We start from the raw sequence: 72089 nt of genomic DNA on the forward strand, positions 1-72089 counted from the left end.
TTATAGCTGTGTAACTTTGGGAAATTCACATAATCTGTTTCCTTAGATTCCTCATCTCTAAAATGGGCACAGTAATAGTTTCCTACCTTATAGAGTTGCTGTAATCCATAATATAAAGCATGGCTTAGTGCTTTAGTGAATGTTTGCTACTCCAGTTATTATTAATAACAATCAATGACTCTGGCCATATGATTTAATGTATTTTAATATTTAACTAGATGATAAAACTATTTCATTTATTCACTCACATCCCTTTCTATTCCCCTTGCCCTGTTTGTTTTTTTCACCTTCCACAGATCTCTATTTCTATAGTGTTAGTTCCATGAGGTAGAGGCTTTGTTTTGTTCACTGTTTTAAGTCATAGCCCAAAGAACCATATTCTAAAACCAAAAACCAAACCTGATGCTGTCGAGTTGATACTGACTCACAGTGACCCTATAAGATAGAGTAGGACTGCCCCGTAGGGTTTCCAAGGAGCAGCCAGAGGATCTGAATTGCCAACCTTTTGGTTAGCAGCTGTAGCTCCTAACCACAGCACCACCAGGGTTCCACAGGATCATGTCACGCCCTCAATAAATAATGAATGGTACAGTGTGTCGAAAGGAAATATACATTGAAAGTTTCATTATAATAAGAAGTGCAGATAAATCCTTCTCTAATGGCTTCCACCCCTATATTTTCAAACATCATATGCCATAGTGAAAACGTAAGAAAATTTATTAAAATTTGAAGGCAAAAACATAATTTCAGAAGACTTAGACCTATGTCAGACGTGACAGAGTATGGATACTTTCCTGAAATTCAAAATCAGACCCAAGAGTATCACTTTCAGAATGTTCTAATGGATTGGGTTTACTTTTATTTGTCTTGGATGAAACAGTCACTATTCCACCTTCTTTCTTGGCAGAAAGGTGTTTTTTCAAAGACTCACTTTTAATTGGCTCATTAATCAAAGAACTACTGCCCCCGATTCCTTTGCTTTTCTGGTTTACAGCAGAGTTGGAGTGGAAATGCAGATCCTTTCCATGTTGTCTCTTAGCAGAGTGTTTTTTGGTACATTCACCTGTTTTGGTCATTTTCTCTAAAGAGGATCTGCTACTTCTGGACAACTCCTCTTCTTTTCTTTGACTTCCAGTTTCAGAAGTTGCAGCTGCTGGAGGAGAACACGCTCTAGCAAGGAATTCTTCAAAAGGCTCCTGTCGCTCCTCGGTACCCGGGACCGCCAAGGTGTCTTCGGAAGTTATTAAGGCCTCCTGAGTAGAAACTGGGACTTGGAAGGAGTTGACAGGCAAAGGAATTCTAGCGTCACCCGTAATTTTCTGAAACTGGAAGGAAAAAAACAAAAATTCACAGATGAACAAAGTCAACCATTAAAAAGTAAAGCAGAGTCCAAAACTTCAGTGTTACCCTCTGATTTTATTAAGTCAATTGATTATTCAGAAGATTTTAGAGTCATTTTTCCCTGTATCTTGACCAGTAATTTCCAACCTGACTTAGCTATATCCAAGGCTAGATCCACCACATTTTCAGACTTTTGTGTTTTGGGTAATTATTAACCATCTCCCTTATGGGGGAAAAAAAAAATCCTTTTCCCTAAGAAAATTAATTTCTTTTCTATCCTCCAGGCACATGTGATCAGTATCCACTTTGTGATGAAGACTGTGTTCTCCAGTTGTCAGATCCCTGATGGGCCTGAGATGGGTGAGATGGGACATGGGGGCTCCAAGTGAGGCTGGAGGAAAAGCACAGGGGACTCCTGTGCTGAACAGGCTTTCCCCTCCCATTCCCATAACTGGGTGATTGCCTACGAATTATGTGGGATTACTTATTTTAAAAAATTATCTATTATCAGTACTTGTACCTTCATTACTGTTCCTTCATTGTAAGCTGACTGCATACAAATAGAAACCTAGATGAAATATGAATAGAATAGATGTTTACAAAATTTAAAATTTGGAATAGTTTTTCTCATCTTCCGTTTTTTTCCTTCACTGAGGATGGTTTGCTTTAGATCATAAAATTTCAAAAGAACTTCCAGTTTTCTTATTTATAACAATACAGTATCACGAAATGGGCACAGAATTACTAATCTCAGACTTGGGAAGGACCCCAAAGAGGCTTCTAGACCCCAAGCATCTGAACTATTAAAAACAGATCATTAGTTATTTTCTTTTTGACTTGGTTATCTCCCTTCCTGCTAGTCACTGTTCTATAAATCAGTAAGTTCTGTCTGCTTACTTGGATATTCTGCATTTGCCCCAGGGCATTCTGCTTTGATTCTGGTTTTTCTTCTTCAAGTGCCTTCTTTTCTTCTTTAGGTACATTACTAATAGTAGAATTCATCTGGGGACGACCTAGTATATGAAAATCTGACTGATCTATACCAGCCATTGTGGCAAGCTGCCCAAGCCTAGACAAGAGGAGAAAAGGAGGAAAAAGCAAGGCTTATTATAACCACATAAGAACAGCTTTCATTTCCCTAGATCTGAAATACTTCTAAAATCTTAAAAGCCAATATCCTACTTCAGACTACAACCCCTTATCTTTCTCAATTTCTCACACCTTTCCATATTCATGCACTGGGACCTCATCAGGTCATCTGACCCTTTAAACACTCCCTCTTCCTCCTGACAATGAATTAAATACTACTCGACCTCCTTACCTATTACCTATCTATCTTAAAGACTATCTCACTAGCAGCTTCAACTTCCACCAGGTGCCTAGTCCAGTCCCTGTACTTCCAGCAGCACATACTGTTATCACCTTTCCTCCAGCCTCCAAAAACGTGGTGTCTATTCCTTCCTTTCCAATACCAACCTATTCATCTACAAAACACCACTACATCAATTATCCATCTCCAACTCTTTCATCATCCTGTTTCAGCAAAATTGCTCCCAGGTGAGAACTATGATCTATAGCTATCTGCCTTTCAGATTAACAATTTTTATGTGTAGTACAAAACTAATTCAAACTTAATTAACAAGCAAAATGAATAAAACGTAGGGAAATACCTATACATTCCTGAATATTTTCAACTGAAATTACCTTCAATTTAGTCTTTACCAAGAATTGTACCTACCAATTACTCTATCTACAGGAGACTCTTTTATGATGGGCTCTCTACTCTGCCAAGGCAGGTCTGCCACTTTGCATTTCTTTTGAACTTAATTTCCCATTTAAAAAGTGAGTATATTACCTACAATTACATACTAAATATGGCTTATGGAAGGGATGAAAACTGCTCAAGTTCCCTGCAAAATACCATTAAAGTCATGGAGGGAAGAATGCGTGGAGAGAAATGAACCAACCCAGCATCTTTAAGGAGATCCAAGAAAGCATGGAACTTCTGAAAAGAGTTCTCAATGCTGCCCAAAACGCCTTCATCATCCAGGATCATGCTTGTCAATGACTGTGCATGAAGAGCTTCAGACAAGGAGAAATTTATATTTCTTAACTTCGCATTTTCACATTCCAGCTATAAAAGAAGATTGGAAATGTAGGTCATACTCTTCTTTCATTGCCATCAAAAGAAAATGGTTTTTAAGTTACAAAACTAAAACATTTAAAGAGGTAACTAGTTTGTAATTAATCTAAAGACACAGACCATAACATATAACAATCAAAACCCAGAGACAGAGGAAGCGGGGACAAGATGGCGGAGTAGTCAGAAGCATCCAGTGATCCCTCTTACGACAAAGACTCGAAGAAACAAGCAAAACAATTATATTTAAGACAAGCTAGGGGCCCTGAACAACAAAGGCAAAGATAGAAAACGGACTGAGAGGCAGGGGGAGGAAGAGACAGTTCAGAAGTGTAGAGGAGCTGCCAGACCTGAATTGCTGGGAACCCTTAGGCACCATTCCTTGGAGTGACAGCGGTGGGGCTGGCAGTAGCATTCCAGATGCCTTTTCCTCAGGGGTAGACAGCCAGCCACACAGCCTACTTATACCTCTGGAACCAGAGAAGAACAGCGCTCTCGGCAAAAGCTAAGGACTTGCTTATATTCTACCGCACCCCCAGACCCCAAGCCGACTTCAGTGGCTGTTGATTTCCCTGGGCCTGAAATTGGCCCTGTGGAGTGCCCTGAGCCATTCTCCCATACTTGGAAAAGGAATAAATTCACAACTGGAGGAAAAGATAATCTGCCAGCTCCACTAAGCTGGGGAGCTCAGGAGAGAAGCAACTCCTATCCAGGCGTAAAAGGTCTGTGGGCTTTGAGTACCTTTTCAGCCTACATGGACCTGTGTGGGCCTATTTCAGGAGAATAAGCCCTTGTTGACAGACTGCAACTGTTTCAACTGTGCAGTGGAGAGGTGGGTATTCTATGTTTGGTACTGCTTTGCCTATTAAACAGGGTCCTCACCTACCCACGACAGGGGCCTAAGGACTGGTGCTTCCACCCACGTCACCTAGGCACCCACAACAGGGGTCTAAGGATAAGTGGTACTTCCCAGTCCTTACAACCAAAAGCATCGGGTGCCCAAGGCCCATCTGCAGAACCCACCCACCTGTGCACTCTAGGGAACAGGGACGCGCTTCACTCACAGACACTCAGGGGACCACTATCACCCCCCTGCCTTCTTCAGAGTGTGACCCTCTGCTGCAATCAGATACCTGTAGCTACACCAATCACCACTGCCCCTCTAAGACTGCAGGACAGAGCCTGTACCACACACTTGATGATCAACTACCTGGACACCCGAGCTGAATCCAAACGAGAGAAGTGACTGGACTCCTAAGCTCATACACCTGATAAAAGCTCTAGCCATCTGTTGACAGGACATCAGAGCTTCGAAGGCAAAATTAATCACGCTAGCTCACTCAAGTGACCTATTTGTGCATATCAAAACAAGACAAAGTAAGAAGCTAGGATACAGTAAGCAAATGTAAAATAAACTAATACAATAACTTATAGCTGGCTCAGAGACAACAGTCAATATCAAATCACATAAAGCAGCAGACCATGATCGCTTCAACAAGCTCTTAGAACAAAGAATCAAGGGATCTTCTGGATGAAGGTGCCTTCCTGGAATGCAAAAGATGCACAATTCAAAAGATTAATATACAGAACTCTTCAAGACATCAGGAAGGAGATCAGTCAAGCCGCAGAACAAGCCAAGGAACACACAGATAAAGCAATTGAAGAAATTAAAAACATTATTCAAGAACATAATGAAAAATTTAATAAGCTTCAAGAATCCACACAGAGACAGCAATCAGATATTCAAAGAAGATTAACAAAATTACAGAATTAGACAACTGAATACAAAGTCAGAGGAGCAGAACTGAAGAAGTGGAAGGCAGAATTAGTAACACTGAGGATAAAACACTTGGCACTAATATATTCAAGGAAAAACCAGACAAAAGAATTTTAAAAAGTTAAGAAATCCTAAGAATCATATGGGATTCTATCAAGAGAAATAACCTACGAGTGACTGGAGTTCCAGAACAGGGAGGGATAACAGAAAATACAGACAGAATTGTTGAAGTTTTTTGGCAGAAAACTTCCCTGTTATCATGAAAGATGAGAAGATATCTATCCAAGATGCTCATCGAACTCCACATAAGGTAGATCTCAAAACAAAATCACCAAGACATATTATAATCAAATTTGCCAAAACCAAAGATAAAGAGAGAATTTTAAGAGTGGCTAAGGATAAACAAAAAGTCACCTACGAAAGAGAGTCAATAAGAATAAGCTTGGACTACTTGGCAGACACCATGCAGGCAAGAAGGCAATGGGATGACTTATATAAAGCACTGAAGGAAAAGAACTGCCAGCCAAAAATCGTATATCCAGCAAAACTGTCTCTCAAATATGAAGGTGAAATTAGGACACTTCTAGATAAACAGAAGTATAAGGAATTCGTAAAAGCCAAACCAAAACCACAAGAAATACTAAAGGGAGTTCTTTGGTTAGCAAATCAGTAATATCAGATATTAACTCAAGACTAGAACACAGGACAGAGCAACTGGACATCAACCCAGACAGGGAAATCACAAAAATAAATCAAGATAAAGAAACGTTCAAACCAGGGAACAGCAATGTCATTATGTAAAAGAAGACAACATTAAAACAATAAAGAGGGACTTATTAAGAAATGTAGTCATAGATCTTTACATGGAGAGGAAGACAAGGTGATATAAAGAAATAAAAGTTAGCTTTAAACTTCGAAAAATAGGGGTAAATATTAAGGTAACACAAAGGGGACTAACAATCTTACTCATCAAAATAAAATACAAGAAAAAAACAGAAACTCTGCAGAAACAAAATCAACAACAATGAATATGAGGAAAAGACAATTAATAAACTACTCTGCACAAAAAATTAAGTGGGAAAAAGAAACTGTCAACAACACACAAAAAAAAGACATCAAAATGACAGCACTAAACTCGTACCTATCCATAATTATGCTGAATGTAAACGGACTAAATGTACCAATAAAGAAACAGAGAGTGGCAGAATGGATTAAAAAAACACAATCCATCTACATGCTGCCTATAAGAGACACACCTTAGGCTCAGAGACACAAACTAAAACTCAAAGGATGGAAAAAATATATCAAGCAAACAACAATCAAAAAAAGAGCAGCAGTGGCAATATTAATTTCTGACAAAACAGACTTTAAAGTTAAATCCACCACAAAGAATAAGGAAGGACACTACATAATGACTAAAGGGACAATATACTAGGAGGATATAACTATATTAAATATTTACGTACCCAGTGGCAGGGCTGCAAGATACGTAAAACAAACTCTAACAGCACTGAAAAATGAGATAGCTCCACAATTATAATAGAAGACTTCAACACACCATTTTTGGTAAAGGACAGAACATCCAGGAAGCTTAATAAAGACACACAAGACCTAAATGCCACAATCAACCAACCTGACCTCATAGACATATACAGAACACTCTACCTAAGAGCAGCCAAGTATACTTCCTTTCCTAATGCACATGGAACATTCTCTATAATAAACCATGTATTAGGTCATAAAACAAGCCTTAGCAGAATCCAAAACATCGAAATATTACAAAACATCTTCTCTGACCATAAGGCCATAAAAGTAGACAATAATAACAGAAAAAGCAGGGAAAAGAAATCAAATACTTGGAAACTGAACAATACCCTGCTCAAAAAAGAATGGGTTATAGAAGACATTAAGGAATGGAATAATGAAATTCATAGAATCCAGTGAGAATGAGAACACTTCCTATTAGAACCTTTCGGACACAGCTAAAGCAGTGCTCAGAGGTCAATTTATATCAATAAATGCACACATACAAAAGAAGGGCCCAAATCAAAGAACTATCCCTACAACTTGAACAAATAAAGCAACAAAAGAAACCCTCGGGTACCAGAAAAAAGCAAATAATAAAAATTAGAGCAGAATTAAATGAAATACAAAACAGAAAAACAATTGAAAGAGTTAACAAGACCAAAAGGTGGTTCTTTGAAAAAATTAACAAAATTGATAAACCATTGGCCAAACTGACAAAAGAAAAACAGGAGAGGGTGAAAATAACCCAAATAAGAAATGAGATGGGCAATATTAAAACAGACCCAACTGAAACTTAAAGAATCGCATCAGATTACTATGAAAAATTATACTCTAACATATTTGAAAACCTAGAAGAAATGGATGAATTTCTAGAAACACACTACCTACCTAAAGTAACAAAACAGAAGTAACTAAAAAAAAACCCATAACAAAAGAAGAGATTGAAAAGGTAATTAAAAAACACCCCAAAAAAAAAAGCCCTGGCCTGGACAGCTTCACTGGGAAGTTCTACCAAACTTTCAGAGAAGAGTTAATATCACTACTATGAAAGGTATTTTAGAGCATAGAAAAGGACGGAATATTCCCAAACTCATTCTATGAAGCCAGCATACAGCTCTGATACCAAAACCAGGTAAAGACACCACAAAGAAAATTTCAGACCTATATCCCCCATGAACTTAGATACAAAAATCCTCCACAAAATTCTAGCCGACAGAATTCAACAACACATCAAAAAAAATAGTTCACCGTGACCAAGTGGGATTCATACCAGGTATGCAGGGATGGTTCAACATTAGAAAAACAATGAATGCAATCCATCATATAAATAAAACAAAGGACAAGAACCACATGATCTTATCGATTGATGCAGAAAAAGCATTTGACCAAGTTCAACGCCCATTCATGATAAAAACTCTCAGCAAAAATAGGAGTAGAAGGAAAATTCCTCAACATAATAAAGGGCATTTATATAAAGCCAACAGCCAACATCATCCTAAACAGAGAGAGTCTGAAACCATTCCCCTTGAGATCGGGAACCAGACAAGGATGCCCTTTATGCCCACTCTTATTCAACATTGTGCTGGAAGTCCTAGCCAGAGTAATTAGGTTAGATAAAGAAATAAGGGGCATCCAGATTGGCAAGGAAGAAGTAAAAGTATCTCTATTTGCAGATGACATGATTTTATACACAGAAAACCCTAAAGAATCCTCAAGAAAACTACTGAAAGTAATAGAAGAGTTCAGCAGAGTTATCAGGGTACAAGATAAACATACAAAAATCAGTCGGATTCCTCTACACCAACAAAAAGAACATCGAAGCAGAAATCACCATATCAATAACATTTACAGTAGCCCCCAAGAAGATAAAATACTTAGGAATAAATCTTACCAGAGACATAAAAGACCCATACAAAGAAAACTACAAGATACTACTGCAAGAAATCAAGAGACCTACATAAGCGGAAAAACATACCTTGCACGTGGATAGGAAGACTTAACATTGTAAAAGTGTCTATTCTACCAAAAGCGATCTATAGATACAATGCAATTCTGATCCAAATTCCAACGACATTTTTTCATGAGATGGAGAAACAAATCACCAACTTCATATGGAAGGGAAAGAGGCCCCAGATAAGTAAAGCATTACTGAAAAAGAACAAAGTGGAAGGCCTCACACTACCTGATGTTAGAACCTATTATACTGCCATAGTTGTCAAAATAGCCTGGTACTGGTACAAGAGATATCTAGACCAACGGAACAGAACTGAAAATCCAGACATAAACCCATCCATATATAAGCAGCTGATATTTGACAGTTAAATGGGGAAAAGACAGTCTTTTTAACAAATGGTGCTGGCATAACTAGATATCCATCTGCAAAAAAATGATAACAAGACCCATACCTCACACCATGCATAAAAATGAACTCAAAATGGATCAAAGACCTAAATATAAAATGATAAAGACCATGGAAGAAAAAATAGGGACAACACTGGCATAAACAGTATACAAAACATTACTAATAATATACAAACACCAGAAGAGAAACTAGATAACTGGGAGCTCCTAAAAATCAAACACCATGCTCATCCAAAGACTTCATCGAAAGAGTAAAAAGACTCCCTACAGACTGGGAAAAAGTTTTTAGCTATGACATTTCTGAGCAGCGTCTCACCTCTAAAATCTATATGATACTGCAAAAACTAAACAACAAAAAGACAAACAACCCAATTAAAAAATGGGCAAAAGATATGAACAGGCAGCTCACAAAAGGTAACATTGAGGTAGCTAACAGATACATGAGGAAATGCTCACCATTAAGAGAAATGCAAATCCATCTCACTCCAACAAGGCTGGCATTAATCCAAAAAACACAAAATAATAAATGTTGGAGAGGCTGGAACACTTATACACTGCTGGTAGGAAAGTAAAATGGTACAACCACTTCGGAAATCAATTTGGCACTTCCTTAAAAAGGTAGAAATAGAACTACCATATGATTCAGCAATCCCACTCCTTGGAATATACCCTAGAGAAATAAGAGCCTTTACATGAACAGATATATACACACCCATGTTCACTGCAGCACTGTTTACAATAGCAAAAAGATGGAAGCAACCAAGGCGCCCATCAACAGATGAATGGACAAATAAATTATGGTATATTCACACAATGGAATACTACACATCAATAAAGACAACGATGAATCCGTCAAACATTTTATAACATGGAGGAATCTGGAAGGCATTATGCTGAGTGAAATTGGTCAGTTGCAAAAGGACGAATATTGTGTGAGACCACTATTATAAGACCCCAAGAAACAGTTTAAACAGAGAAGAAAATATTCTTTGATGGTTACGAGAGTGGGGAGGGAGGGAGGGAGAGAGTATTCACTAACTAGTCAGTAGACAAGAACTATTTTAAACCAAATAACCAAACCTGTTGCTGTCGAGTCGATTCCAACTTACAGTAACCCTACAGGACAGAGTAGAACTGCCGCATAGAGATTCCAAGGAGCACCTGGTGGATTCAAACTGCCCACCTTTTGGTTAGCAGCTGTACACTTAACCACTACACTACCAGGTTTTCCAAGAACTATTTTAGGTGAAGGGAAAGACAACACACAACACAGGAGAGGTCAGCACAACTGGACTGAACCAAAAGCAAAGAAGTTTCCTGAATAAACTGAACGCTTCAAAGGCCAGCGTAGCAGGGGTGGCGGTTTAGGGACCACGGTTTCAGGGGACATCTAGGTCAACTGGCATAATAAAATCTATTAAGAAAACATTCTGCATCCCACTTTGGAGAGTGGCCTCTGGGGTCTTAAACACTATCAAGTGTCCATATAAGATGCATCAATTGGTCTCAACCCACCTGGAGCAAAGGAGAATGAAGAACACCAAAGACACAAGGTAATTATGAGCCCAAGAGAGAGAACAGGCCACATAAACCAGAGACTATATCAGCCTGAGACCAGAAGAACTAGATGGTGCCTGGCTACAACCGATAACTTTCCTGACAGGGAACACAACAGAGAACCCCTGAGGGAACAGAAGAGCAGTGAGATGCAGACCTCAAATTCTCATAAAAAGACCAGACTTAATGGTTTGAGACTAGAATGGCCCCAGAGGTCATGGTCCCCAGGCCTTTTGTTAGCCCAAGACAAGAACCATTCTCAAAGCCAACTCTTCAGACAGGGATTAGACTGGACTATAGATAAGATACAAAATGATAGCGGTGAGGAGTGAGCTTCTTGGATCAAATAGACACATGAGAATACGTGCATAACTCCTGTCTAGAGGGGAGATGAGGAAGGCAGAGGGGGTCAGAAGCTGGCTGAATGGACACGAAAATAGAGGGTGGAGAGAAGGAGTGTGCTGTCTCATTAGGGGGAAAGCAACTAGGAGTGTATAACAAAGTGTACATAAATTTTTGTATGAGAGACTGACTTGGTTTGTGAACTTTCACTTAAAGCACAATAAAAATTTAAAAAAAAAAACAACCCAGAAACACTTGACAAAGTTTCCTATATGACACTTAGAGACTACACAGATAAACCGTGACTATAGAGTTTTATTAATGATCTTTCAAAAAGATCACATTTTTAAGTGGTTAAAATCACATAGGATCCTCATTCTGCATTAGAAAATTAACTGCTTAAGGTTCTCTTAAATTGGAAAATAAAATACACAGCTTCATTTGAGCAAAGCGTATTACAATTCTACTGAATGTCAAGGATTAGCTTTGGTGAGCACAATATTTAATATGTAAGCTTTTAAAAAGTCCAAAATTCTACCTAATTTGTTAACTATGTGATTATTAATATTCCCCTTAGCTTCTTTTAATTTTATTTATTTTTTGTTGTTGTTGAGAACATACACAGCAAAATATACACTGGTTCAACAGTTTCTACAGGCACGGCTCAGTGACACTGATTACGTTTTTTAGTTGTGCAACCATTCCTACCCTCCTTTTCTAAGCTGTTCTTCCCTCACTGACGTAAACTCACTGCCCCCTAAGTTTCCTATTTAATCTTTCAAGTTGTTGTCAATTTGATCCCACATAGATCTTGGAAGGGTACAATGCTCAAGGCAGACATGTTTCACTAGTTAATCTAAACTATTACTTGGTTTTTAAGAAGACTTCAGGGGATATTTTTGTTAAAGGTTTAAAGATTGCCTTAGGGCAATTGTTTCAGGGGTTCATCCAGCCTCCATGGCTCCAGAAAGTCTGGAGTCCACGAGAATTTGAAATTCCATTCTGGATTTTCCCCTTTTTATCAGGATTCTTTTATGAAATCTTTGGTCAAAATGTTCAGTAATGGTAGCTGGGCACCATCCAGTTGTTCTGGTCTCATGGCAACCCCGTGACTTCTTGAAAACATTTACTCCCCCATCTCCCATCGTCTTTTTATTTAATGCCACTTATAAGCCCAAATTTACTCCTTCTCAGAGGGGCCATTTTGTTTATGATATACCTTTCGTCTTATGCAAGCAAGCGCTCGATATTTATTAAATGAGCACCTGTCTGCCAGTCCAATCCAGGACCTTCCAGAAGTTCCTCTCAAAACTCACACTGCAATAATAAAGTATATTTACATGAAACTTCCAGGCTATGTCCCACTTAATCCTCGGAGTATAACTTGTAATCTCTTATTGCATTCTTAGCAGTTTTCCACCATCTTACACTTACTCATTCCTTTTCCTAGTTCACTGTCAGCAGAGAGCTTCATCATCACGTCTTTTACATCACTGTATGCACAATGTAAACCTAATACCATATTTTTACACAAATAATGTGCGCCTTCTACTTTTGTTTGGCAACCGCTCCCTCCTTCCACTGGCATAGTGGCGCTTACAAAAATACTTCGAGGGGGGAGGGAGCAGGTGGAAAAAAACATACAAGGCACTTTATTTGTGTAAAAATATGGTAAATGCTTTTTTTTTTTTTTTGTGGTTTGCAGTATTTTTTTTCCCAAACTTTGTCTACCCATAAATAAGTGCTTTCTTGAATTAAAGCATCATGAACAAAATATAAGCTGGAAGCATATGAAAAAAACTTCTAAGGTTTTTTTGTTTGTAAAAACATCCTTTTCAGAATATATATCATACAACCACTAAGTATAAGTAAATACAAAGGTTAGTATGATGTAATCAATTTGCAATACCCTATACTTTTTCACTGGGTTTGGGTTTATACTTTCTCACAGAAACCCTGGTGGCGTAGTGGTTAAGTGCTACGGCTGCTAACCAAAGGGTCGGCAGTTCGAATCCGCCAGGCGCTCCTTGGAAACTCTACGGGGCAGTTCTACTCTGTCCTATAGGGTTGCTATGAGTCTGAATTGACTTGACAGCACTGGGTCTGGTTTTTTGGGTATACTTTCTCACTTTCAAGCTTACAAAACGTGTGTATACATGTACGGCTTAAATCAAAACAAAACAAAGTATAAGAAAAAAACTTTTGTTTACCTCATTTACTCGTTTATCAGCCTTAAGCCTTATTACTCTTTCCTCTTTTAGCTGCTTTAGGCACTCCTCCAGTTTCTCCTAATATGAAGAAATAGAGTACATGTAATTAATTTACAATATGATTCCTGAAACAATTTCCAGCTATAGATTTCACTGACTATTCAGGAGCAGAAGTGAACTCAGATATCAAGATTATTGTGTACTACTTGTAATACCACACCACGGCAGTAAAATTTATTACGAAAATATATCAAATTAGCCCAGTACAGATTTATTTAAATTTCATTATTTCCGAAATAGATTTCAAGCAGCTTACTATAAAAGGTATATAAACATAGTAGTTAATAAGTCAGAAATAGAAAATTAAGGCCAAGAAAGGAAAATTCTATTCTCCTTTTTTTGTGGCTACATAAGGAGATTTGAAATACAGGAAGGATTTGACACTAGGGAAAGTCTGTTGCATCTTTAACGGCGTGGAGTATGACGTTGTAGGCTATGTAGCAAGGAATGCCAGGAGGGAGGCCTGTAGGTGCTGAGACAGCCCCCAGCTGATAGCTAACAAGGAAACAGGGACCTCAGTCCTACAACTGAAAGGAACTGAGTTGTGTCAACAACCCGAATGCGCTCAGAAATGAATTCTTCCCCAGAGCCTCCTGATAATTATGCAACCTGGCTGACTCACGGATCTCAGCTTTATGATACTCTGAGTACAGCACCTTCCCTTGAAGAAGGACCTACAGAACTGTGAGCTAATAATGGGTGATGTTTTAAGCCATAAGTTTGTGGTAATAGAAAATTAATACACTGCTCAATCTCTAGCTTCATAAGCAAAATAAATGACTGTTATTCTTTTAAGTCACTGTTTTGAGGTGGTTTATTATGTAGCAATAAACGAACATAACACCTATACTTACTAAGCAAGAAGACATATTTAAATGTTTTAAAGGCTTCTGAATAATCGTTTAAACAAAGAGTTTCAACTTAAAGTCACCTGGCTGAACCTATGCCCGTTTACTTCCCAACATAAGAACTCTGCTCTAGTCTAATCAAGGTTCCTCCATGACTTCGTTAATTCTGTTTCACCTTCCTAACCCCTCCACTTAGCAAAGCCTACCCAAGATTTTCTCTCCAACACATTCTCATTCACAGTCAGTACTTAAAAACTGAGCTCTTTTCATCCTATATTCTGTACTGCTTTCAAGTCCTGTTTTTCCTATAAGAAGGTTAGTACCATCGACAAGTGTTTAAAAATACTGGAATGGACCTTCTTGCTATAATCAACCAAAGCAATGGACCCCCATAAGTAATGGATTCTTTTATTAAAAAGCAAAAAACTGTACTCATTTATCCACCTATGACATACTACCCCTGGTTTAAGATAAGAAAGATCTTTCTGATATAACATCAATATAGAACAGGCTTTGAGTTAGCTTTCCCGGTAGCGTTGGCATTCTTGAACTGATCCACTTGGCTATTTGCAACTAACTTCATCAGGTGTCCAGTCTATGGCCACAAAACAAAGTACATCACCACTACTGTCCCAAATAGTGTCTGATTCTTTATTCTTGACATTAGCAACATGCTGTTCTGGCATAAACTATCATTTTTATGTATTAAAAGAAACATTCTTAATGACTCTTGAGAATCACAAAAACATAGCTCTTTCTGGTCATATTTCGGTTGAGGTTCTTCCTATGCAACTCCTATTTATTAAGCTTGAGTTGTAATTCATTTTCACATAACAGCTGATAATAAAAGTAACTGCTACCATTTAAGGAGTTATGTAAGTTGGGACTGTGCTAAGTGGGTTACAGACAGTATAGCGTGTAATTCTCATAAAAACCCAAACTCACTGCTGTTGAGTTGATTCTGACTCACAGCGACCCTAAAGGACAGAGTAGAACTGTCCCACGGGGTTTCCAAGGAGCGCCTGATGGATTCGAACTAACAATCTTTCGGTTAGCAGCTGTAGCTCTTAACCACTGCACCACCAGGGTTTAAAGCCCCTGTAAAATGGGTATGACTGTTTTATTGAGGATATTAAGTAATATGCTCAAGAAATTTGTAAGATCTTTTGTTTTTAACCAATAAGGACAAAAACACCTCAGGATCAACTTCAAACACAAGTACAAACCAGTTCCTGCATAATTTAATACATAAGTAGATAGTCCTAAGCATTCCTTCTACTTATTTTTAAGTAAGATAGTCATGGTTCAAGAAATCCTTCACCAACTTCCAAAATAAATGTTTAATGCAAGTTGTTAACACAGTTCTTCAAACTGCTGTACTGTCAAATATGGTGGCCACTAGCTACATGTGGCTATTGAAATTAAGATAACTGCATAAAACTTGAAACTCAGTTCCTCAGACGCAGCCACCACATTTTAAGTGCCCATGCCATACGTGGTCAATGGCTACCATGCTGGACAGAGCTCTATAGAACATTTTACCACAGCAGCAAGTTCTATTGGACAGTGCTATTTTAAAGAGTAACACATAAGCCAACTGTGGATAATGTAGAAAGTCCAAGTTTTTGAAACATTTAATATTCTCACAGAAAAGTTACCAAGAGTCATGTGGAGAAATCAGTTCAGATAAAGGAATAATACAGCACCTCCATCTCAAGGAATGCTGTATGCAGCCACTAAAACAAGGGGTCTGGATCAGAGTCAGTGACGAGGCTTCAGGAGTTCTCTATTCAAAATGTATACAGTGGTGCATTGTTCTCGGGAGATGGTGCGTAGGCTTAATCGGATTCTCTGATGTAGAAGAGGATTTAATGACATGCCCAAATATTTCTGATAACTTTCTAAGACAAAGGGGCAGATCAAAAGTTTCCAGGTGTGTGTGCATGCACAGAGGTGGCTTTTACTTTCTTTTGTAAGTTTTTCATTGTTTTAAAAAATTCCCTCGATTTATTTATATTTTTATATTCTGATCACAAACTTATGTTTGAAGAGAATAATGACTACGCTAATAGTTTCATATCCTTTTCTGTTCCCTGGGTGGCATAAATGGTTAAGTGCTCAAATACTAGCTGAGAGTTTGGCGGCTGGAACCCATCCAGAGGTGCCATCTGCGTCTGAAACGTCACAGCCTTGAAAATCCTATGGAGCAGTTCTTCTCTATACACAAGGCATCCCAATGAGTTGGAATCGGCTTGATGGCAACTAACAACAACCAGCTAAAGCAAACCAAGTTTTGGGTGGGGGGGGGACTCAAAATTCCTGTTCTTACCTATTCATATCACAGTTTTAACATCTGAAACTTATTTCATAGATATTCTGATCAAACAAACAAACCGTAGCCACAACTGGACAAAGGAAACTGAAATACTCCATTCATGACTGTTCCTAAATAGCACATCAAAGTGCAATTACATGAAATAGCTTCTCCCTCTAGTGGCGGGAATTAGACAGAACACATGTTAAATTTTAAGGAAAAAGTATTCCCGCTCTCATTACAAAGTAATTCATGCTTCTTAAAGAAATATGGAAGCCAAAAATTAAGAAGTAAATTTGCTTCATATCCCACTCCCTGAATACAATGAAAGATATGCTTGTGGAGTAATTTTCCTCCTTGTTGTCTGCTTTCACCTCCCTCCTCTGGACTGGCTAGCTGTTCTGGCACACTGCTGTCATGATACTGTACACCCAATTCCCTGTTCAACTTTCTTCCATGTGACATTGAGTCAGTCATTTCTCATATCATCAGTGGACACATCACCTTGATTTTTCAGTGGACTACAAAATAGTCCACTGAGTGGGTTTATTGGTTTACTTTATTGTTCTTTTACAGTTAAACATTGAGATTATTTCCAAGTTTTCAATATTGTAAGATTTAAAAACCATTCTTATGTAGGAAAGTTCCCCCATATTTAAAATATGTAATTTTTCTTAGAATAAATCAATAAAAAAGGAATTTTAGATCAAAGTAAATGAACGTTTTAAAGGCTCTGAGATATCCGTTTCCAGACTGCTTTCCAAAACAGGAAATACATTTTTCACATTTGTTTATGTACAAAATATGGGGTTCAGCCCCCACTTATGACTAGAAGTTTGGCTGGATATGAAACCCTAGATTGAAAGTTCAAAACTTTAAAGGTATTTTCTAATGTCTTCCAGGATCCAGGATAACCAAAAAAAAAAAAACAAACCACTGCCGTCAAGTCGATTCTGACTCACAACTACCAGGATGGCAGATGAAAAATCTGGTGAGATCTAGTTTTTATTCTTTTATAGATGACCAGGTTTTTTCTGAATTTTTATAATTTTTCTTGCTAATTTGAAATTTCACAATGAAGGACGCCTAGTTCTGTGCATCTATCCTCATTCATCTTGCTCAATGTGCGGGTAAACCAAACCACCAGCTGCCACTGAGTTGCATCTGACTCACCGAGACCCCGTACATGCCAGAGCAGAGCTGTGCTCCCACGGATTCCAGTGGTCGCGATCTTTGGAACATCACCAGGCTTTTCTTCTGAGGAGCCTCTGGGGAAACTCAAACTGCCAACCTCTCAGTTACCAGCTGAGCACGTAACTTTCTGCACCACCCAGGGACGTCCAATACATGGATAGCCCTTTTCCATTTGAGGCTTCATGCTTACTGCCAGCTATGGGAAATTTTCTTGCCTAATTATTTTTTTTAAATGATTTCCTTCTATTTTTTTTCTCTCCTCTACAGAATCTCTAACAGTGACATGTGGGACCTCCTCATTTCAGTCATACTTTCCATTTCTGGATTTCTGCTTTATATACTGAGAAGTTTCCTTAACTCCACCTGAATTTACTTCAGCAATCATTTTAATTTTCAAGAGAATTTTCTTGCTTTCTAATCGTTCCTTTTTGAGTTACACCCTATTCTTACATTATGGGTGCTGTCTTTTTAAATCTCTCTGAGGATACTAATTAGGGATTTTTCGTTAAGTATTTTATGTTCCTAAATTATCTGTGGTTCTACCAGGATTTTTTTTATCTTTATTTTTCCTAACATGCTGTAAACGTTACTTAACTATTAGGTGAACCATGGTTGTTATTTTCTATTTAAGAATGAGATAGTAGAACGCTCACTGAAAGCTCTAGTCTGTGTGGGTCAATCATGCCAAATGACTAGCTTTTCTTATGCATGCAGAGTGGATAGCCAGTTACAATGGGATATCCTCAAGTGCCCTTTCTAAGGTGCAAAAATCCGTATTAGCTTGTTCAGTTCTCCCAGATAGTTTAATTAAAAAAAATAAATTTCTCTGAATCAAACCATCTCATTTCAGGAGAGGGTGGGGTTGGGGGCCAACCGTTCAATATACAAACCTCCAGTGAATTTTACTTGAGTCACATTTCTAACCCTCTCCCTCTCTCCTACATGGACACCTACGTCCATAACTGATCCGCTGCAGGCTGCCACATACCTACTCGAGGTGACGGTTTTTCTCTTTTCTACTAGTTTGGTTTCACACTCATTTTCTGTATTTCAAAATTATGTTGAAATCTCTTAGATTTTCTGTATTGTGTGTTTACATATTTAAAAAAATTCTGATAATCATCATTTTAGTGGATTTTCAAAACAGAGAAAGGTAGAAAGGATGCTCAATCTGTTTCAAATCGAAAATCCCCTAGTTAGTCTCTAACCCTCCCCAACGGTCTTGATCTTCCCCGATGGCTATAACCGTTTTTCACTAGTCTCTTGGTGAAGGAAATGACTACAGCATGTATAAAACGACAATAAATGTGGAACAGACACATCTCGGGTCTCATCTTTATCGTGCAACTTATTCGGTTAATAAACCACGTAAAAGGACCAACTATAGGAACACTTCATTTATAAGATGGGGGGGGCTACCAGGTCTACTAAGTCCTCACAGCACCCCGTAATTTTATAAGTACTCCTCTTAAAATTTCTCTGTATAAATTTTATTTTGTTAATTTTAATTAAAAAAATGAAAATTTAACTTTCTTCTTAAAAATTCACACTGTAATTTCCACAGTCCTGTAACAGTGGGAAGGAGCCCTGGTGGCCCAAGCGGTTAAGTACTTGGCTGCTAAATGCAATGCTGGTGGTCGGGACCCACCAGTCACTCCTTGGGAGACAGATGTGGCAGTCTGCTTCCGTAAAGATTACAGCCTTGGAAACCCCGCGAGGCAGTTCTACTCCATCCTGTAGGGTTGCTGTAAGTCGGAACCCACCAGTCACTCCTCGGGAGACAGATGTGGCAGTCTGCTTCCGTAAAGATTGCAGCCTTGGAAACCCCGCGAGGCAGTTCTACTCCATCCTGTAGGGTTGCTGTAAGTCGGAACCCACCAGTCACTCCTCGGGAGAGAGATGTCGCAGTCTGCTTCCGTAAAGACTGCAGCCTTGGAAACCCCGCGAGGCAGTCCGACTCTATCCTGTAGGGTTGCTGTAAGTCGGAACCCACCAGTCACTCCTCGGGAGACAGATGTGGCAGTCTGCTTCCGTAAAGATTGCAGCCTTGGAAACCCCGCGAGGCAGTTCTACTCCATCCTGTAGGGTTGCTGTAAGTCGGAACCCACCAGTCACTCCTCGGGAGACAGATGTGGCAGTCTGCTTCCGTAAAGATTACAGCCTTGGAAACCCCGCGAGGCAGTTCTACTCCATCCTGTAGGGTTGCTGTAAGTCGGAACCCACCAGTCACTCCTCGGGAGACAGATGTGGCAGTCTGCTTCCGTAAAGATTGCAGCCTTGGAAACCCCGCGAGGCAGTTCTACTCCATCCTGTAGGGTTGCTGTAAGTCGGAACCCACCAGTCACTCCTCGGGAGGCAGATGTGGCAGTCTGCTTCCGTAAAGATTACAGCCCTGGAAACCCCGCGGGGCAGTTCTACTCCACCCTGTAGGGTTGCTGTAAGTCGAGACTGACTTGACAGCAATCGGTTATAATAATGGGATAAGTATTTCTAAATCTGTTCAAGTTTCATACTAAAACAAATCATATTAGGTGATTTCTTAAAATTAGATGTGACCTTTTAACACAAAAAAAGACAAGACGCCCCCTCCCCACACCATTTCCCTTATTTACTACAAATTATGAGCTCTAAAGTAGGAATAAAACTGTCAGTACTTTAGAGATGCAAAAATTTTTGTTACAAAAATCCATTTTTCTTTTTTGTTCATAAAAACACAGTAGAATGACATCAAATGTCAAGTATTTTACAGTTTATTAACAAACATAATTCTAGCTTCTTGAAAGTTTTTATTTTGTAAAAGAATACCATTTGTAAAAGTTAAGATTATTTTTTTCAACTTTGTTTTTACGAAAGCGAGGTCATATTTTCCTCTTACAAAAAGGGAGTTCAGCTAGAACCATACATTCCCTATCTGTACTACCAGAGACCTCAACCAGCTGATTACATAGATTCAGTGCTCAATACATCTGAATTTATCTTATGGTCTTTCGGGTTCTCCCTGTATCTAATTTCTAAGAAAAGGAAAATAATTACTAACAAAAATTTTTTTAATTGTAGTGAAATACATATAACAATGCATTTCTTATTTCAACAACACTAACAATTTAGTTACATTAATTACATTCTTCACGTTGTGTAACCACCACCACTATCCACTTCCAAAACCTTTCTATCACTCCAAACAGAAACTCGACACCCCTTAGGTAATATACCTTATTTTTCCTTCCTACATACCCCTGGTAGCCATTAATAAACTTTGGTTTCTATCCATTTGCCTCTTCTGGATATTTCATATAATATTTACCTTTTTGTGTCTGACTTATTTCACTCTGCATAATGTTTCAAGTTTCATCCATGTCAGAGTATGCATCAGAATTTTATTTTTCTTTATGGCTGAATAATACTCCATTATATAGACATACCACATTTTATTTACCCATTCTGAGTTCTGATTTTTATTTCTTAGAGTCCAGATGCCCTTCTTTCACCTTGGTCTAAGCTAAGGAACCATTCATGGGGTAGGAGGTTGAAAGGTGGGAAAACAGGATCCTCATGCAAGTCGTCTAGTGTTTCATAACCAAACTTCCTGCCAGATACCAACTACAGTTTAAAACCATCCTCTCTGTGTCTTTAAGATGATAACTTTGTACCTGTAGCGCTTCTTGTTTCACACTAGTTTTCTCAGGCACTTCGTGAACACTTCCTGAAGAATCGTCAACCTCTTCGATTTCTGAGGATGAAGCACTTTCTACCGTCACAGTCACAGGAAAATCCGATTGCTTAAAGAAAGAGGCCAAGTTTGTGTAAATAATAATGTAAACAAATACCAAATAGTAAAGGGCATCTAATCAAAAGTGATTTTTCTGACGTATCAAGTCATTATCTATAAATGTCTTTCACTACTCCTTAGCCTAAAACAAAAACAAAGTAAAAGGACAGTATCTCATTCTTGTTGTGCTTTTGTTCAGAATTCTTTCTTGCAGGGCTGTGATTAAAAATTTGGAATTACCCAAATTATTTTCCTAAATTTCTTTGACATAAAGCAAGTGAGTAGCCAAAGTAAACATTTTTTTCTCACATCGACTTTATAATACAGACATTTATTTTCTACCATCAGAGACAGAGTCTGGAAGAAAACGTAATTTTTAGGAAGAAATTCCATCATCAGGGACTGACAAAGAAAAATTATAAGAATAATGAGACAGGTCAAACTATCTAAGCTGTGAATAACAAGAGAATTTTCTGTATTAATAAATATCGTAAACACATAAAGCTAAAACCAACCAATTAAAAACTTCTCATCTTCTTAAGCCAAAATTAGTGTAATAACAATACAATTCTACGGTCAAGTATAACCCCCACTGGAGTGTTATTCAATATGATGTTTCTAAACATTCACAAATAACGTGGTCATAACCCCATAAAAATTCTACAAATCAAAAAGAAGAGTGCTAGGATTACATAATTATACAGATGACTGGTTACTGAGATGTAATTTCTACCACAAGCAGCAAACTGCAGTATATGAAAATCCTAAACGGTAGAATTAGGTGTGCCTGCCCCCCAATCTGGGGGATGCAGGGAGCGGTACTGACACACAAGGTGCTCCTATCAGTGGTGGTATCTTTTACAGACAAATATCCTCCACGGTTCTCCAAGACAACCGGGAAGCAGAAGCTGATACTGTAATAAACAGGGTTAACTTGTTCCAAGACCATGAAGCAATATGCCAGGGAATGTGTCGCTCGCATTTAATTCACGCCTCCCTGGTCAGGGAGGGAGGAGGCCCTGAGAAAGCATGCTTTGGGATTTGTCGCTTTGTTTTGGGGTCAGAATCTGGAATTTATATAGATGGTCCCAAAACTACATTTCCTGCAAGAATGAGGACATTCTCGAGTAGGACAGCTTGACATGTCACATGGCCCCAGTGTGTGTCCTATCTACATGGACACTGGCACTGGGAGAGCAACCTGGAAAATTTTTAGGGGATCTACTTCAGGGAGAAAAATGTTTCTCAAAAAGCTCTGTTCACTTTAAAAAGAAGAAAGAAAATGACCTTCTACCTACTCCACCCCGATACACCACTGTTACAAATATGGTAATAACGTACCTGCAAATGGTTATAGACATCACGAGTTTTGATTAATGGAAAACCCCTAAAGAGATATCAATAAATTAAGTTAAACTTTGATGTAAATACAGTGAATTCCTGTAAGACCAGTACTTATGAGCTGCCACAAAAAAGAACTTCCAGATACCTATAATTTTATACCTTTAAAAGTATCAAAATTCTTATTCTGAGTAGGAATTTTACCTTCTGAAATAGAAGGTATTACTACTCTCTTATCCACTTAGTCACCATTAAGAACATCAATTTTTACACAAGAGTGTACACAAGAAGCTTCATGGGCTTCCGAGTATTAAAGTGGGTTGTTCTTTCAATAAAAGCCCCTAGAAACGCCCCTATTCTTTAAGATTTAATGACTCTCCTTTTAGTTTTCCTGATGCTGCCTTCGTAGTCAACGGCTTTGTTGTTTTTAGTTTGCTGCTTCCTGTTAAGTACTTAAAAACCAGTGAACAAACTTGTTAGTATTTTGTACAACATCCATATAGACCTGTGTATAAAAATAAATAAGCTCGATATAAGGGCCTGGACTACTCTGCTATGGAGAAAACGGAATGGAATTTGGCAGATTGGTTTTGTGAGGACTCCGTGAACTGCTGAGAGGCACCTTCAGTTCCTATGTTCAAGATGGTTGTGGTTTCCAGTCCAACTTCTGTAAGATTTGAGTCTCAGCACTATAACTGATATTACCATTTACAAAACAGTACAGTAGTTAGTTGCCCAATGACGATTACGCTGATCAATGTGAGCAGCTGAACAGATATTTTACACAGTACTTATTTCAATTCCTATGTAAAATGCATTCTCTTTGTTTTCTTAAAGTACCTGTTCATCTCCATTTTCTTAAATACTATCAAGTAAGTCATTTCAAAGTCTACAGAATGTGATTCACTTAACAATTCTAAAATTATACATCAACAATCTTAAAAAACTTTTACTCTTCTTTGACAAAAAGTACTGTGAAGAGTTATCTCTTGGGTAAACAATCAGTTAAAAATAATTAAATCTAGTAACTGGTATGGTTTGTTGAAACTTGGAGGCCAGCTGACCAAGTTAGATTAAGTCTAACACATACTTCTCATCTATTTTGTACTATTCCTTATGCCTAAAATGTCTTTTCTTCTTGTTCCTACCTATCCAAATTTCTACTTCTATTCTATAGGGCTTGGCTCAAGTACACATGCCTTTAAGGAAAGCTTTTCTCATCTGCCCAAGTGGGGATAATTTCAGTCTGCTTTAGACTCCCATAGGATTACAATTGCTGTGACATTTAGGAAACTACTTGAAACTCCCAATTATGATGGGTTTTTTTGTTGTTGTTTATCTTCCTTAAGGGGTTCATTAGAGAGAAGCTATGACTGAGTCATCCTTTTTCTCCTACAGAAAAAGTCACACAGAGACCTCCCACAAAATGGAGGTCCCAAAATAAAGAAATCCAAATAAAAACCCTCTACCTGTTCCTCTTTGCTCGTTCTGCAGTACGCCAGGGCAGGAAACCTGACACACCAGGTGGTAGAGGTTCAGGGGCATAATGTTCTTTACCAAGGGTGTGTTTTCTTCCATTGTTTACAGGTTTTTTTGTAGCCAATCCTATATTTCAGGAAGCATTAAAAAAAAAAAAAGATGCACAGAAGGTCTAAAGAGCAATTATCACGTGTGCACACTCTTACAACAGTACAAACGTGTACTTGACAATGATGCCAAGGTTATCAAAAACAGGATCATTTTATAAAAATGTATACAGTTTGAAAACATAAGGTTTCTAAAGTGACAAGCTATCATTTTAACTAAATTATAAGCTGAGTACACGAGATGTGCAGAATATGTACTAGTAAATACACAACTTAAAGAAAGCAAGACTATACGTACTTCTCATCACGTATCATGCAGATATATTCTGGAGTTTATTAAATCTTTGGCATTTAAGAGTCTCAAGGTCAGACAAACACAGATATAGCCCCTGACTCCTGCCAAACAGAGCCGTCTAGATTAGACCAAAACTTCAATTTAAGACTAATTTTTCTCTGTAAAAACTGCCAAAGGTACAACACTGAACCTTGCTGGGTACTAGGTGAGGCGATGTTGTTAGGTACCACTGAGTCAGTTCCAACTCACAGCAACCCCATGTACAACAGAACAAAACACCACTGGGTCCTGTGTCATCCTCACAATCATTATGATGCTTGAGCCTACTATTGTAGCCACTGTGTCAATCTGAGACAGGCAGCCTCAGAGCTCAGCACTTCTAAGAGATACCTGCTTTGGCTTATCCTCCTACACTGGGCAAAATAGGCTACATATTCTTCTGAAACTGTCCTTGACAAGATAACCACAGAACAGCCATAGTGGGCCCCAACCGGTGTTAGCAGGCTTTCTATGCTATCTCAACACTTCGAGTGACCTATTAGCTCATTAAGTGCAAAATACATATAAACATCCCACCGGAGAACGGAGCCCTTGTCTAGAGAAAATGCATAATCACTCCCAAACCCTGAGCCGCTGGACAGAGGGTCAACCCTGAATATTCACAATGAATTTACATTTCCTTGTCTTCTCTCTGCAAAAGCCCACCTCCCCCAGCAAACAGTCCTGGAGGCAGCAGCCCTGACTGCTCCTTTCCTTGTACAACAAAAAAAAGGAAATAAAGTTATATTCTATTTTTATTCCATTGTTATTGTTAATACCTTTTTTCAACCTAAATAAAAATTTTCGAAGAACATATTTTTTAAAATTTCAGGTAGCTTCCAAACGAAAGATTACTTGTTGTTAATTGTTCAGTGATCTTGTTATATAACTACACTTCCTGCAAACTTTTTTGTGGCAAATTAGCAGATTACAACATATACAAATATATTTTGTTTCCTCTATATTACTCCTTAGGAGCGCTGGTGGCGCAGGTTAAGTGCCTGGCTGACAACCAAAAGGTCAGCAGTTGGAACCCATTAGCCACTCCTCGGGAGAAAGAGTACAGTCTTGGAAACCCTATGGGGCAGTTCTATCCTGTCCTACAGGGTCGCTATGAGTTGGAATTGACTCGACGGCAATGGGTTTAGTTTGGTTTATATTATTCCTTATAATCCTACTGTTTAAAACTTTAAAGTTACAAGAAAGGGTCAGTTTCATATGACATTTGGCTTAACTTAGTCCACTATGCCATTCATTCTTATCATGTAAAAAAGCCGATTTGTGAGACTAAAGATAATGCGTTTTAGAAAATAAAATTTAAGATCTCTTCAGAAACAATACAAAAAAGTATCAGCAGAATTAGGGATACAAAATTTATATATTCAGGTGATTGTGAAATTTATGCTGCTGGTTGGTAAAGGGTTTGAAATACAAGATTTTTTTTTTTTTCCCATTACACCTGACCACAAAATTATAGGCTTGGTTTAAAAATTCTGGATTATTATTTGGAAGATCAAATATATACTATAGCAAACAGCTAGAGAACATTTTTCTAAAATGTTCCATCTAGGGTTAATAAACTTGTTTACAGCATTCTTTTATAAGGATTATATATATTTTAAATTTTTATCATCTTTGAAAGCAGCAGAGCAGTACCTGACTCAGTAACTGTAGGTACGAATCTGCAAAGAAGAAAAATGAGCAAGAGAAAAAATGGAACTGAGAAGAAGTTTTGTTTCCTATAGCATGGAAGGATAATTCTTCATTTAAAAAAAAAATCACTCAAAAGCACAGCTGCTAAAATGAATTGTCATTAAAGCACACACCAAGTTTTAAATGCAAAATGTTAGAAGTAATCATCAACCGAGAAACTTACTCAAAGTAAACTTTTTGTGATCAAAAACAAAAAAGTTGGTTAATAATTAAAAAGAAAATATTAGCGTTCTTTTCCTAACAATTCATTTACTGTTTCTCATTCCGTAAATTCCCATAATTTGTGTTAGAACAATTATAGTGCTCATAATATGCATGCAGTCAACACCGGCTGTTACCTTCAATATCGCACAATGAGAAGAGATTTCTAATTTTAGCGAACTGGAACACATGAGGGGTACAAGTTCTAATAACATTAAAAAGCCAAGATAGAAAGGGTTACCAATTCGAATAGTAGCTTTTCCTTTTCGTCCACTTCCCAGAATTATAGTTCTCTTTTTCTGTCTAGCAGTTTTAGATGGTTCCTTTACTGATGGAGATGTTATCCACTGGTACTGGAAGAGAGATGATAAATATTCCATTTCACTAACAGGCAATTTATGAGGACGTGACCTTACTTGGATACTTTAAGTGGTTAAAAGGTTTGCGATCTGCATTTCTGGGACCCCAAATTAAAGAATCATACAATATTTTCAAAACCAGAAAAGCAAATTGATTTGACTGAAAATTTAAGATGGCAGACAAGTGCCTTAACAATTTTATTTTATTAAACAGAGAAGAAAAACAAGCAATTAAAGAGAAATTTTTCCTAGGAGATTAAAACATGTTATACCTCTGACTTAGCACTCGTTCCATTCTGGATAACTTTTTTGATAACTGCTTTCATCACTGAATGATCTAAAGTAAAATGAAAATGGAAATTACAGTAATTGCGTTCCAGTGACTATTCCATTAAAAAAAAAAAAGTCAACTAATTATTGCTTGTCCTATAAAATTAAACATCAAATTTGGATTACTGCAATTACATACCCACTTCCCCCTTGAGTATCCTAACTTCTTCCTCAAAAACATAAGATAAAAGCATGCCACCATGCATATTGCTACCATTTTGGTGGCAGCAAAGACCAAATCTGTACACTTTGGATCTAAAGTAGCTTCAGGTACAGCTGGCTAGACAGCCAAGAGCTTGGGCATTATCCAGGCACTTAGATATTTAATGGGCATCTTAAACTTAATACAGCCAAACTTAAGTCTTGATACCCCCTCAAAGTTGTGCCTCCCCCAGCCTTCCCCCTCAGTAATGGTACTACCCAGTTGCACACATTATTATTTGGACTTTATTTTTTTATTTATTGTGCTTTAAGTGTAAGTTTACGAATCAAGTCAGTCTCTTACACAAATACTTATATACACCTCGCTATGTACCCCTAGCTGCTCTTCTCCTAATGAGACAGCACACTCTTTCTCTCCACCCTGTATCTCCCGTGTCCATTCAACCAGCTCCTGTCTCCCTCCGCCTTCTCATCTCCCCTCCAGACAGAAGCTGCCCACATAGTTTCATCTGTCTACTTGAGCCAAGAAGCTCACTCTAGGAGTTTTTAGAAAATTATTCTTTTCTTTATACCCCACACCTAATCAATGTGCAAGTCCTGTCAGCTACATCCTTAAAACGTAACCTGAATTAAACCACTTTTCACTATCTTCAACCTCCCACCCTAGTCTAAACCACAACCTTCTCTCACCTGGACCACCTCACATGGTAGTCTCCTAACTGGTTTATTTTCCTTCTTGCCTCCACCTATAGTTTATTATACCAGGGTGATCATTCTGAAACACTACTGGGATCATGCCATTTTCTAGCTCAAAACGCTCCTGTCGCTTTGAGCTCTCTCAGCTGTTAAGGCCTTATCAGAGGAGGCCCCTGGCTAGGTCTCTGATCTCATCACTCCCTCACTCAGCGCTCTAGCCAAGTCGGCCTCCTTGCTTTTCCTTAAATACTCCTGCCCACCCTGCCACCTCACTGTCTGTGTGCTCACTGCTTCCTGGTCCTGGAAAGTTCCTCCAGATCTTTCCATGCACCACTTCTTTCCTTCACTCACATTTCTGCTCAAATGTCACTTCTTCAGTGAAGCAGTCCCTGAAAAACCTATCTTAAACAGTTCTACTCGTTTCCCTTCTGTCTCCTTACCTTATGGTATTCTTGGACCTTCTACTATCTAAAATTACATTACTTTTTGTTTACTTGTTTATACCTGAACTCCTCCACTAGAATGTAAGGTCCATGAGGGCAAGACTTTGTCTATGCTCTTACTGCCTAAACCAGTGTCTGGCCCAGAGAAGGTTAAAAAAAAAAAAAACAAATGTTGTCAAATTAACATATGAATGAAATGCCCTTTCCAAGGACTCAGGTTTCACGAAAAGGAAATAATGCTGTTGGTGGGAACAGGCTTATTATCTAGGTTCACCTCTATTCAGACTAGCAGCCAATAGCAATTTGCAAGTATAACCCATTTTAATCAGTAAATCAGCTGTTAAAAACATAAAAGGAGGTGCAAGATTAAAAAAGTATAAAATTAGGAAAATAATCACACTGAGTTTTTAAAAACTGCCAATTCATATCAAATTCTTCTTGTTTTATTTGTTAATCAATGAAAAAAATGTGGTGACATACCAACGAGTGGATTTTTTCTTATATCCAGAATGACCAAAGTTCTGTTGGTTTCAAGGGCCTTTAGAAAAGCTTCTGCTCCTTCATTGGTGAGGCCACACTGCTGCAGGTCGAGTGCTTACGATGAAAGACAAAAGGTCACTAGCCAGCTCCATACAGCTGTAACATACAGACAACTCTTATACATGCAAGAGAGATTCCTGCACAACACTGGTCAAGGCAGGTTTTTAATCTTTGGTATTGAAAAAATAAAAACAGAAAAACATATGCATACACGTAACTGAAAATCCAATAAAAAACCCTTCTTGGATGTGCCATGACCATCCTCTCGTTAGAGTACCAGTAAATCAACATATTTTACAATTACAGTGTCAAAGGGTAAATGCACATAACCCACTGGTCTTTTGAACATCGCTGAATGACGCTCTGTCCGCCATCAGCAAAGATGCTCGTGGCAGTGTAAATCTCACTGGCAAAAACTGGGTGGCGTTCAGAAACTGCACTGCATTCTTTTGATCATGATCGTAAGCTCCAGGTAACGCTCAGTTGCATTGAAAAATAGAAAAGAAAACAAAAGGAATGTAAGAACTGTCAGTTTTAGAATAAAAATGACAGAAAAAGGAGTCTAAGAGGATGCAAATAATTCAAACCCAAAGGGTGTGTAAATAGAGAATATACGTCAAAAATCTATAATAAAAGAATGATGGTGAAGAACTATCTCTTGGTAAAAGGTCAGGCAAAGAAAAGAACAAATGGTCATAAATCCTACAGTACTGAGTTGACCAACCTACTTATTTAAATTAAAGGGATCATCACAAAAGCATAGGTATAAAAAAGATTGTAACACAGGAAAATATCATAAACCTTTTTAAAAATACCATATATACACTAGTACATTAAAACAAATGAAGTCTTTTAAAACCCTAGAAATAACACACAGAAATAATAAATCGGATATATGGATCTGATGAAATATGATGCAACCCTTACAAACTCGTACCACAGAAGAATGGGCACAGGGTAGAATAAACACTAGTCAAATTAATAAAAATAGCTAGTAAATCTCACCAGTAAATCAAGTGAATATAAATTACAGCAATGAAATATGAATGTTTCCACAGCAGATTAGGCCAAGGTCACATAACAAAAACCTTTAAAATGTACACAGCCTTTTAATCCAGCAAATCTCCTTCTAAGACATTAAAGAAACAGAGGTGTGGGCAAGGATGTGAAAAACTGGAAACAGCTTACATATCCAACGAGAATAAATTAGCTAAATGTACTAAGTATACCCATGTAATGAAACCCTGAACAGTCACTGAAAATGACGTGAGATGTTAAGTTTGTTGACTTAAGATGTCCACGTTATACGAAGTAAAAAGAGCTATAAAATTTAGACAGTCATCCCACTTTTACTAAAAAACAAACAAACAAAAAAACCAGCATCTTCCCCTCCTGTGAATACTGGAAGGAAATACACCACAGCAGACCAAAATGTTGAGGCCAGTTATTTCTGGATGGTGAAATCATGGATGCTTATCGTATTTTCTAATTTGCCACAATGATTATGAATCATCTTTGAAAATTTTTAAAGTTTTAAAAAGTGACACAACCCAATGTTTGTGAGGATGACGGTCTTGCATCTACTGCTAGTGTTAACGATAAAATGGCCGAGCATTTCTGGAAGACGATTTGGCGATACGCATCAAAAGGGTTCAAAACACGTTTTACTGAGTAATACTTTGAATTATTCTAGGAAGTAATCTAGATGGGCACAGAAACATATATACAAGATGTCTACAACACAGCTGTTCACAATAGGGGAAAAGTACAAACTGTCTCTGTATCTAACAGCAGGGTACCGATCAGATAAGTGATTACACAACAACATAACGCAGTACTACATTAAGTGGGTGAAGGAAGCAGGGTTATTCAATAGTAAGCATACCGTGATTCCATTTTTGTAATTTCTAGGTATACAAATATATTTATAGAAAAAAAAAAGACCAAAAGTAATGCCAAAATGAACAGTGATTATCTCTGGATATTAAGATTATGGATGAGATCATAAAGGAACATATGTACTTTTACAGAAGTGCAAAAGCAAAATAAAAGCTATTGGGGAAAAAGAGGCTTTTTATATCTTACGACAACACTAATGTGCCAAAAGCCAAGCATATTTAATACAAAAAATTGAACATTTCCCATTTTTAGAAGTTCATTTAACATACCTCTAAGCCATAGATCCTCACTAAGAGATTCTGCAAATGCACTTGCTCCTAGGTCACCAACAAGTGTGTTGCAGTTGAAAGTGACACGCCTTAAGCCAGCCATACAGTCAAGGTCAGGTCTCCTATAGCGAAGACTCTCAGCCCAGGTTTCTTCGTGTCTTCTCATGGTCTGATACTTCAAAGTTTCAATAGATTAAGATTAAGATGCTTGAATATGGCAAGAGGGTATGCCTACTAAACCCCAAAACAAAAACAAACCAACCTAACCAGTTGCCGTTGAGTCGATTCTGACTCATGGAGACCCCATGTTTTTCAGAGTAGAGCTGTGCGCAATAGGGTTTTATGCCTACTAAGTATGGCTTATTATGCCAGAAATTTACACACACATTCTAACTATAGATGCCAGGAAATTTAACGTAAGAGAACAAACAATACATTCTAGCTTAGGAGTCAGATCACCCAGATTCTAGTCTATCACTGATGAGTTGTGTAACCCACCACTGCATGACCTGTCACTGATAGATTGTTTAAACTTTGATAACTCAATTAACTTTTACGAGTTGTATTTTCCTTGTTTGCCAAGTCAGAAAATGGCTCTAAATCCTATAATTGCTGAGCCTCTAAATTATATCATTCTGTCCTCCAGTGGTCTCCAAGTATTTCTAACCAGGCAACCTAAAAATAAGTATTTTTTGAACATGTATCTCACTTATTAATAAATTATACATATGAAATTCTATACAGACATTTTATGTACATTGTAAGTTACACAAGAACAACAGATACTAAAATAGAAATGAGACAAAAATATAAATAGTTCTAATATTTTGTTATCCTAACCCAACGGATCTTGCAATTTCTTAGGGTATGCATAGCAATTTTAGAGGTCTGTTTGGAAACCCTGGTGGCATACCGGTTAAGTGCTACAGCTGCTAACCGAAGGGTCAGCAGTTCGAATCCACCAGGCACTCCTTGGGAACTGAATGGGGCAGTTCTACTCTGTGCTATAGGGTCACTATGAGTCAGAATCGACTCGATGGCACTGGGTTTGGTTATATGCAAAGTCAGTCTAATAAGCCATAGGAAACTTTTTTTAAACATATATATGCCTTAAAGATAAACTATAATCAATTCTTAGCATTTGTAAGGTAAACTTTCATAATAGGGAACGATGACTTTAAAAGAAAAAAAATCCATTACTTTCTTGAATAACAAAAGACTCAAAGCTCCTATGATATTCTAAAAGGAAAATCCTTACTGTCATTTTTCCATTAAGAATAAAAGCATCAAGAGACTGGAGGAATCCCCAGGACTCCGGCCCCTGGACACCCTTCTAACTCAGAAGTGAAGCCACTCCCAAAGTTCACCTTTCAGCCAAAGATGAGGCCTGGTGGCACAAGTGGTTCAGAGCTGGGCTGCTAACCAAAAGGTCGGCAGTTTGAATCTACCAACTCTCCTTGGAAACCCTATGGGATAGTTCTACTACCTTCTATAGGGTTGCTATGAGTTGGAATTGACTCGACGGCAATGGGTTTGGTTTTGGTTTATAAGACAAACAATAAAACATATGAGGAATGTGCTTCTTAGTTCAATCAAGTATATGAAATCAAATGGGCAACACCTGCCCTGGAACAAAGATGAGAAGGCGTGAAGGGGCAGGAAAACTGGATGGACGAATGGACATGGTGAACTCGGAGTGGAAAGGGAAAGGCGGAAAGTGCTGACACAATGTGAGACTGCAGCCAATGCCATGAAACAATTTGCGCGTATATTTTTGAATGAGAAACTGATTTGCTCTGTAAGCTTTCACCTAAATCACAAAATAAATAAAAGCATCAAGCAGAAATAACAGCAAAGTGCTTATTATGCACCAGGCTCTACTTTATGCAAATTAGTTCATTTAATGCTCATAATGACCAATAAAGTAGATTTTATTATATACATTTTGCAGCTGAGAAACTTAGGCACAGAGATGTTAAGTAATTTACCCAGGGTCACGAGCTATTAAGTGAGAGAATTGGCATTTGAACCTAGGTTATCTGGCTCCAGAATCCATGCTCTTGATTACTATCTATATCAGGGGTCAGTGGACTTGCTCTATAAAGGCTCAGATAGGAAATACTTTCAGCTTAGTAGGACATACAGTTTCTGTTGCAAATATTCGACTCTGCCGCTGTAGTGCAAAAAGCAGCCACAGAGACTATGTAAACAAATGGGTGTGGTTATGTTTCAAAAAACTTTACTGACCAAAAAACAGTTAGTGAATCAGGTTTGGCCATAACCTGATTTGTACTACAAACTACTAAAAAGGTGTCATGTCAAATTAATAACTAACTTTAGGGCTTAAGATAATAGTTATAATCACTATAAAGTTGTTCAGGCATCGTATAAAATTATCCATCTACATTTTTTCTAACAATGTTTTAAAAGTTATTTACAAAATGTTAACGTGATTTTTCTTACTTTATAAATTACAACCGTTAACAATAAAGATTTGAATCATTTCAGTCAAGTGAGGGCTGTAATAACAAATATTTCTTCCCAGTGCCACAGAAAACATTTTCAGTAACTAAAAATACATGAAAGTATTACTCATCACGTGTTATACATCAAACCTCTTATTTCTAAGATTAAGTTTACCAGCTTTACTAAATGGTAGGACCCCAAATTTCAAACTGGTCATTCTTTCTGAAAACTAAAGCTGCCAATCACCATATGCATGAAGAAACAAAAAATAACTACCATCTTGTATCAAAATATTAATGTGCTTCAATCACATAAGTTCTCAGGAAAACATAAACATAAAATCACCTTTAAGATCTTGGCCATGTGATCTGCTCCTTGCCATGTCAGATTACACCCCGTGAAGTTTACAGTCTTTAGAGTGATAGAGTTCTTTATACCTTGACAAATAACTAAAAGGAAATACACACAATAAGATGAAGAGCCTACACAACTTGGTCAGTCTTGATTAATTCACATTATTTAGTTCATAGCCATATTCTTAAAATGCACCAACTAACGGATTGGTACGTTCTAAAACGTGCCAGTAACAAAGTGTTACTCCAGTTTACAGTAAGGGTGCAATTCTAGTTAGAAGCTAAAACTGAAAACTCTGAATGCTGCAAATGTTATCTCCACCATTTAGCCCAGTAATATAGATGACCTTTTGAAGCATATGAAAGAAAAAAAACCCTCAACAGCAAGACTCTTCCTACTTTCATTTCCGACGACATACCTAAATCTCTATGATCAATCAATAATTTAACTATAAACCAAGAATTTTATTAGGTGCTATGCAGTATGCTCAAGCAATATAAGACAGAGGATGTCAAACTCTGTCCCCTCAAATTGAAATGCAGACTTCCTTACCCCTCCAGACCATTACCCTACTCAGTGAACACACCAGCTCTCAAGGATCTCAATCCAAGGTCGCCTTCTCTGTGAGTCCTTCTGTGACTCTCCCATCAAGTTTGCTGGCCTTCTGCGTGCTCCCATAGCACTTTGCATACATTTCCTATTTCAGCGCATTATAATCGTACTTGCATCTATGTACATTTGCATTTCCCTTTGTATCTTCCTATTGCCCCCCTTCCACAAACATTTTTTGGAGGAAGATCCTAACAAGATGAACATCTACAAAAATCAGAGAATACCAAATACTACATATTCAGGGTACAAGTGACACTTGACCAAAGATTGGACAGGCAATGGAGGCAGTCCAGGCAGAAATGGTAGCAAGAAGAAGGTGCAGACAGGAATTAACATGCCATTTAGGGAATCATGAGGCCAGTCTGATGGGACACCAGTTAAACAGGATTTAAACTCACTTTGTAAACCTCCATCTCCAATTGGACAATTTGCAAGAGACAGGTGCACCAAAGAAGATGATTTATTCAATCCCTTTAAAGGGGAAAAAAGTTAAAAATTAATAACATTCAAGTTTTTTTTTTTCCCCCAAAAAGCAACTATGAAATGTTTACCGGGCACATTCCCGAAAGCTTACCTTTGTTAAAACAGTCAAATCTCTCTCTCTCAGAACCAGCCCATTCAGCTCCAGGTTCCTGAGAGCACCTGATACACTTAAACAGCCTTTCAGGGCTTTACACAGCTGGAAGGATATGTCTCTGGATCTTACCGCAGGAATCCGACTTCTATAAACTTTACTTCTGTCAGAAACTAAAGCAAAAGGTTTTTGTAAAATTAGTGATTTCATCCACACATTTAACCAACATTAGAAAGCATCTGCTCTGTGTTAGGCACAGAAACAACTCATGCCCTGAGAGTCCCCCTTAACAAGGGAAACGAGTAAATTCAAAACTTCAGCCATATGAGATATATACACAGAGGTTCTTACGAAAGCAAAGCGGTTACATCCAAGTGAAGGCTTCAAGATAATGCTGACGCTCAATCAAGAGAGATGAGTGTGACCTCTTGGGGTAGGTGTGGGAGATGCATTATCTTTAGAGGGACCGGCAGGTGGGAAGGCATCCAAGCCTGAGACCTGTCAGGCACTGTAAAAACCGCAGGCAGGTATGACTAAAACCTAGGCGTGCAAGACAGAGTCAGAAATTAAAATAGAGAAGTCGGCCTAAACTAGACTGAGAGGGAGTATGCCTTTTGTCTCACAGGCAGTGAGGACCAGAGCTACTACTGTCACACAAGGTGCCTCCGGCAGGTAGAAAAACATACTTGGCATACCAATTAAATAAAGACAACCTTCTGAGGGGAACAGTTAGGAAAAGGCACCTATTGCAGGCAGATCAATTTAAAAAAGCACCCCTTCCTCAGCGCCAACAGAGCCCATGGACAACGCAAGTCTGACTTCAGCTCCCACCTGCATCCTCTTCTGCTGGGTGACTTTGTGCAGGACACAAGCTGTGCAACTAATGCGCTGGTCCCAGTGAGGACCAGCTGTTTTAAACATATTTGGCTTTTCATTTTAGAAAGATCACTTGGGCTGAGGTAGGTAATGAATGGTGAGCTAAGGGGCAGGAAAGCCAGCAAGGAGCTTCTGCAATAGTCCAGTCAAAAAGTAACGGCGGATGAACAAGTAGTACTTAGGAGGATAAAACTTACATCCTAAACAGATACAGGAAATAAAGGCTCAGTTAAGGAAATCTGAAATGGTCTCTGTAATGCACTTTTCCTACATTCGGGATAAAATATTAGGCAAGATCAAATACATTAGCTTTCACTCTAACAAGAATTAACTTTGCTGTTAATTTTGTCGTTGATTCTGAGCAAGTCACTCAATTCTATGCATCTGCTGCCTCATCTGAAAATAAGAGTTGGCCGAAGTTATAGACAAGGTCCCTCTCACCTGTAATTTCTTTTGATTTCTGAGTTATTACTTAGGTTAAGAAAAGTCCCTTCTCAGGTAGAGAACAGTTCCTACACCTGAGATGCAGAGAATAACCTGACTTCTTTTCAGCAGATGTGCTGAACTGTCTTTGCAGTGCCATGCCCAGAAAAGGTGACAGGTGTTGTTTTTGTTGACTAATCAACAATCATTCTCTCTCCCAGATCTTCACACCCTCGCTCTCAGCTGGCTCCTTCCTCTCGGCTTATGAACATACTGAAGACTATCCATTTAAAAAAGAAAATCTTTCAGACCCACAATTTTCTGGATCTTCTGGTAACCTCAGTCCCTCCTGTGCCTTCAACCACCAAGCCTTCGTAAAGTCCCAATCTATATCTTGGGCCCAGTCTTCTCTCCAGGCCTGCCAGCAGACATGTTTAGATGCTCCACAGCTAGTAACACATTTAAAAATGAGCTAAGATTCTCTCCCACCACAACCTGTTCCTGCTGTGCTCCGCTTCTCAGGGAAATAATAGAAACTGTCACCCGAGTAAGGAACCTGGGAATTCTCTTGCCTTATCTCTTGCTGACCTCCCTCTTCTAACTGGTTACCAGGCCCCATGCATTTGTCTCTTTGATTTCTGAAATCCAGTCCCACCTCTCAATTCCCACATCTTAATTTGAGCCCTTACCATACCCTTACTAGTTGTCAAGTTGGTTCCAACTCATGGTGACCCCATGTGTGTCAAAGTAGAACTGCACTCCACACAGTTTTTAAAGGCTGATTTTTCATAAATAGATCACCAGGCCTTTCTTCCTAGATGCCTCTGGGTGGACTTGAATCTCCAACATTTGGTTAGCAGCCGAGCACATTAACCGTTTGTGACACCCTACAGAATTCACTCTCCTTCCAATCGGCTGCCCTCCATATGGACGTCAGAGAGAGCTCCCAAATTTAAAGTAAATTTCATTGCTCCCCAGCTTAAAAACCCTTCCATGATTCCCCACAGCCTTCAGGATAAAATTCTAACACCTTAACAGGACAAACAAGGACCCTCCCTGTTTGGCCACCAACAGGTGTTGAGTCTCAACATTTCCTGTTCTTTCTCAAACCCTAAGTTACAGTCTAGCTTCTCATTTTTGCCATGTTATTTCATTATGTCCAAGGCTTTCACACAAGCTGCTCTCTCCTGCCATCAGCTAGCTTCTACACAGCCTTCAAAATTTAGTTCAGTTGGCACCTCCTCCAGGAAGCCTTCCCTGAATTCTCTCTTCAATTTTCAATTTCCTGAGCTCACTTCTACCACAACACTGACAGTGGTGCACGTGTTCACTTGTCTCCAACACAGTGCTTGCGGAAGGCTGAACTTGTTCTAGTGCCAGGATATTTTACATGCTAACTCCCTTTAGCCCTAAGAACCCATGGAAAGAATTGTTTTTAATGCCTTTTTATAAGTGTGGGGATTGTAGTTCAAAAAGATTAAGTAACTTTACCTCAAGTCACTGAAGGCTAAGTCCTGGAATTCTAACTCCAGCCTGTCTCCAACACTTGTGCCTTTTCACTTATGCTACTGATTAAAATCTTTTTTTTTAATTTGCCTGGATCAATAAAAATCAACAACAAGGTGGGCATGTATTCATTTCCTAACTGCTTTATTCTCCATTAGGCAAAACCACTCAATAAAATCTGTAACAGTTGTCTAACGCTTTAAGGATGTCCCAAACTCTGCGAAGCACTGTACAACTATTAACTCAGCTGCTGAATTCTTGAGTCCTGTTACTAATTCCAAATTACAGAAAAGAAAACTGAGGCTTAGAGACCTAGAGTGACTTGCTGGTAAGTGTCCAAGACCGCCTAACAGGTCTACTGCACCCAGGCTCCGGCACTGAGCGCACAGGGCTCCATCCTGGACAGTTCGAGACTGGTCTAGAAGACAACACAGCACGGACACGGGGGCACGGCAGGCGGGATCTACAAACCTGTTTCTCCAAGCCACGGTTGGAAGAAACTCTTTATAGAGATCAAGGGCAGGTTTTTGTTAACCTTCAGGGTGCTCAGGAGGGGCGCCCAGTCCACGACGCGGAGGCGGTCGGCGTCGAAGTCCAGCACGCCCTCGCGGAGGCAGGCGCGCACGGCGGCGAGCGGCACCGAGTCCTGCAGCGCGCACAGGTACTCGTAGTGCGAGTAGAAGTCGGCCGCGCTGTCGCGGCGCAGCTTCACCGAGTCGATCATGGCGAGACGGGTAGGCTCGGGGGTTCGCCCGCCGCGGAGACGACGCCCGCACCCTCCCTGGGAGCCCCGGGCTGGCCGCCCGCTCCACTCGGGTGTCCACAGCCCCGCCGGCCGCGGCCCCACGCCGGGCCCTGGAGCGGCCGCTCGGGCAGAAGACGCGGAACTCGGCCCGGCTAGGCGGGCCCCTGGACGCCGCGCTCCCGCGCCGCCTCCCGCGCCGCGGTCCCAGCCGTTAGCGCCCGCCTCATGGCTGTCGGCAGCTAGCGGGGCTGCAGTTTAGCCGGCGGGCAAGTGCCCGCCACGGTCTGCGCCCGAAAAACGTCAGCGCGCTGGCCGTGCGTCAGCACGCAGGCCCCGCCCCTAGCGGGGGGCGTGTCGTAAGGAGGTGGGGCGGCTAGGTCTTTGTGTTTGCAGTGCCCGGAGTGCCTCGAAGTACAATCAACAAACTCGGAGGACGCACGAACAGCTTAGGGACTGTGTGCTCTGTCGTCCGCTAAGTCATTTATGTCAGTGTTAATTTCTACAAACAATTCTTAATTTCTGTAGTTTTTACCTATCTTATATGATTGCTACCACACTGTAAAGTGTTCCGTGAATTCAGGACATTATTGCGATTGCTAATAATCTAGTCTAATCATGAGAAAGGCCCTGGCTGGTGCAAAGTGTTAACCAACAATCCTGCTTAGTGGAAGGTTGGAGGTTCGAGTTCACCCAGACGTGCTTCTGAAGAAAGGCCTGGTCATCTATTTCCCCCCCAAATCAGCCATTGAAAACCCTGTGGAGCACAGTTCTACTCTGCGTTAGAATTGACTCTACGGCAACTGGGTTGTTGGCTGAAATCATGAAGAAAACATCAAATTCCAATAGTCATCCTACAATATACTTGACCAATACTCCTCAAAACAGTCAAGGGAATAAATATTAAAAGAAAAATTTGAGAAGCTATGGGAGCACAAAGGAGCCTAGAGACAGGACAGCTTCATGGTATGCGGCATCACGAATGGGATCCTGAAACAGAAAACGACATTAAGTATAAACTAAGGAAATGTGAATAAATATGGACTTGAGTTAATGATAATGTATGAATGTACCATGGTAATGTAAGATGTTAATAATAGAGAAGCTGGGTGGGGGGGGGTGGCAAATTTTCATATATTCATGTAGGAAGATATCCATGATATATTGTAAAATGAAACAGACAAGTTACAGAACAAACGGATAGTACTATGCCCACCATAATGTGAGATTATGGGAACAGAAACCGTATCTGTCTTATTTATCTGTCACATCTCTCATTAATACAGGGGACACTTAATTTTTGGATTGAATGTTGTAAGTGCACGGAAAATAACCTGGAAGAATAAATATTGCATTTATTATTACTGGTTATTCATATCTGGGAAATAGGATTGGAGTGGTGGTGAAGACCTGGCCTTTTTGTTTAATGGTACATGTTTTCTAAGAACGTAATGTTTTGTGCTTTCTGGCTCCTAAGGTGCTTGCACCCCCATCAGCCAGCCCCTGTGTCTCTTTGTTGCTAGGCTGCTCTCAGCCCTGCTGGGGCCTGGAGAGTCAGAAGTGTCCTGTCATTTCTGTCCTCCCTACCCCCCAGCTTTCAACAACTAACTGACAGGCAAAGATATAAGGGCTTCAGCAGCCTCCCCCTTGACTGGTTAGCTCCCAGATAGATTTCTCCATGTTTCTACAGCCCCCTTGCAATTCAGCCTAAATTCTCCTCCCAAGGACTTTACTTGAAATTACACCCTTTTCCTGGCTTCCTTTCATTCCAGATCCCCCTGGATTTTCTTTCCTTTTTTTTTTTTTTTTTCAGAAAAAAACAGAGGCTGTTAATTCAGGGATTGCTGTAACAGGAAGGCAGCCACCATCAATTGTATGTGGCAGAGCCTCAAAGGCAGGCAAAAAAACAAGTTGTCTTTCAGCTGATTCCTATTCATGGCAACCCAGTGTGTGTCAGAGTAGAACTGTGCTCCATAGGGTTTTTTTTTTTTTTTTTAAAGTTTCTACGTGTACAATTCAGTGACACTGATTACATTCAAGTTGTACAACCATTCTCATGCTCCTTTTCTGGGTCGTTCCTCCACTAATAACGTAAACTCACTGCCCCCTATGGTTCGAATCCTTTGCAGTTTTGTGGTCAGTTTGATCCCGTACAGATGGTTCTTAAAAGAGCATAATGCTCAAGGCAGATATTCTTTACTAGTTAAGCAATTGTTTAGTTTTAAGAAGACTATGGGGATATTTTTGGTTTAAGGTCTCCTGGGTTTTGTTTCTCCTTTCAGGGACTGCTTCTGGGAACTCAACCTAAGTCACCTGTGTTAAAAAAAAAAAAAAAGACCCGTGCTTATTGGAGGATAAGGTACATGACCTCAAAGTTTTCAACCTCGATGGCTCTAAATTTACCTGAGAAATGTCCAAACATAGCTTCATAACTTATGGGGCCCATTGCAAAGCGCAAATGTGGGGCCCTGTCTTAGTTTCCTAGGGCTGCCATACAAAATACCACAAAGTACGTGGCTTTAAGGACAGAAATTTATTCTCTCACAGTTCTGGATTCAGGGTTTGGGAGATCCTTCCTTGCCATTTCCAGTTTCTGGTAGCCCCAGGGTGTCTTGGTGCTACTTGGCTTGTAGATTTATCTTCACACAGTGTCTTTCCCCTGTGTGACTGTGTTCCATGTCTGTTCTCCCCTATTATAAGACACCACTGGAAAGGAATTTGGTCATGGATGTTTCTTTGTGAAAAGTGAATCCTTTTGGGCAAACCTGAAGTGGGACTAGAGTTCTGCCTAGATTAATGTAAGGCCAAAAAAGGTTATATGGAGAAGCTGCCATTGAGGACAGAATTGGTTTTGAGACTATAATCTCCTGGAAATTAGCAAAGATTCCCAAGAAATGTTATGCTTGCAAGGCTGTGGAACTGGTGGAGAGAAAGGCGAGATCACCAGTGGGTAAAGCTGGACCCCGACATAATCTGGCTGTGTGTGGAATAAATAGAAAATTGTACTAAAGTAAAAGTTGATAGGATAAAAGAATGGATTGGGAAGGTCAAGAGAAAGGTGGAGGATCCCCTAGGCCCAGGATGGGTATGCACAGGTGTCTGCTAGGCTTGAGGGTCTGGGAGGGGCTGAGTGTCCACCTTCCCTTTTGTCCCTCCCCCACCCTCAGCAATTCTAGTCCAGAGCTGCAGTCTCAGTGCCCAACTGTCTGAGGCAGCACTGCGCTTTGGACAACAGAGAAGTATCTTGTTTTGAAATTCCATTTTGAATTTTGTCTGTGCTGTGGGATTCCTCCTTCTTTTCCTAAAAAGGAATTCATCTTCACCAATACTTAGGAAAAATACAGACAACAATCAGGCAAGAGAATGCTTGGGCCAAATACAGAGAACTGACTGGACTCTTGTTTCTCCTGTTCCTCTTCCCATATCCGTAAGTGAGTTACACTGGCACAGAGGGAGACCTGAGCCCTGAGGACAGATGAGAAAGTCGCCCATTTGGGGGAACAGATTACGCAGGGCATGGGGTCTGTACAAGGACAAAGGACTAATGTTTCTACATGCTCGGTGTGGTAGAGAGCTCCGAGCTAAAATCCCAAACATAGTGATTCCACGACCTGGATTTGATTAAGGTCTAGGATACGTGCAGGAAAACAAAGCGCCCCAACACTTGGTCATCAGTCGCCTTGCCATCTCAGGCCAAGTGCAGTGCTGATCCCTGAGAGCCGCTCATCAGAAGCTGGAGCCCGAGCTCTGTCCTGTGGGATTGTGATGCTGTGTCCTTCTTGAGCAGATGACCACTGACTGAAACATCTATTGAGGGTCACGTAGAGAAAGAACTTTGAGTTTTTCAGGAAGGAAAAGTAGAAAATATTTTTATGCCCTTTATAAATGAGTAACAGGTCAAGTGTAAAGAACTCCATCAACCCAACGTAGCCAGCCATGAATAACGAAGCCTCTGCACTTGTGCCGATAGGAGAGCTGGGCTCCAACCCTTCATTCCTTTCTTGTCTGTCAGAATTATGGCAGAGGAAGAAGCAAACACATGGAGGACTGAGACACTGCCTTGGCCTGTTCATCTGTGGGCTCTCCATGGGTGACACATGAGGTCTCTTTCCATGACGTCCATGGTCCAGAGGACAGCAGTTGCCAGAACAAGTCTTTCTCAAATAAGAAACAAAGCCCTAAGGGGGAATCTATAGGAAGGGAGTGAGAACCTAGAACGCGTCTCAAATTCCTTGCTCTGCCTACCCACGGGAATTAGGAAGGATGAGCCTAGGCTGTTGTTGTCACCCAAAAGGTGCCCATGGGAAATGGAGTGGGAAGACTATTAATTGGTTGGTTTTGGAGAAAGGATTTCTGTGTAGTGTCTTTGGACAAGCTGGGTAAATTTCCCAAGCGTTAGATTCCTCTCTGAGACAGCATCTGGGCTGCAAAACCTCAGCGTGGTAGTGATGTTCACATGGGATATTATGTGTAAACCCAATGAATAAATGATAAAGCACTGTACGTACATGAGCCCTACAATTATCATCAATCATTTCACCTTATACCCAATGTCCGGAGAGCTCAGAGTCTAACCTTGAAGAATCTTTTCCCAAAGGGCCATCCTATTTAGCCTTCTATAAGATTCCCTCTGAGATCATGTAACCTGGGCTTCTGTTTTCTCAGGTGGGAACGCTTGCTTGAAAGGAGCTGAGCCAAACAAGAACTCTCTTTATCTCTAGAGATGGTGATAATCTCTTCTCTTCCTTCCCATCTCTCTCTTCCTAGCATGGCCTGGCAATCCCAGGGCCTCTGCGCAATTCAGTACAGCTTGGGTTGAGAGGGGAGGGGAAGCCCATAGGGCAGGGAATGTAAGAGAAAGCCTTGGGGTGAGGGATAAAGGAACCCTGTGATTCCTGCTGGGACCTCCTGTCCCTGTTCTGCTCCTGGCTGCAGCCTCTCTTCTGCAGCCTCATGGGAATGCTTCCCCTGGAAGGCAGCTTGCTGCAAGCTCTCCATCAAGATCACCTCATAGAGGGTGCCACAGGGCCGCCATGGAAGTTAAACATCTGCTGCTGTGGGAGCCAGTGGAGGATGCTGCTCCCCGTGTCCCTGTTGGCTTCCTCAGCTCCTCTGCCCGTCTCTTCTCTAACCTTGGCCTCTCTACCTCTGCCTTCTCTCTCAGAGGACTCACCTAGCCATCACTGGCCTTTTCTTTCCCCTTAACACTGGATACTTCTCTGCCAGCAACACACATTTTGTCACTAGATCTCACTTTCTTAACAGATCATTTTTCACCTCACTGATTTGATGTTTCCTTTCCAGTCCCCAAACACACTCAGACACTGGATCCTATTAGCCAACTAAATCTCACTTGGTCCTTGGACCTAATATCTACTTCTGACCCCATCGTGTCAGGATGTCAATCTCTTACCTTACTTGACCCACCCCAGGAACCCCACCGGTTCATCTGACTGTCATCTGCCACCATTCACCCTCCCGACTCCACTTCAGACAGTCTCCACTTTGACTGATCTGACATAATCCCAAGCCTGTTGATCTGTCTCTAGAGCCCCAGCCAGTTGGCCTCTTCTGTTCCTGCGGTCTCAGGCACAGCCACGCCTGTGGGTTTCAGCTTCTCCTGTGGCAGAATCTCACATGAACCTGTCCTTCCTTCCTTCTCCCACTGTTTCCTGCGAGAGCTCATTTCTGTCCCTTCAGAGGGGCCCTCTCCCTGCAGAGGCCCTGCAAGCAGCTGCATGGGGGGTACTACACTCTTTTTTCCCTCCTTGATGTCCAGGAGCACCTGGAGATAGAAGTCATCAAGAGGGGGATTTCTGAACTTAGAAGAAGGGAAGTCATTACCAAAACTTTTGAGGTCAGGCTACCAGAGGAATCCAGAAACATCTTAGAGTCTCTTGTAGAGAAGCAGAACACCCATCACCCAATCTCTGGGAGCACTGAAGACAAATGAGAGCAGGCGTACAGGCCATAGGAGCCTTCTCATCCGACAGCTGTGGGCTCCGTGTACAGCAGACATGGAGTCAGCTCTCCCAGGGCATCCTGTCTACACAGAGTCCTGAGTGACAATTGTCCTCATCTCTGATATCTCATCCCCACTGGAGTTCCCCTGTCTCACTCAGGGGGATATCTCATGTTCCTCAGTCCTAATACAGGCTAAGCGATCCCCACTACCTCCCCTGCCACAGGGCCTGCTCCACCATGGCCAAGCCACAGGTCTTGGGTGAAACCCAGCCAGCTACTGCCCCTACACCTGGCCCAGCTTCAATCCTCACTCTCACATGTCCTAACTTCACCAACGAAGGTGAGGGCCTGCAGAGTGCCTTTCTTTAGAGAATTAAATGAATGCAAGCGACTACTCTGATGGCAACTAAACACCTTAAATGGACCTGTTACAAAACAAGCTGAAAAGATTGTGGGGTGTACTCCCTGTAGCCCAAAATAATCTCATGAATGTATTAGTCTTTCTGCTCCCATCCTTTCCCAGTATAGTCTTGGCTCTGAGGCCTATTTGCCAGTGTCCACCTTCCAGGACAGCTGACTATCAACACTAAGCTGGGGAAGTAACTGAAGCACATCTTCCGAAGAGGGGTGTCCGACACCAATGGGGCCTGGTCTGCAGAATACCAGTCACTGGCAATGATGCAGTCTGGAGGCAAATTGCCAGGGATGTATCAGCCAAGGGTAGACATGGACATGCTGTGTGAGTATTGTCCAGGGCCTGCTGTCCACTCTTCATTGGGCTCTTCTGGAAAATTCCATAACCATGTGGAAACCAAATATTGAGTTCCTTTATGAAAAATGACCTGAGAGACTTTCATGAGGTTTTCTTTCTTGTTCCAGAAAGTCTACAAATACTAGAATCCCATTTTATATGGCCTTGGGTATGAAAGAAAAAAGGTGCACCCATCAACGTGCTTGATTTTCCGTAAAATGCTTTATGGAAGCCTTCTCCTGAGCCTTCCCCAGTCTGCCTTTTACTCCATAGACACCCAAATCACTTGGGCTGTCTTCACAGCTGAGGTTGTCAAGTTCCTTAGAAGAAACCCTAAGGCAGTTCTGGGAGACAAGATGATGACAAAATATTTAGCCCCAACCCTGGGTAGTCCTTTCTCTGGCTGCTGTCCCACGGGCATCAAAAGCCAAATGGCCCTCTTAGGGTCATGGTGGGGAGAGGCCCCTAAGACTGGGGCTCACGCCAGCACCATGGACAAATCCTGGCAGACTGGAACTGTTGTGGGGCTACTGGGGGCAGCCCAGGGCTGACGATACTTGAAAAACTGGGAGGCAATGATCCAAGAAATAGAGTGGGAGCTGTGTCTCAAGACGCTCCAGTCATAGAACAACCAAGCCCCCCAAGGTAAAGATGTTTCAGTTGAAGCAAGGAATTCCATCCAGGGCCAAGGAGTCCACCGAGATAGTTAAGGCTGAAACAAAGGGGCTTCTTTAATCCTAGTGAGCTGAGAAATCTCCTGCCTTAGTGTCTTAGGCTGGGTTCTCTAGAGGAGCAAAACCAGTGGGGAGAGAAAGAGAGAGAGTGAGAGAGATTTTTATCAAGGAAATGACTGACTTGGTTGTAGAGGCTGAAAAGTCCCAAGCCTGTGCGCCAGGCTGAAGGCTTCTTATGACTCAAGTAGCTGCAGGGGCTGACGATCCCAAGATTGGCAGGTGAGACGGCAGGCTGCTGGCTCAGAGGCTGCGGAGGCTGACAGATCAGCAGGTAAGCTGCTGCTCAAATCCTAAGAACTGGAGGTCAGGTGCAGGATACAGAGCGAGCAAAGCCAGCAAGCTTTACTAGAAAGTCCACATATATTGGATGCAGGTCACACCCCCAAAGAAATGCCCTTTCAACTGACTGGCTGCTCATAGCATATCTTGATCATGGAGGTGATCCCGTTATATCACGTTATATCTTATCTCATTATGGAGGTGATTACATCATTATATAGCTGTTAAACTACATCATAACGGCCAAACCGCTGAGGATCGTGGCTCAGCCAAGTTGACACATAACCTTAACCATCACATTCTCCAAAGTGAGTTTTCACCCTAAATAGCGAGTGGACCCCAGAAGACCCCAAACAGGAGAATTTTAAGGAGAGGAAGTAGAATTGGAACTTCCCACCCCACAGGGACCCAAGCTACCCTGCCCAGGACAGGAGATTAGCAGAGACCACTATGAGAAAAACACAGCAGGGGCAGGTTCTCCTCAAAAGTCAGTTTAGAATGAGGATTTGGAGTTTGCATCACTGGCTTTGACCCCAAGGAAAAGGCAGAAGGCAGGGAGTTCCCCTGCCATAAGCCATGCAAGGGGCAGCCTCTACTGAGCTCAGGCCCAGTGAAAGTGGAGATACTTGTATAGGCAGAAAAGATGCTGAAAGTTGGAGAACAAGAATGCCAGTGGGCAGATCTTAAAGAAGAAAATGGAGCTTGGCCACTGACTTCATACTCGAGCAGCAAGTCAACAGAAAGAGAGTCCAGATACAGGCAGATCTCTTTGCTGGATGTCCCCGTAGCCTTCAAGTGGCTTCTAGCGGCCTGAAATTTCTACACAGAAACAAGTGCATCAGTTAGAGAGATAGAAGTCCCAGAATCAACAACTATGACTGAGGTATCACCCTTTTATGTGCCCAGGGAAACCATGCCTCATCCAGGATCTGCCAGGATATACCAAGGTTGATGGCAACCTCAGGGTACCATCACCACATTTGGGGATGCGTGTTTCACAACCGCTCCTGAAAAGAAAATGTTGTTCAAAGAAATGTTTCCATCCAGTTTCAGCAACTCCATTCATTCTTACAGGAGTATATCATCCAATGAGGATGATCTTGCTTTTTGTCACCAGTGCTATTCGTCCTTCACAAATACACACATTTCTTCTCACAGCAGAGTGTGTCCTCTGTCTGTAACATGGTTTGGATTGAGGACTGGGGGACCCCAGGAGCTTGGGCTTTGAAAAGTAAGGGGTAAGCTAGTTGAGTACCATCTTTGGCTTCTAAAGATTAACCTGCATGGAGGGAGGTCGAGATAAACTTTGCAAACCCACCACCATTCAGGATTCCTTCTTTCCACTCTGATATGATGATTTATTTTTGAAATACATATTTTTTAAACTTTCCTTGAAAAAAATGATAAAGAAAACTACTATATAGACATTAAAGGGCTTTTCAAAATGAGAAAATCAAAGAACCAACCTTGGGAACTGCCTCAGCTAGTCTTTTCCCCAGCTTTCTCAATATTTAGACATTATATTGCTGTGGGTTGGCAAGGGGCATACAGAGGCCTAACATGGCCAGAAATTCCCCACTTAGCCCACAGAAAGGCAACCGACAAGTAGCTTCATGTATCAAAAACATAGAAACTGGAAGTTTGGGGGAGATTAGGCTCTGAGTTCAGAAACTGGGGAGCAGCCTCTGACCTTGGATTTCTTAGTGGAGTATTGCAAGCATTGGTCCCCAAGACCCCAATCCCTTATTAATGGAGGCATGGGACATGGAACTTGCTCCTCACCTCTTAGTATTAATCAAAATGGACTTCAGTCCACCTCCTTGTTCTTTCTCCACACTTGTACACTCTACAGCAGTCAAAACAGAACCTCCAGATCTGAGTCCAGACATGGGGAGCCCTCAGAGAGACTGTTCTCAGCATTATTCACCCTGTGTTCCCAAGCAGAAGTAGTCATCGTTAATCTACCTTCCTTTCTACATTAATCCTAGTGAGCCTGCAAGCATCTGAGACAGTGATACAGGTGGTGGCTGATTGTGTGTGCAGTTACCTGGGCTAGTTTCTGCTGGACACTGTAGACCTAGGTGAGGTGAGGGTATAAAGCAGTCTCCTTTCTCTCACTTTCTCCAGGAGGATGTCAGAGGTAAGGAGGGCAGAGGAACAGTTGTAGTAGTGGTAGGAGGGGAAGGAAGACATTCCACCTTCAGCCTTGGGCAAGAAATCTTTGCACATCTCCAAGTAGCACTCAGGTCATTCTCCAGCCACAGATGAGAGCTGGATTCAAAGGCAAGGACTTGAAAATCACCTCCTAGCCTCTTACCCTGGACAACCAGGACGATACCACCTCCAAAGAGACTAAGGCATAGCAACATTTTCCTGATAACTTGCTTTGCACTCTAATAAATGTAGCCAGTGTCCAGTGGATACGGAACAGGCTGGGCCTTGGGTGAGGGTATGTGCTTAGGATGGGGTATTGTTCTAGTGGTCCCTGGGAGGGTGGGGATAAGACCTAGGAAGAGGATCTGTTATATCTGTCGTGTTAACCTGTCTGGGAAACAATCTGGTCTCCATACTGGGTGTGCATCTTCTACAAAAAAAAAAAAAAAGGATCATCTTTCTCAAATCTTCTCAGAAAAGTCTCTCCTTGGTACCTGGTTGGTGACTTCATGCAGAAAAAGGTATTGCCTGTCTAATAATGGTGGGAGTGTTCACAGTGCAGCCACACAGTGCCTGGGGAAAAAATGGGATGGAGAGTGAGGAAAAGTCTGATGGATGTTTGAGTTGGAAAAGAGGAAAGGGGATGAAAAAGAGAAGAATAAGACAGCAGAAGGAAAGGAACGGGAATATCACCATCATATTTAATCATGGAGCCAATACTGCTTTCCCTTCCCCCAACCCCAACACACTGATCAGTCCCAAGAATTTGTGCCCGATCAGGTCAATGTGCAACACCTGGGAGATATCCCTGCAGGGCTGTGAATGGCTTTGTCCTTGAAACAAAATCTTTCCAGTCTGTCTTCAGACTATAATATTTACAACGAACTTGGGAGATAGAGAAGGTTCAGCTAAGGAAATGTAAAGAGAAATGGTTTCCTAGTACATTTTTCTTACATTCAGAGTAAAATATTAGGCAAGATCAGGTACATTAGTTTTGGCTCTAACAAGAATTAACTTGTGGTGCACTTCTGAGCAATCACTCAATTCTGTTCAATTCATTGACTCATTTGAAAATAAAGTTAACTTGAATTGTTGCCAAGGGCCCTCTCAACTTTAATTTCTTTTGATTTCTGAGTTATTACTTAGATTACGTGTCTGTCAGTTTGTCGTACTGTGGGGGCCTGCATGTTGCTGGTATGCTGGAAGCTATGCCACCAGTATTAAAACACCAGCAGGATCACCAATGGCAGACGGGTTTCAGCTGAGCTTCCAGACTAAGAGACTAGGAAGAATGACTGACAGTCTAATTTTGAAAAGAATTAGCCAGTGAAAACCTTATGAATAGCAGTGGAACACTATTTGATATAGTGCCTAAAGATGAGCCCTTCACGTTGGAAGGCACTCAAAATACAACTGAGGAAAAGCTGCCTCCTCAAAGTAGAGTTGACCTTAATGATGGGGATGGAGTCAAGATTTCCAGACCTTCATTTGCTGATGTGGCACAACTCAAAACGAGAAGAATCTGCTGCAAACATCCATTAATAATCAGACCTTGGAATGTAGGAAATATTAATCTAGGAAAATTGGAAATTATAAAAAATGAAATGGAACACATAAACATCGATATCCTAGGCATTAGTGAGCTGAAATGGACTGGTATTGGTCATTTTGAATCAGACAATCATATGATCTACTATACCAGAAGGACAACTTGAAGAGGAATGGCGTTGCATTCATCGTCAAAGAGAACACTTCAAGATCTATCCTCAAGTACAATGCTGTCGGTGATAGGATAATATCCACATGCCTACAAAGGTGACCAGTTAATATGACTATTATTCAAACTTATGTACCAACTACTAAGGCCAAAGATGAAGAAATGGAAATTTTTTACCAACTTCTGCAGTCTGAAATTGATTGAACATGCAATCAGGAAGCATTGATAATTACTGGTGATTGGAATGCAAGAGTTGGAAACAAAGAAGAAGGATCAGTAGTTGGAAAATATGGTCTTAATGGCAGAAACAATGCCGGAGATCACATGATAGGATTTTGCAAGATGAATGACTTTTTCATCACAAATACCTTTTTTCACCAACACAAACAGTGACTATACACATGAACCTCGCTAGATGGAATACATAGGAATCAAATTGACTACATCTGAGGAAAGAGACAACAGAAAAGCTCAATATCATCAGTCAGAAAAAGGCCAGTGGCCAACTGAGGAACAGACCATCAACTGCTCATATGCAAGTTCAAGTTGAAACTGAAGAAAATTAGAACAAGTCCACAGGAGCCAAAGTACAACCTTGAGTATGTCCCACCTGAATTTAGAGACCATCTCAAGAACAGATTTGACCAGTTGAACACTAGTGACTGAAGACCAGATGAGTTGTGGAATGACATCAAGGACATCATCCGTGAAGAAAGCAAGAGGTCATTAAAAAGACAGGAAAGAGAGAAAAGACCAATATGGATGTCAGAAGAGATTCTGAAACTTGCTCTTAAACGATGAGTAGCTAAAGCAAAAGGAAGAAATGATGAAGTAAAAGGGCCCAAAAGAAGATTTCGAAGGGTTGCTCAAGAAAACAAAGTAAAGTATTATAATGACATGTGCAAAGACCTAGAGATAGAAAACCAAAAGGGAAGAACACGATGCTCGACATTTCTCAAACTGAAAGAACTGAAGAAAAAATTCAAGCCTTGAGTTGCAATACTAAAGGATTCTATGGGGAAAATACTAACCGATGCAGGAAACATCAAAAGAAGAAGACAGAAGGAATACACAGAGTCACTACACCAAAAAGAATTTGTTGACGTTCAATCATTTCAGGAGGTAACACATGATCAGAAACCAATGGTACTGAAGGAAGAAGTCCAAGCTGCACTGAAGGCACTGGTGAAAAACAAGGCTCCAGGAATTGATGTAATGTCAATTAAGATGTCTCAAAAATCAGATACGCTGGAAGTGCTCACTTGTCTTTGCCAAGAAATGTGGAAGACAGCTACTTGGCCAACCGACTGGAAGAGATCCATATTTATGCCTATTCCCAAGTAAGGTGATCCAACCAAATGTGGAAATTATCAAACAAGCTCATTAATATCACACGCAAGTAAAATTTTGCTGAAGATCATTCGAAAGTGACTGTAGCAGTACCTATCGACAGGGAACTGCTAGAAACTGAAGCTGGATTCAGAAGAGGATATGGAATCAGGGATGTAATTGCTGATGTTAGATGGATCCTGGCTGAAAGCAGAGAATACAAAAAGTCAGGAAAGATGTGCGTCAGGGTTGTATTCTTTCACCATACCTAATCTGTATGCTGAACAAATAATACGAGAAGCTGGGCTATATGAAGAAGAACAGGGCATCAGGATTGGAGGAAGACTCATTAACAACCTGCGTTATGCAGATGACACAACCTTGCTTGGTGAAAGTGAAGAGGACTTGAAGCACTTAGTGATGAACATCAGAGACCGCAGCCTTCAGTATGGATTACACTTCAACATAAAGAAAATGAAAATCCTCACAACTGGACCAATAGACAACATCGTGATAAATGGAGAAAAGATCGAAGTTGTCGAGGATTTAATTTTACTTAGATCCACAATCAACACTCATGGAAGCAGCAGTCAAGAAATGAAAAGGCGCACTACATTAGGAAAATCTGCTGCAAAAGGCTTCTTTAAAGTTTTGAAAAGCAAAATGCCCACCTTGAAAACTAGGGTATGTCTGACTCAAGCCATGGTGTTTTCAATCATCTCATATGCATATGAAAGAATACAACCCTGACGCATACCTTTCCTGACTTTAAACCAATCAGTATCCCCTTGTTCTGTCCGAACAACCACCTCTATGTAAAGGTTCCTCATGAGCACAATTAAGTGTTCTGGAATTCCCACTCTTCGCAGTGTTATCCGTAGTTTGTTATGATCCACACAGTCGAATGCCTTTGCATAGTCAATAAAACACAGGTAAACTTCTTCTGGTACTCTCTGCTTTCAGCCAGGATCCATCTGACATCAGCAGTGATATCCCTGGTTTCACGTCCTTTTCTGAAACCAGTCTGAATTTCTGGCAGTTCCCTGTCGATATACTGCTGCAGCCGTTTTTGAATGATCTTCAGCAAAATTTGGATTGCACCTCAACATAAAGAAAACAAAAATCATCACAACTGGACCAATGAGCAACAACATGATAAACGGAGAAAAGATTGAAGTTGTCAAGGATTTCATTTTACTTGGATCTACAATCAACAGCCATGGAGGCAGCAGTCCAGAAATCAAAAGGCGCGTTGCAGTGGGCAAATCTGCTGCAGAGGACCTCTTTAAAGTGTTGAAGAGCGAAGATGTCACCTTGAAGACTAAGGTGTGCCTGACCCAAGCCATGGTATTTTTAATTGCATCATATGCATTTGAAAACTGGACAATGAATAAGGAAGACCGAAGAAGAACTGACGCCTTTGAATTGTGGTGTTGCTGAAGCACATTGAGTATACCATGGACTGCCAAAAGAACGAACAAATCTGTCTCAGAAGAAGTACAAACAGAATGCTCCTTAGAAGCAAGGATGGTGACACTGTGTCTTACATACTTTGGACATGTTGTCAGGAGGGATCAGTCCCTGGAGAAGGACATCATGCTTGCCATAGTACAGGGTCAGCAGAACAGAGGAAGACCCTCAGCGAGGTAACTGACACAGTGGCTGCAACATTGAGCTCAAGCATAACAACGATTGTGAGGACGGCTCAGGACCGGGCAGTGTTTCGTTCTGTTGTCCACAGGGTCACTATGAGTCGGAACCGACTCGACAGCACCTAACAACAACAACAACATATGCGTGTGAAAACTGACCAATAAGTAAGGAAGACCAAAGAAGAATTGACGCCTTTGAATTGTGGCGTTGGTGAAGAATATTGAATTATACCATGGACTGCCAAAATAACGAACAAATCTGTCTTGGAAAAAGTACAACCAGAATGCTCCTTGGAAGCAAGAATGGTGAGACTATATTTTACATACTTTGGACATTATCAGGAGGGACCAGTCCCTGAAGAGGGACATCATGCTTGGTAAAGCGCCGGGTCAGCGAAAAAGAGGAAGAGCCTCAACCAGATGGATTGACACTGTGATTGCAACAAGCATAATAAAGATTGCGAGGATGGTGCAGGTCCCGGCAGTGTTTTGTTCTATTGTACATAGGGTCGCTGTGAGTTGGAACTGACTCGAACGGCACCTAACAACAACAACAACAACACTTAGGATAAGAAAAGTCCCTTCTGAGGTAGAGAACAGTTCCTACACCTGAATGAGATGCAGAGAATAACCTGACTTCTTTTCAGCAGATGTGCTGAACTATCTTTGCAGTGGAGATAACAGACGGTGCCCAGAAAAGGGCCAGGCACATTACAGATGTTGTTTTTGTTCCCTCCTAGATCTGCACACCCTCCCTCAGCTGGCTCCGTCCCCTCAGGTTATAAACATACTCAAGATCATCCATTTAAAAAAATCTCTTGGACCTACAATTTTCTGGATATTCTTTGTGGGTAACCTCAGTCCCTACCATGCCTTCAACCATCAACCCATCGTAAAGTCCAGATTTGAATCTTGGGCCCAGTCTTCTCTCCGGACCTGCCAGCAGACTTGTCTGGATGCCTCTCCCACCCCTAATCCCCTCCTGCTGTGCTCTGCATCTCAGAGAAAGGTGCTGCCAGAAACTTCTCCCAGCAAGGAACCTGGGGATTCTCCTGCCTTGTATCTCTTGCTGACCTCCCTCTTCTAACTGGTCATCAGACCCGAGGCATCTGACTCTGATTTCAGAAATTACCATACATTAATTTGAGCTTTTAGATTATATAATTCGCTCTCCTTCCAATCATCTGCCCTAAATAGTCAACCGTGTCACTCCCTGGCTTAAAAAATCCTTCAGTGGTTCCCCACAGCCTTCAGGATAAAGTTCTACTCCTTGAAAGAACAAACAACTCTCCCTGTTTGGCCCCCACCAGGTTTTGAGTCTCAACTCTCCCTGCTCTTTCTCAAACCCTAGGTTGCAGTCCAGCTCCTCAGCTTTGCCACATTTTCTCTTACGTCCAAGACTTTCACCCAAGCTGTTCTCTCCAGCCATCGGCTAACTTCCATACATCCTTCAAAAGTTAGCTCAGATGGCGCCTCCTCCAAGAGGCCTTCCCTGAACTCCCTCTTCAATTTTCTGTGCTTACAGCACGGAGCTCACTTCTACCACAGCACTGAACACGATGTATATGTTCACTTGCTACTTCCCCAGAAAAAGGATAGACCTTTCGGGCAAGAGGCCATGCTTGGTGCAGCCTGAGCTCAAGAGTGCTGGGGTACTTTACATACATCCCCATTCCCCGGGGTCCATTCTGAAGTCACAGTGGCCCTACAGGACAGAGTAGGACAGCCCCATAGGGTTTCCAAAGCTGTAATCTTTATGGAAGCCGGCTGCCACATTTTTCTCCGCGAAGAACAGCTGGTGGGTTCCGACGGTCGACCTTTCAGTGAGCAGCAGGGCCTGCTTAACCACTGCAACACCAGAGCCCACGGAGTTGTCTTCAGTGCTTTTAGGTAAGTGTGGGGACTGTAGTTTAAATAGATAAAGTAACTTGCTCCAGGGCACTAGAACGTAAATCCTGGAATTCAAATTCTAGCCTGTCTCCAACACCTGTACTCTCTTCACTACATCTTGCTACTAATTAGAAAAGAAATATATGAACATATGTATATGCGTATACATACACATACATATTTGCCCTGATCAATAAAAATGAAGAAAAAGGTGGGCACGTATTCATTCCCTAATTGCTTTTTTTCTGTATTAGGTAAAGTCACTCAATAAAATAGGAAATAGATGGGGAATGCTTAAAGGTGTCCCAAAGTTTGTGCTAGATGCTGTACAATCGTAACTTAGATGATGGGTCCTTGGGTCCTTTACTAAGCCCATTAAAAAAAAAAAAAAAAAACCTCAAAACTCATTGCGTCAGTGAACTGTGACTCATACCGGCCCTATAAGGACAGAGTACAAGTGTCCCAAAAAGTACAACCAGAATGCTCCTTAGAAGGAAGGGTGGCGAGACTGCGTCTCGGATCCTTTGGACATGTTGTCAGGAGGGATCAGTCCCTGGAGAAGGACATCATGCTTGGTAGAGAACAGGGTCAGCGGAAAGAGGAAGGCCTTCAGTGAGATGGACTGACACGTGGCTGCAACAATAGGTTCAAGCAGAACAAGGACCGTAAGTATGGCGCAGGACGGGGCAGGGCTTCGTTGTGTGGTACATAGGGTCACCATGAGTCGGAATCAAGTCCACAGCACCTAACAACAACAGAACTGTCCCACACAGTTTCCAAGGTGTGGCTGGTGGATTCGAACTGCCGACCTTTTGGTTAGCAGCCGTGGCTCGCTATAGCTGTCAAACCACTGGGCTACCAACGCTCCCGAAGGGGGTTTAGACGGGGGCATGTATCCCTGGGCGTCAGCTCAACGCGGCGCAAGGAGAAGCCTGCCGGCGAACTCCCCCCGCCACCACCCCAGCCCCCGGTCGAGGAGGCCCGCGCGGGACAGGCGCAAACACAAGAGACTGCCCCTGTGCGCCCGCTACCCTCTCTACGCCTCTGCTTACAGGTCTACTGCACCCAGGCTCCGGCACTGAGCACACAGGGCTCCATCCTGGACGTCTCGCGACTGGTCTTGGGGAAGAAACGCAGCACGGACACGGGGGCACGGCAGGCGGGAACTACAGACCTGTTTCTCCAAGCCACGGTTGGAAGAAACTCTTTATGGAGATCAAGGGCAGGTTTTTGTTAACCTTCAGGGTGCTCAGGAGGGGCGCCCAGTCCACGACGCGGAGGCGATCGGCGTCGAAGTCCAGCACGCCCTCGCGGAGGCAGGCGCGCACGGCGGCGAGCGGCACAGAGTCCTGCAGCGCGCACAGGTACTCGTAGTGCGAGTAGAAGTCGGCCGCGCTGTCGCGGCGCAGCTTCACCGAGTTGATCATGGCGAGACGGGTAGGCTCGGGGGTTCGCCCGCCGCGGAGACGACGCCCGCACCCCCCTCCCCGGGAGCCCCGGGCTGGCCGCCCGCTCTCGGGTGTCCACAGCCCCGCCGGCCGCGGCCCCACGCCGGGCCTTGGAGCGGCCGCTCGGGCGGAAGACGCGGAACTCGGCCCGGCTAGGCGGGCCCCTGGACGCCGCGCTCCCGCGCCGCCTCCCGCGCCGCGGTCCCAGCCGTTAGCGCCCGCCTCATGGCTGTTGGCAGCTAGCGGGGCTGCGGTTCCAGTGCCGGTCCTTGTAGGCGCGCGGAGAACGTCACCACGGCTGGGGCAGGGTGGGAGGTGGGAGGTTGCGTGGATTCCGACTCATTGGGCCCCCATGTATTTCAGTCTAGAATTACTCCCTAGGATGTTCTTGGTTGTAATTTTTTACGCCAGCCCATTTTTTCTTTTTGCGGCACCGCTGGATGGGTTTGAGTCGCAGACCTTTAGGTTAGTATAGTCCAGCAAAAACTGCACCGCTTGGGGACCTTTGGGTACTATTTACTAAATTCTAGAAATGCTTTCTGGTATTGTGAAAAGTGCTGCTGTGAACATCGGTAGCAGATTTCTGTTTGCATTCCTGCTTTCAGATCTTTTGGGTATATACGTAGGAGTGGAACTGCTGAACCGTATGGTAATTCTATGTTTAACATCTGGGGATTTGCTAAACTGCATTCCACAGCAGCTGTACCATTTTGCATTCCCACTAGTAATGGACAAGGGCTCCAGTTTCCCCACATAGTCGCCAGCATTTGTTATTTTATGTTTTTTGTTTGTTTTTAATCTTACCCGTCCTAGTGGGGGTGAAGTAGTATCTCGATGTAATTTTGATTTGCATCTCTCTGATGGCTGATAACGTTCAGCAACTTTTTTTATGTGTTTGGTGGCCATTTGAATGTCCTCTTTGGTGAAATGTCTAAGCTCTATTTCCATTTTATGATTGGGTTATTTGTCTTTTTGTTGTTAAGTTGTTGAAGTTTTATGTTTATCTTGGATATGATATTCTCCCAGTCGGTAGCTTGTCTTTTCACTTTTTTGGTAAAGCCTTTTGATGAACAAAGGTTTTTAATTTTTATAAGGTCTCATTTATTTATTTTGTCTTTTGTTGTTTGTGCATTTGCTATTAGATAATCCATTGTTAAAAGCTAGACCTGACAATGTTGCCCTTGGGCTTTCTTCTAAGAATTCTATGATTTTATTTTTCGCATTCATGCCTATAATTCATTTGAGTTTATTTTAGTGTGTGATGTGAGGCATGTATCCTATGTCATTTTTCTACACGTGGAAATTCAGTTGTCCCAGCACTGTTTATTAAAGAGACTCTTCTTTCCCTATTGAGTGAATTTAGCACCCTTGTCAAAAATCAGTTGACCATAGAAATGTGAGTTTATTTCTGGACTTTAAATTCTATTTCATTTGTCTATGTATCTGTCATACCAGCACCAAGAAAAGAAACAAACCCGTTGCCATCGAGCTGCTTCCAACTCATAATGACCCTATAGCGACCCTATAGGACAGAGTAGAATTGCCCCTTGTAGTTTCCAAGGAGTGCCTGGTGGATTTGAACTGCTGACCTTTTGGTTGGCTGCCATAGCCCTTAACCACTATGTCACCAGGGTTTCCACCAGTACCAGGCTGTTTTGATTACTGTAGCTGTACAATATGTTTTAAAATCAAGAAGTGTGTGTCCTCCTACTTTATTCTCTTTCAACATTGCTTTAGCTATTCAGGCCTCTTGCCATTCCATATAAAGTCGAGAACTGGTTTTTTCCATTTCTGTAAAAAAGGCTGTTGGAATTTTGATAGGGATTGCATTGACTCTATAGATTGATTTGGATAATATTCACATCTTAACAATATTGTATTCCTGTCCATTAACGCAGAACATCTTTCCATTATTTTAAGTCTTCTTTAATCTCTTTCGTAGCCCTGGTGATGCAGTGATTAAGAGCTACAGCTGATAACCAAAAGACTGGCAGTTCAAGCCCACCACCTGCTCCTTGGAAACCCTATGGGGCAGTTCTGCTTTCTCCTATAAGGTTGCTATGAGTCAGAATCAACTCGATGGCAATGGGTTTTTGATCTCTTTCAGCAGTGTTTTATAATATTCATTTTATAAGTCTTTCACATCCCTGCTTAAACTTATTCCGACGTATTTTATTCTTGTAGATTCTGTTGTAAGTGGAATAGTTTTTCTGAATTCCCTTTCAGGTTTCTCATTGCTGGTGTATAGAAACCCAACTGGTTTTTGTTTGTTGACTTTGTACCCTGCGATTTTCTGAATTCCTCTATTAGCTCTAGAAGTTTCTTGTGGATTCTCTGGGGTTTTCTGTATATAGGATCATGTCATTCACAAATAGTGAAATTTTACTTCTCCTTTTCCAATCTGAATACCTTTTATTTCTTTTTCTTGTCTTTGTGCTCTGGCTAGGACTTCTAATACAATATTGAATAGAAGTAGCAAGAACAGGCTCCGTTGTCTTGTTCCTGATTTCAAGGGGAAAGCTCTCTGTCTTTCTCCATTAAGTATAATTCTGGCTGTTGGCTTTTTATATATGCCCTGAATCATAATGAGGAACTTCCCTTCTATTCCAGTCTTCTTTGGGATTTTCATCAAGAAAGGGTGTTGGATTTTATCAGATGCTTTTTCTGCATCCATGGAGATGATCATGTGGTTCTTTTCCTTTGTTCTATTGAAGTGATGTTTTACGTTGATTGATTTTCTAGATGTTGAACCATTCCTACATTCCTCGAATAAATCTCACTTGGTCATCGGGTATGCCTCTTTAAATTATCCTTACTTTTGGAGAGCCTGACTATGATGTGTGTCAGTGGTTTGGAGAGCCTGACTATGATGTGTGTCAGTGGTCAGTGTAGATCTCTTTGATTTTATCCTGCTTGGGGTTCTTTGAGATTCTTGGATTTGTAGATTAATGTTCTTCATCAGAATTTGGCAAATTTCTGCCATTATTTCTTCAAATATCCTTTCTGTCCTTTCTCCTCTCTCATCTCCTTCTGGAATTCCCATGAATTCTGTTGATGTTGTCCCATTGTTACCGGGAACTCCATGTCCTAATCGGCATGACTCATCACAGCCCATAAACAAGAGGCTGAGGTGGAAGATTAGGAAGGCAGCTTTATTTCATTGCACAAGGAAAGGAACATTCAGGATTGGTGCCTCCAAGGCTATTCCAGGATAACGTTTAGGGAGGTTGTTTTTATAATGTTTACAGGCAGGGAGAACATGTGAATTACATCAGCAACATTCTAAATCTTGCCATGCAGGTACAATAGGAGTTAGATACAATTTTATAGGATGTGTGTTTAGAAAATGGTGGTTAAACTCCTCCTAGAGGCCGGAAAGCTAATATATATGAGGCACTTAATGGGCCAAGGTTAACCTTAGGTCTCTTGAACTAGTTTAAACCAGCTCTCACTGGCTTACTCATCCTGCCTGAAAGAGAAAATACAAGCTCTGAGGCGTAATCTATCGTTTGGTTCATGGCCACACTTAAGTGGAGAATGCTTCCCCAACAGGGTCATTGTGGGATCTTTCCCGGTGTCAACGACTACTACCTTACCATAATTCCATTAAACTGTACTCAGCCTTATTGAGCTTCTGTTCTCGTTGCTCGTCAGCCTGTGTAATTTCCACTATATTATCCTCTAACTCATGAATTCTTTCTTCTGCCTGATTAAATCCTTCCATTATGTTTCTCATTTCAGTTATTGTCTCTTTCAGTTGCAATATTTCTGTTTGGTTTCTTTTTATCTCTTTCTTTAGATCCTCGTTTTGTTTTTATATTCTTTTCCTTTTTTTTTTTTTTTTTAGTCTTTTTCTATGTTTTCTCTTAACTTTTTAATTATGTTTAATATTGTTCTAGTATATTCTTTCACTTTTCATTATTTGGTCTTCCACAGATGCGCTTTTACTCCCTTCATCACGTTCATTTGGAAATTGTTTCTCTTTTCCTTGTGTGTCTTGTGATTCTTTGTTGGGGTATTGGAATTTTTGGAGGTGTTAACTTTCAGTTCTCCCCGATATTTTTTTTGTGTGTGCATACTACTTTCTGCAAAAAACTCATAGGCAGGCAGAGATTTTAGCCTTTGCTTACCGTCTCTTCTCCTTTTCTGTGATATCTCCATCTCCCTCCCATATTTAATTAAGATTCGAAAGTTTCAGATCTCAGTGTTCAACTTACAGTGTCTCCCATACACACTGGAAAACATGCTTTGGTCAGTCTATCCGTTAGTGGGCACCTCCACTGAAGTGAGATATTGTGCACTAATCAATCTGTTCACCAGGAGGTATAGTCTTCTCTTTCTGGTTATTATTCCCTTCCTTTCTCTGTTTCTGTAACCACCTTTTCGATCCTAAAACTCACACCCAGTGAGCCCTCTTTGGAGCTGGGTGTTGCCCTCTGGTTTTCTCAAGGCCTCCTTCCCTGCTCTTTGGGGGCTGTTTATACCTGAGCTGGCATTCAGTGGAATCACAGGCAGGCTTTCCTCCATTTCAGGAGGAGGGTGGGTTGGCACTTGCCAGCCGGAAGGACCTCTGAGGGGTCTGTCTTGTTGGTTTCAGTGCCCCAGTGACTCTATTGGGGAAGCACTCTCCGCTTAGATGACCTGCATCCTGGCTCCACTGTTGGGAACCTTCTGGAGAGTTCATATCAGTCCAGTAGCCAACAGTTACTGGGTGAGGGAGGGGCTATCACAGTCCAAACAAGAGCCCCAGGGAGGTCTTCCTTGTTACTATCAGAGTCTCTCCCCCTCTACCCCATCATATGTTGGCTACAGGTGTAGCCTCTACTGAAGATGTCTGCTTCCTAGCATACAGTAGCCTCAGTCAGTAGTCCTCAGTGCTGACTGGAAGGGAGAGCAGACTGATCCGAACTGACTCTGAGGGAGGTCTGTCCTGTTGGCTACAGAGGCCTGAGCTATGGAGTGAGCAAGGAGCCAGAGTGTTGACTACTGGAGCCAGTGCCGCTGCGGAGGCATTCTGTAACAATTCTCAGCAGCCTTACACCTGAAGGTGTCTGGGTAGGGAGATGCTGGCATGCTCTAAACGGACCCTCAGGGAGGTCTTCCTTGTTGATTGAGAGCAGAAGCTTGTGATCCCATCTCTCTGTGCATGCAGAGAGCTGTGACGATTTAGGGAAGCAGGCTCTTTTGCTGGGGCTGCTATCCCAGTTCACAGCAGGTGGTAGCTTGTGTGCCTTAGGGGAGGGACAGGGACAGTGAGAGAAGTGATTTTCTTACTCTGTGCAACTCATTGTTGATTCATTGATTTGTGCCCATCTGCAGTTTCCTGCTGCTGTCGCCTGATTCATAGTCCCTCAAGGCAGAGTACCATTGCCTTGTTGAATTTGTGGGGGAAGGTCAGAACTGTGGTCTGTTTACGGTCCCGTCTTCCCAGAATCTATCCCCCACATGATTTTTTTTTTTTTTTTTTTATCTCTGCAACTCCTTCTCAGTCTCACTCTTGAGCTTCTGTTGCTGACCCAGTCTAAATGTTGGTGTTCTTCAGGTTTCCATTTTCAACTTCCACCTCTTTGACATTTCACAGTTTTCTGGGAGATCTTATTTCCTGTCCAAGCTTAACTTTCCCGCTTTACATCAATAACTTCCACAAAGATCTGTCTTTCCTTGCATGAAAATGCCTCCTAGAAAGCCAAAGGTTTCTCGTTGACCTCAGGATCAAATCTATATTCCTTAGCTTGACATATGGACTCCTTCATGGTTCGATTATCTTTGTTGTCCCTTGTTGCTACATTCCTTCCTGCATGTGCTTCTCTAACCACATGGAATTTCTTGAAGTCTCTGATGTTCCGTAGTCTCTGTCTGGGCCTTTACACAGGTTGCTCCCTTAGGTTGCCCCTCCACCCCCTCTTTAGTGGGCTACCCTCGAGTTGTTCCCCAACCTCAGCTTAGGGGCCATCTTTCCCGGGAGGCCTTCTTTCCTTAACCCTCTTTTCCCCTCCTCTTTTTGCTCAGTGCCTTGCTTCTCTGCTCCCTAACACCCTTGTATCATAACACTTAAACCAAAACCAAACTGGTTGTTGTTGAGTCGATTCTGACTCATAGCAACCCTATAGGACAGAGTAGAACTACCCCATAGGGTTTCCAAGGACTGCCTGGTAGATTCGAACTGCCGACCTTTTGGTTAGCAGCTGTAGCTCTTAACTACTACACCACCAGGGTTTCCAAACATAACACTTAGGACATCCAGTTGTAAGCATCTTTTTAGATGACTTTCCCTTTATAGACAGTAAACCCTATGAAGGCAGGAACCATGTCTCGTTCATGCTTATATTCCCTGTGCCTAGTTTTAGTTCAGTGTTAGTGCGTAGCAGATGCTGAATAAGGGTTAACATTCTCCTCTGTTCTTCCTACAACCCTGCACCAACAGCTTTAGGTTTCTGCCTACAGTTACAGTTCAGGGGAACTTCATCATATTAATCATTTACCATATTAATTTAAAATTTATCCCCCCAAGCTTCTTTTCAGTCTGGCGAGATTTCTTTCAAGACTTGTGTGATAATCTCTTCTTTACTTCAATTTAATTATGGTTTTAGTTGTCCTTTCAACATCTGGTGACTACCAACACGTCTTCCTGAACATGGTGAGTGAAAGACGCCTCCCCACACTGAGTGTGGAATCCTTTTGAAAAGCCAAGCTCATGCTTGTCCTAAGAACAAAATGCCTTGGCCACCCTGTGGCTAAGTCTTGGGAAGAACATGCGTATTGGGCAGTACAAGGCAGGGGCCCTCCTCTTTTAAGAGATCTGGTGAGTGAATAGTTGACTAGAATGCAGCTAAGTGGTGTCATGGATTGGATGGTATCCCTCAAAAATACGTGTATCAATTTGGCTAGGTTGCGATTCCCAGTATTTTGTGATTGTCCACCATTTTGTCATCTGATGTGATTTTCCTGCGTGTTGTAAAGTCTGTCACTATGATGTTAATGAGTTGGATTAGCAACAGTTATATTGATGAGATCTACAAGATGAGATTGTGTCTTAAGCCAATCTCTTTTGAGATATAAATGAAAGGAGTGAGCAGAGAGACAAGGGGACCTCATACCACCAAGAAAGCAGTGCTAGGAGCAGAGTGTGTCCTTTGGATCTGAGATTCCTATGTGGAGAAGCTCCTAGACCTGGAGAAGATTGACGACAGGGACCTTCTTCCAGAGCTGACAGAGAGAGAGGGTCTTCCCCTGGAGCTGACATCCTGAATATGGACTTCTAGCCTACTAGACTGTGAGAGAAAAAACTTCTGTTTGTTAAAGCCATCTACTTGCGGTATTTGTTATAGCAGCACTAGGTGACTAAGACAAGTGGTTTCATTTTTCTCTTATTCACTCTACTCTTGGTCATCCTGACAACATTAGACCCAGACTTTCAAGCCTACTTACCTTTACATCAAACCACAATGCTAATGCTATCTACTCACCTCTACCATTCATTATCTCTAGTCCTGCTTCCAGAACTTCCAGTTTTGTTGGATCCAGTAACAGGGCTCTGTCAACCTGGCCTGCTACATAGGCTGTATCATTTTAACTGATGTGTGGTCCCCATTTCTTTTTTCCCTTCCCTTACTTATGGCTATTCAGCATGCCTATTCCAAACCTCTGCTCTCTTCAGGTTGCCACTAAACTCTGTTCTATGTCCCTGCCCTCACCTGAAGAAGACACCTCTTATTTCACCAGGAAAATAAGTTTTCAGACTTAAACTTCCTTGACTTCTTTCCTCTAAATTTGGATGCTTTGTAATTCATGCTGTGAAATACATTTTTAATACAGCCACCACCTCCTCTTAAAATCCTTCAGTAACTTCATATTACTCTTAGGATAAAGACAAAGCATCTCACAGTGATCTAAAGTAATGCCACACAATGTGGAGTTGATAGATCACCTGATGTTGAGAACTGTTACAGTTCTGATAAGGAGCTTGCTGCAGAATGTAAATCACCTCTGTCACTAAATACATTGTTTATTTTAGTTAGCATTTTTTCCCTTGTAACAAGTCTTTCTTGATGAAAGAAGCAATGTGTTAGGTTTCACTCTAAAACAAGCTCCTCATCTTACTGTCCACTGGTACTTTGAGTAGCACTAGTCTACAGGGTCCCTGGATGATACAAACAGTTAAATGCTTGACTGCTAACTGAAAAGTTGGTGGTTCGAACCCACCCAGAGGCACCTTGGAGTAAAGGCTTGCAATTTACATCCAAAAGGTCACAGTCATGAAAACCCAATGGAGTGCAGTCCTACTCTGCAACACATAAGTTAGAACTTACTTAACGGCAGCTGGTAGTCTATACGGTACTGCATTCATCTGGGCATGATCTGTGCAGCCTCATCATGTACCCCACTCCCATTCATTCTCAGGAGTCCAGCCCACGATGGCCTCCTTTCAGGTCTTCACACTTACGATGCTGTCGTCTCTGCATAAAATATCTTTTCCTTCACTCTTCGAGTAATTAATTCATCCTTCTCATCTTTGCTCATGGGTCACTTCCTCAAGGAAGCATCCCCTAACCTCCTGACTCATCAACTTCTCTTATTATAAATTACACCATTTATTATTCTACACTTGGATTATGATTATTGTTTCTGAGCATCACATGTCTTCCTACCTTCAGGCTCTCCCTACATCCTTTATTTTATTTCCAAAGATTCTTTGATTATGCCATTACCCTGTTCCAAAATCATCCGCAATATCCATCGCCAAGTGTTTGCCTCTTTCCAGCTCTGCCTATTATATCATTATACACTCTTTCAGTCACCATTGTTATGCCTCCTTTTCAGTGAAATTTCTCTGAAAATATAAGTGTATTCATTTCTTGGGGCTGCCATAGCATGTGGCTTATAAGAACAGAAATTTACCATCTCCCCATTCTAGAAGCCTACAGTCTAAGATCAGGGTGTTGGCTGTGTTGATTCCATCTGAGGCTTTGAGAGAGAATCTGTTCCATGTCTTTCTCTTAGCTTCTGGTAGCTCCAGGCATTCATTGGCTTGCAGCTGCAGTGTTACATGGCATCCTTCTGTCTGTCTCTCTGTGACTCTTATAGAATACCACTCAGACTGGATTAGGATCCATCTTACTTCAGTATGACCGCGTGTTAAATTAACAGATAACATCTTCAAAGACCCTATTTCTAAACAAGGTCACATTCACAGGTACCAAAGCTACCTTCAACATAAATTTGGGGTGGGAAGGATATAATTCAACCCATAACACCAAGCAAAGTGTGGTTCCCTTCTCTCCTTGGGACTTGGAAATTGTTTAATAGGATACATCTGAACTGCCATAAGGGATCTACATATTATCTTCCCGTCTATTAATCTGTGCTCTCTAAGAGCTGGTTTGCATCTCTGTATCCTGTGCAGTCCTCCACATGGTATTCTACACATAGTCAACCCAATCAGTAAACATTTGGTGACTGAGCGAGTGAATGAATGAGCTACCATGAAAATGTATTCACTAGCTTTTTCTCTCTTTTTCCACTTTCAAGTTTCTGTAGTTAGGATTATGTTTAGATAATATATTGCATCATAGCAACACAATACCCAGGCTCACAGAGAGTTGCAAATAGCTGCTAAGAGCATCTCCATTTGCTCAAGTGGAGCGAACAAGATTCAATGTTTATTAAGAGCCTTTGTTCATTTGGCACTTAGAGGCACTGGGTATACCCGTGCTATGCTATACAGTCAGTAAAATGCCTTTTTTGATTGCTGTTTTCCCCTGTGAATAGCAGCTATCCATAAAGATGTTCCTTTACAGTTTTCCATCTTTTTGGATTCATAAAAATAATTTTAACTAAAGTAAGCTAAAAAACCCAAAACCCACTGCCATCAAGTCGATTCCGACTCTATAGGACATAGTAGAACTGCCCCGTAGAGTTTCCAAGGTAAGCTAAGATGAATAGAAATAACCTTGCATATGATATTTGATAAGAGTTTAGGGAGATATCTTTACAGCATATTAGTGAATTTTTTAGGGAACATTTTAGCTATGTAAAATGTGTTGCATAGGCACCAAAAAGGCAAAAATTCTCAAATTTTCTGAGTACAGAGTTTCCTGGTACAGTAGGCAGCCATCTATGTGACAGTCATTTGGAGAATGTATATTAGTCAGCTCTTGCTGTGATAATGCTTGGGAACATATCACCCTGAATCTCAGAGACTAACAAGAATTTGTTTTTCCTGGTTGTGGGTTGGTTGTAGTGGCTCTGTGTTAGACTTTTAGGGAGCCTCATTCCTTGTTACACTACTCCCTGCAGTTACTGGTATCCCTCTGGCTTCTCTATACCCTATTAAAGAATAAGGTCAGTGTATGCTTAAAAAAAATTTTTTTTTATGCTTAGATATTCCTCAGAGAGTAGACGAACTTTATTATAACAAGGTGAAAATTTGTTAGTGCCCTCTAAGAGAAAAACGCTGTGCTGGGTACTTTCACATATGTAATTTCATTTAATCCTGAGGTAGATAATATTTTCCTCTTCTCCAGATTATATGATATGGACATTTGATTGCCTTCTCTCACCTTGTTCCCTAAGAGAGAAAACTTGAGAGTGTAAGAGTTAAGGATATAGATCTCAGCATCCAGTTATGATAGAATAACTGGTAGCAAAATAATTCTTCTGCCAAGAAGAATTAGAAAAGTGAAATGAAAAAAAAAAAAAAAGCTTTTGAAGGTATCAAGTTGACATGACTTAAAGGACATATCCTATAGGGAAGAGAAGGTCATTAATGTGAGCCCACCTCTCTGTATGTGGCTTTTCACTTTGAGCATATACCAACTTGTGGTCTGCGGCAAGAGGCTAAAAAGACAGGCAGAACACAATTTTTAAGATGCCAAAAGCAAGGTGATCTTATGGAGCTGGAGAAGTAAGAACTTGTAGTTCAGAGCTGCTGAAGCTGTCAAGACTTTAGGAATCAAAATTGTAGAGAGGTGAAAAAAGTGAACCTGAAACCACTTTCTCCCTAAAGCATTTGTTGATGAAGCTACACAAAGCAAGGGGTTAAGAAGCCAAGCAGAAATTGCTGAAAATCGGAAGAATTTTCAGGAGTCATAAAAAGCTACAAAATGAAAATTGGAGTGCAGAACCTAATAAAAGAAAGAGGACTTAGAAAATATCCCAAAATTTCGCTTTAAACCCACAGAGGTATGTACCTAGAAAAAAAAGATGAACAAGAGTTTGAGACTTACAAAGAGAGAAGACAAGCCTCTGATCAGCACTTTATTTTGATTATAGTGTCCTTAATACAGTGAGCTGTCCTAGGAGGAAGTGCTTTTTTGTTGTTGTTGTTATCACTAATTATGTATTTATAGTTCATGTACCCTGTAACATAATTTTATCCCAGTTTTTTATACATTTGTCTTTAAAAAGCATGAAGGACAAAAGGATTAAAGTTATCAAACATGTATACCTTATTACTAGCCCTTATACTTGTCCATACAATTCTCTTTAATAGGGATCTTTCTTGTATGTATGTCTTTCAATTACTTTCTGGTGTCTTTTCTCTTCTATCTTCAGAGCTTCCATTAGTATTTTTTGTAGAGCAGGTCTGGTGTATATGTACTCTCTCAGCTTCTGTTTGTCTGAGAATGTCTTAATTTCACCTTCGTTCTAGAAGGACAGTTTCACTGGGTTGGGAGGAAGTGCTTTTACCAATTTTTTATGCACAATGTCTAGCATTCAATAAAAGTTACTAGGCACATGGAGAAAAATGATCAAGAGAAATAAACAGACACTAGAAACTGACTCTAATTGGAGTTATCAGACCTAGATTTTGACATAGCTTTGAATATTATCTCAAAGAAAATAAATGACAATTTGGAAAATTTCATCAGAAAATGAGAATCTATGAAAAAGAATCAAATGGAAATTTTAGAACTGAAACAAACAACTACTGAAATTAAGAATTCAATTGTTGTGACAACAGGAGATTTTGTGTATTAGAAGAGAAATTGTGATCAGTGAAAATTTATAAATTGAAGAATGGAGAATAACCAATGAAGACATAATACATGTATTTAAAACATTTTTTTTAGTAAAATACATAGCCAAAAATGCCATTTTAACTATTTTATCTATACAATTGAAAGACATCAGTCACATTCACCATGTTATTCAGCTACCACCACTATCTGTCCATTTCCAAAAGTTTCTTATTGCCCAAACAAAAATGCAGCACTTGTCAAGCAACAACTCCCCATCCTCCCTCCTGTAGCTCCTACCAGCCACCAGTAAACGCTTGTCTCTATGCCTCTGCCTATTCTAGATATTTCATATAAGTGGGATCATATAATATTTGCCCTTTAGTGTCTAAGAAAAAGAATGAAAAATGTACAGTGTCAGAGAAATGTGGGACACCACTAAGTGTACCAACATATGTATAATGGGAGTACCAAAAGAAGAGGAGAGAAAGAAGAAAAAATATTCAATGAAATAATGGCTAAAAACTTTCCAAATTTGATGAAAACATATACACCCAAGAAGCTGAAAAAAACTCTGCATAGGAAAAAATGCAGAGAGACCCATATCCAGACACATCATATTCAAAATACCGAAAGCCCAAGTCAACGAGAAAATTTTGAAAACGGCCAGAGACAAATGACTCATCATGTACAAAGAAATCATGACAAGAATAATAGCAGACTTCTCATAGGAAACAATGGAGACCAGAAAACAGACAGATATATCATAAGTGCTGGGGAAGAAACCCCAAAAACTGTCAGCCAAGAATCTTATAGCCAGCAAAACTATTTTTCAGAAATGAGGACAAAATAAAGACATTCCTCGACCCGTAAACTAACAAACAAACAAAACCCCAAAAAACCTCTGGTTAAAGAAATTATGTAGGTATTGTAAAAGACAGTATAACTTCAAATTTCTTCTTTATTAACCCAAAATCTTCTTTATTAGCTGATTTAAAAAGTAAGCACATTAAATAATGTTTATATTTGGATTGTTGTGCATGATATAATGAACTGTACTGTATTTGACAATAACAGTACAAAGTAGGCAGTAGGGACAAAACTTTACTAGAGTAAGAATGACACCAGATTGTAACTTGAATCCACAGGAAGAAATGAAGAGAACCAGAAATGGTAGATAAATAGGTTAAGCTAACAAGCTCTATAAATATATCATTTTTCATTTCTTCTCTCAGCTTCTTTAAAAGACATAGATTGTATAAAGTAATATTATAACAATGTTGTTGGTACCATCAAGTCAATTCCATTATACATAGTTGATTATGTTATGCATAGTGATCCTATGTGTAACAGAACAAAACATTGCCTGGTTCTTTGCTATCCTCACAGTCATTGCTGTGTTTGAGCCCATTGTTGCAACCACTGTGTCAATGCATCTCACTGAGAATCTTTGCTGGCCCTCTTCTTTACCAAGCATCATGACCTTCTCCAGGGACTGGTCCCTCCTGATAACATGTCCAAAGTAAGTGAGATGAAGTCTTGCTATCCTTACTTGTAGAGAGCATTCTGGAACTACTTCTTCTGAGACAGATTTTTTTGTTCTTCTGGCATTCCATGGTGTATTCACTATTCTTCACTAACACAATAATTCAAATGTGTCAGTTCTTCTTTGGTGTTCCTTTCTCATTGTCTAGCTTTCACATGCACATGAGATGATTGAAAATACTATAGCTTAGGTCAGGTACCACCAGGCGCTCCTCAGAAACTCTTGCGCAGTTCTACTCTGTCGTGTAGGGTCGCTATGAGTCAGAGTCGACTCAAAGGCAACTGGTTTGGTTTGGGTGGCTTTAGGTCAGGTGTGTCTTAGTCCTTAAAGTGACATCTTTGCTTTTAAACACTTTATTGTTGGGCATTTAATAGATATAAATGTAATATAAATAATAGCACAAGAGGGGAGTAGGGGATGAAGCTATGTAAGAATACTATTTCTATATCTCACTGGATGAAGTTGGTATAAATCTGAAGTAGTCTCTGATGATACATATATTGTAGAGCAACTATTACCTTAAAAAATATGGTTAAAACTCATTAAAGGAACTAAAATGTTGTGCTAGAAAATATCCACTTAATACAAAAGCGGGCAATAAAAGAGAAGTAGAGGAACAAAAACAACTACAAAATATGAGACCTATAGAAAACAAAATGCAAAATGGCAGATGTAAATCAAACCATAAAAAAAAAAAAATCACGGTAAAATCCAATGTGACTGCATTAAACATTCTAATTAAATGCAAAGGTGTCAAACTGGATTTTTAAAAAATCAAGATATTTGCTGTCTATAGGAAACACACATTAGATTCAAAGTTACAAATAGGCTCCAAGTAAAAAAGATGAAAAATATGTATCATGCAAAGAGCAGCTATAAGAATGATGGAGTGACTGCATTATCGCTAGAAAAAATAGACTTTAAAATGAAAAATGTTACTACCTATAAATAAGGACATTTTATAATGAAAAATGGTAAATCCATCAGGAAGATACAAAAATTATAAACATATATGCACCTAATAAGAGAGCCCTAAAATACATGAAGTAAATGCTGATGGAATTGAAGTGAGAAATAGATGATTCAACAGTATTAGAAATGTCAACATCACACTGTCAATAATGGTTAGACACGTAGGCAAACATTCAATGGATACATGCTCAAAGGACATAGAAGACTTCAACAATGCTGTAAACTAGCTGGACCTAATGAACATCTATAGAACCCTCAACTGAACAACACAAAAAATACATATTCATCTCAAGTGCATATGAAACATTATCCAGGATAGATCATGGGCTAGGCCATAAGACAAGAAATTGGAATCCTCATATACTACTGGCGGGAATGTAAAATGGAACAGTTATTTTGGGAAAACAGTTTTAAGCTCCTCAAAAACTTAAACATAGTTACCCTCTGACACAGCATTTCCACTACTAGATATATACCAAAGACAACCGAAAACATGTCCACACAAAAACTGTACATGATATGATAGGGCTCTTGGTCATTCATGTTTCTTAGAATACTGTTGTCTTCTCCCTGTGTTTGAAGTATGCTCTGATTAGAATTTAAAGCATAGCCTCTTGGGGCTGTCAGCAGCTCAGCTTACTCACTTGTAGAGGTAACATTCTTTGAATATCACTGAACTCTCTAGCATCATGGGTTCTCCTGAATTCTGTGTGGGAGAAATTGTGATTGCTATATATGAACGTAGCAGCAAGGAACAGCGGATATGCAGGCTGCGTGTAACTCCTCTGCTCACATGCATGTTCCATTGTCCTATGAGACTTCTCTTAGAA

General features: G+C 40.8%; 1 protein-coding gene across 2 annotated transcripts; it reads right to left on the reverse strand.

Moving 5' to 3' along the window:
* Nucleotides 1–699: 699 nt before the first annotated feature.
* On the reverse strand, nucleotides 700–38911 carry CEP78 (centrosomal protein 78). 2 transcript variants are annotated; one of them, XM_010587495.3, is made up of 16 exons: nucleotides 38596–38911; nucleotides 35320–35492; nucleotides 35144–35216; nucleotides 34125–34228; nucleotides 31314–31488; nucleotides 29086–29199; nucleotides 27247–27311; nucleotides 26857–26968; nucleotides 24251–24386; nucleotides 22782–22827; nucleotides 21322–21450; nucleotides 13256–13333; nucleotides 3309–3475; nucleotides 2239–2410; nucleotides 1862–1909; nucleotides 700–1325 (listed from the first exon to the last, which is right to left on the reverse strand). In XM_010587495.3, the coding sequence occupies exons 1-16, from the start codon at nucleotides 38846–38848 to the stop codon at nucleotides 762–764; spliced, it is 2409 nt and encodes an 802-aa protein (XP_010585797.1). In that variant the 5' UTR covers nucleotides 38849–38911; the 3' UTR covers nucleotides 700–761. The 2 variants fall into 2 exon arrangements, with proteins under 2 accessions (XP_010585797.1, XP_010585798.1); XM_010587496.3 differs by lacking the exon at nucleotides 1862–1909 and having other exon boundaries at nucleotides 38596–38908.
* Nucleotides 38912–72089: the final 33178 nt, after the last annotated feature.

The sequence above is a fragment of the Loxodonta africana genome, chromosome 9 (genome assembly GCF_030014295.1).
Source record: "Loxodonta africana isolate mLoxAfr1 chromosome 9, mLoxAfr1.hap2, whole genome shotgun sequence".
Classification (NCBI taxonomy): domain Eukaryota; kingdom Metazoa; phylum Chordata; class Mammalia; order Proboscidea; family Elephantidae; genus Loxodonta; species Loxodonta africana.

Excerpts from the sequence above, each read along its gene's own strand:
- CEP78 (XM_010587495.3), bottom strand. The coding sequence starts at position 38,848 with ATGATCGACTCGGTGAAGCTGCGCCGCGACAGCGCGGCCGACTTCTAC. Across the intron at positions 3,476-13,255 it reads CTGATAAACGAGTAAATGAG|CTGGAATGTGAAAATGCGAA; the intron begins GTAAACAAAAGT and ends CTTCTTTTATAG. Across the intron at positions 1,910-2,238 it reads GGCAAATGCAGAATATCCAA|GTTTCTATTTGTATGCAGTC; the intron begins GTAAGCAGACAG and ends TATTTCATCTAG.